This window comes from Oratosquilla oratoria, chromosome 14, assembly GCF_046742065.1.
Source record: "Oratosquilla oratoria isolate Oo_2021 chromosome 14, ASM4674206v1, whole genome shotgun sequence".
In the NCBI taxonomy this organism is placed as follows: Eukaryota; Metazoa; Arthropoda; class Malacostraca; order Stomatopoda; family Squillidae; genus Oratosquilla; species Oratosquilla oratoria.
This window is the reverse complement of record NC_134790.1, coordinates 20,604,516-20,676,604: the sequence shown is the minus strand read 5'-3', so window position 1 is coordinate 20,676,604 and position 72,089 is coordinate 20,604,516. Positions and strand designations below refer to the sequence as shown.

Here is a 72,089-nt window from a genome sequence, read left to right as displayed (position 1 = left end):
GCGCAGAAATATTACGCCCATGCATGCAGGCAAGCAGTGTCTTGTGTGTGCATGAGTTCAAGACTCGAACTCTCCTTGCAATGACACTCTCTAGAAACGTCGTCCCTCCTCTCGGGATCAGACGATTTCAGTCAGCTCAGGACAGGACCTTCAAGTAAAGGTGTTAAAGCGGAATTAAGTTTGTCCGCACTTTTGTCCGATTCCCAGCAGTGACTGTAATTACATGCCCGCAACAGTTCCCTAAAGCCCATCATAGGGCAAAGGTGACGGCTTCGGCCGCAGCTACTCAGCGCCTCCTGGCGTAGTAGGCTCCTCACCATCTTCCTCGCTACAATGAAGGTCTTCAAGGATTATATTCTGGCTAATGCCAGACGACTTTATTCAGCAGTAGGTGATACCCAATACGGAATTTTCTTTCTTTTTCAGTTCTCACTCTTTGCGTCTCTTCCGATTAACACCCTCGCTAGGATCGTATCCGGACAAAACACACCCGGACGAAACACACCAGGACAAAATACCCCCGGGACGAAATATCCTCCGGGCAAAACACCCTCCAGACGAAACACCCCCTAATATGTGTCATTATACCAAATGGATAAACAAGCTCCGCCGCCAGGACTCGAACCCTTGCATTAGCGACTGCTTATTATGAAGTCAAAACAAAAGTACTCAAGCCCGGGTAGCTCAACGCTATCGTCTGCTTCGTAATAAGCAGTCACTAATGCAGGGGTTCGGGTCCTAGTGGCGGAGCTTGTTAATCCTCTTACATATTTCACTCGTGATGGTCGTGGTCATGATCGTGATAATGATAACGGTGGTGGTGGTGATGACGCTCCTCACCGTGAAAGACAATGTGTGTGTGTGTGTGTGTGTGTGTGTGTGTGTGTGTGTGTGTGTGTGTGTGTGTGTGTGTGTGTGTGTGTGTGTGTGTGTGTGTGTGTGTGTGTGTATTTGTGTGTGTGTCTATGTGTGTGTATCCGTATGTGCGTATTTACCTAGTTGTATTATACGGGAGGGGAGCTATGCTCGTGGTGACCCGTCTTTGTATCTCGCGACATCTATTTTGCTCTTAAATTCATGTATGGTGTTTGCACACCCTACTGTTTCGTCTAATTTATTCCAGGCATCCACCACTCTGTGTTTGAAAGCTGTTTTTTTTTTCAGATCTCTTCTATAACTGTCCTTTTTGAGTTTCTTTTCACGTCCCTTGTTTTTCTTCTAGCCCAATTTAATAAGTCTCCTCTGTCAAGGACTTTCATGTGTGTTTGCATGATTAAAACTACGATTCATTAACCAACGAAGAGTACATCAGCATACCCAAAAGACTGATCAGAAAATGAAACTCCCTTTGCTGACTTGACCTGACCCTGACCTGGGTCATCCCCTCCCCCCTTCCCACCACCCTTCAGGTAGTTGACAACCCATTCCCCCCACCACCAAGGTCTTCACCCCACGAGCCATAAAAACATGATGACATTGAGATTATCTGCAGATGATCTCCACTAACACAGAACCCCTTGGGCCCAGTTGGGCCATTAAAACTTCCCCCCATATGCTTTTTATTTACATTTTCGGCCACGAGCCTCACAAAGAACATTGGGAAACGAGTGTACAGCCCCCTCAAAGCCACGCCCTCTTAATACGATTTATGTCGACCCGTGTCATGTGTCATGCGACCAGACCGCTTATCAAGAACAATTTCAGGCATGAAAGTGGCCGCAACGCCGTTAACGCTCCAAAAGAAAAGAAAAAAAAAGAAAAAGAAAGAAAGAAAGAAATAACAATGGCACTAGAAACGATCAGGCATCCAGCGATAGGCCATGACGCAAGGGCTGTCTGTTTGTCTGTATACAGACATACCTACAGACATGCATACAGAAAGACAAAAGCGATACTGTATCGCCTCACGTGTAGACAAGAACTGAGACGGTGTTTCAGAGGAAAAAATGAGTAGATATATGTATTCACTTGCATGTACACATGCAATTACATCTTAGACGTATATGCTTGCGTGTACAAACATGCAAATGCAGAAACGAAGGATAAATTTACCTTTGCCCTCATTTAAAAGAAAGTATTTTTCCCAATTTTGCAAAGTGCTTACATAAAGTCTGAAGCATTGACGCATATACATCAATTATTGAGAAGAAAAATAAGTTATTTGCATTTCCTCGTGTAACACTATGATGACCAAGATTCTATTTTCTATATTATCTCGCTTTTTTCAAGTTGAAAAAATCAAACAAGACATTCGAGCCGGAGCACCCAAGAAAGCCAGACTCTTCGGAAATCCACATCGAAACCAGAATGACCGGATTTAGCATGATTATGCTAAATTTGGCACATTTTTCATAGAAATAATATCATAGAATTAATAACAAATTATAACAGAAATCGAAAGTGTTAAGTCGAACAAAAGATTTAGCATCATTTTTGCCAATTTAGCATAATTTCAGCTGCTGCCTGAAGCAAATTCCCGCTTGAGAAATCTAGTCACCCTGCCGGAACCTGAGCAAGAGGGGAATATCTGTTGAGCAAGGAAGTAAGAGGGCAGGAGATAGGGATGAGTGGAGAATGTGTATGGATGGTACTGTTATGCAAGGGAGGGAGGAAAGGGGGACGGGGGGGTAGGGGGTGCTTATGTGTGAATGATATTTTGACGCAGCCCGAAGGGATTTCTCCCCGTTCTCTCTCTCTCTCTCTCTCTCTCTCTCTCCCTCTTTCTTTTTTTCTTTGCATGAGGGGACGGAGAGTGTAGGGGTTCCGATTAAATGAAGCGGCCTTGCTGTGGATGTACTGTCTCTTGCTACATTGCGTTTGACCCAGGGCAGTTGGCGGATGCAGGGATGACCCGTCATCCATGAGGAGCTGAGATGCGAGGGGTGGAGGGGGGGTCGGTGGAGGGGAGCGAAATGGGTGGGAATAGGTACGTGCCTCTGATTTAGCTACCACTCTTGTAAAGGGGGCTCTCGGTATATGAGTATATAAATATATATATATATATATATATATATATATATATATATTATATATATATATATATATAGTATATGTATATATATATATATAATATGCATATAGATGTATAAATATATATATATATATATGTTTTGCAGTAATTCACAAGGCACACGTGAAATTAATATGCAGAAAAAACCACTGGGAAATAAGAAGCTTAGTCCGAACGTTTTCGTCTATTTAAGACATTATCAAGGAATACACAGTTACATTTTTTTTTTTTTTTTTGAGCAGCGGCCCTTGCCGATTTTGGGACTGGCTTGGAATTTACCATGTAATGTGTGTTTGCCATGTAATATGTGTAATGTGTGTTTATCATGTGTTGTCTTTTATAACTTATTTATATTTTTTATCATTCTTGTCTTTTTTTTTATGTCATTATTATTTTATGCGCACATATATATGTATATACCTGCACATCTATATATACATACCTACACACACACATATATACATACTATGTATGTACATGCACTGTATATATGTTAAGTGGAGGATTGGCGGGTAGGGTGGAGGGGTTTAGGGTTTGGGGATTTATCAATTTTGTGCTGATTTACAGTAGAGCTACCAGTTTGGCCGATAGAGCATTTAAGGTGGGCGTGAAGACCACCCTGTCTTCGTCCGGCGTCTGTGAGGCTGTTTTCCAGCAGGCGTTCAAGGGCTGTGGCAGGGTCACCAAGGAGGTTTCGGATGAGGCTAAAATGTTGTTCTAGGTCGGGGCACAGGAAGACGCAGTGGCTAAACGACACCAGTTCCGTGACACACGAGCAGATGGTCTGTGTGAACTGGGTCCGCCAGTGATTTGTCCGAAGCCGCGAGACCATGGCCGCGATGTGGGGGGGCAGCGAGGAGAGACTGGAGTCGTTGGCCTCAAGGCAGGTCTTCGTTGGCCATCCCGGGAGACAGCAATGGCTTACAAAACTTTCCATAACACCTCACACGTAAGAAAAGTATTTGACAAAAAGAACCTTTTGGTTCTTCCTTACAGTGAGAAATTAATTGGTCTGCCTAATATTCTCAAACAATTCAACATCAACTTGGTTTTCAAAAATAATACTATAAAAAGTAAGCTCATTAAAAATTCACCTGAAGCAAACGAGGGTTGTGTTTACTCTATTCCATGCCTTAAATGTAACAAATTTTATATCGGCCAAACTGGTAAAGACTTAAAAACTAGGATAAATCAGCACAAATATAGTGTAAGGAGTGGGCAAAGTTCCAGTGGCCTTTTTGTCCATGTAAGAGACCACAATCATCCTATTGACTGGGATAATTCGAATGTAATAATTTCTTGTAGATCCTTATTAGAAAGAAACATAATCGAATCCAGTCATATTAAACAAACCTTTGACCATAATATCAATTTAAGTTTAGGATTATTTAAACTTGATGATTTTGTTATTGATAAAATTGTAAGAACTTCTCCAAGTGCTACTAAGCGGGGGTGACGTAACGTCATGGACCAAACGTCCGTATATGTAAACATCGGCTCTACTTGATTGTGAAGCATCTTGTGTGTACTTCCCATGTTCCTAGCTTGTCTTTTACTTTATGTATATATATCCACCTTTGTCTCTGTAACTGTGTATTCCTTGATAATGTCTTAAATAGACGAAAACGTTCGGACTAAGCTTCTTATTTCCCAGTGGGGTTTTTCTGCACATATATATATGTATATATATATATATACATATATAAAATATATATATATATATGCGTAAATAACCACTAGGAAAAAGTAAACTAACGAAGCAGAGCGCTTTCGTGTAATTACATCTTCAGTGCAGATACAAAGAAGGAATTATAAGATGAAGAGTTAAGTTAATAAAGGTTTATTGTATAAATATGTACAGTTTTACATACATTGACATACAATGCGGGCAACAGCCCGCCAGTGGGGGAGTTGTTGTGCCCTAGTGGGTGGAAGGTGAGGGCTTAGGGAGGTCAGCGAGGGGGGGGCGCCGCCCTGAGCACCCCAAGCATTACGTCCATGGGCGTGTGGCGGACAAGGAGGGCAGCTCTCGTTGCCCGACTGCTGAGGAGGCTGCCTTCTGCAGGGTGGGCGGGGGTCTGCGGCGCTGGTCGGAGGGCCTCCGTGGCCGGGCAGGACAGTAGGTAGTACAGCAGCGGGTGGCGGCTGTGCCTACCGCAGTGATCGCACTGTTGCCCTTGGAAGCCGTCATACAGCTCCTCCCTGGTGCAGTAGCCCAGCCTAACCCTTTGCAACAGTACGCCGTCCGCCCTGGGCTGTTGATGGAAGGCGCTCAACGTCTGATAATCGGTGGTGGCGGCGTACCAAGCAGCTAGTCTTTTTGCTCCTTCTAACTGCCGGTGAGTCTGGTGGGCGCGGCGGGCTGCGGCACGCCTGGCTCGTGCCTTCACGTACGACAGACTAGGTGGCACGTGCCTGAATAAACAAGGTACAGAATATATGACATAGTGAAGAGGGCATTCGGAGAGGTAGTGGAAGAAGTACACGTGACGGACGTATGGGCCGTCCTGGTAGCCAACAAGTATGGGACGTTTGGGCCGTCCTGGTAACCAACAGGTATGGGACAACTGCTCATAATTTATATTACAATTCAAACAATTTTGAAGTTGAAGTTTAGTGTATATCGCAAACCAACCAACGTTTCTTCATATATACACTATTATTCCTCACACCCTGATGGCGTGAAGGTATCTGTTTTCTCGTCGATGTATCTCAGGGCCCTACGCATTTGCAGCCCAGAGTACATCGATGATGAAATAGGATGTATTTACGACATTGGTACTAAGCTACAATACCCCACACATGTTCTTGATAAAGCTTACAATCGTGCTAAAAGGACATTTTACAACCTTAGGTCAACTAAAACTTTCAATATGAATAACTTGCTAATTTTACCGTACCAAGAGAACCTGCAAAATATTCCAAATATGTTACGTAAATTTAACATTAATGTAGTTTTCAATAACAAGAACACTGTAAGACAACTGCTCATAAATAATTCTGTCAATAGTAATAAAGGGTGTGTGTACAAAATACCTTGCAAATCATGTAATCAGTTTTATGTTGGTCAGACTGCTAAAACACTCACAACACGAATCAATCAACATAAGAAATACGTTAGAGAGGGAAACCAATCTAGCGGTATATTCAACCACATGAACCATTTTAACCACCCAGTTGACTGGGATAACGCTAAAGTCATCACATACAACAACAACATAACAGAAAGAAATTTAATTGAATGCAGTTTGATCAAATCTAGTAAGGGGATAAATGTTAATCTTCATCAAGGTTTGTACAAATTAGATAGTTTTATTTCTCATGAAATTTCAAAATTGTTTGAATTGTAATATAAATTATGAGCAGTTGTCCCATACCTGTTGGTTACCAGGACGGCCCAAACGTCCCATACTTGTTGGCTACCAGGACGGCCCATACGTCCGTCACGTGTACTTCTTCCACTACCTCTCCGAATGCCCTCTTCACTATGTCATATATTCTGTACCTTGTTTATTCATCTTATAATTCCTTCTTTGTATCTGCACTGAAGATGTAATTACACGAAAGCGCTCTGCTTCGTTAGTTTACTTTTTCCTAGTGGTTATTTACGCATTTGTGAACACACGCTCCTAGTGTTTTTATTGCATATATATATATATATATATATATATATATATATATATACATATATATATATATATATATATATATATATATATATATATATAGATATGAAAAAATCGCTAGTGGACAGCAACATCAGTCAGATAATTTTTATGACCGTCGCGTGCAAAACTCGAACCTACAGGGGCCAGTAAGACACTGTGCAGCGCTTTAACCCTCTCGACTACAGAGGGTTAGTAGTCGGGAGGGTTTTAAAGCGCTGCACAGTAGTCTTACTGGTCCCTGAGCGGTAGGTCCGAGTCCTGCACGCGATGGTCATAAAAAGTGTCATATATATATATATATATATATATATATATATATATATATATGTGTGTGTGTGTGTGTGTAGGTGTGTGTATGTATGTGTGTGTATTTACATATATATATATATGTATATTTATATGTATGTATGTATGTATATATACATATATATATGTATATATTTTCTTGTTGACAGACGAGATTAAATGATATTGCTGTTTCTGCATTATTTATCTTTTTGTTAAGAACTTCAATTTCTCTTGCTAATTTACGGTGTTGGACTGATAGTTTGCTGAGTAGCTGTCCGTATGAGGTTGCAACGTTTCGGTCTTCTCTGTAGACCATCTTCAGGCTAATTGTTTGGGTGTGTGTGTGTGTGATGTTTATATACCATTTTATTTCTGATTGTTTGGGTGGTGTCGTGTGATGCGATCACACGACACCACCCAAAAAAACAGAAAGAAAAGAGTATATAAACATCACACACACACACACACAAACAATTAGCCTGAAGATGGTCTACAGAGAAGACCGAAACGTTGCAACCTCATACGGACAGCTACTCAGCAAACTATCAGTCCAACACCGTAAATTAGCAAGAGAAATTGAAGTTCTTAACAAAAAGATAAATAATGCAGAAACAGCAATATCATTTAATCTCGTCTGTCAACAAGAAAATATTCTTCCTGGATACACTAATATGTATATATATGTATATATATATATATGTATATGTATATATATATATATATATATATATATATATATATATATATATCGAACTGCATTCACGCAATTCTATTCGTGTGCAACCTATCCCTAAGAACGCCTTCAGTACCGTATGACATTTTTCTTCACACCCCAACTGTCATCAGCGATATCATTCCTTCCCATGGCAGCCTCGCCGAGACAACAGTTCCCCGCCGACCCAAAGCTGTCTATACTTCGGCATCAATTATTTAAAAAATGTATTTTTTTTCAGCCGACAGGATCATGGGGAGACGGGGATATCTTTCCCACGTCCTTATTGAGCTATGTTTATTATCTTTATTATACATATATATATATATATATATATATATCTATATATATACATATATATATATATATTATATATATACATATATATATTTATATATATATATACATTTATATGTTTATATCTACATATATATATATGTATATATATACATATATATATAATTATATACATATATACATGTATATACATATATATATATATATATATATATATATATAATTATATACATATATCACGGTAAAACCACTGTTGGAGTAGAAAAGACTGGAAACGGGGAATCTATATATTTCGATTGCAAACTGCAATCCTCTTCAGTAGATACAATTAAGAGAGAGCGTGCTACTTAAGTAGCACCCTTTACATGAGAAAGGGGATTATGGGAAGAGGTCTCTACCCTCGGCTCACTCCGTATGTGAGGTCAGGAGGCAAATGTGTTTTTAGTAAATTGGTGATAAAAAGTCCGGATATTATATCCGGGGACCATTGCCCCTTTGAGATGTTCATATTGGGCTGGTACTCAATAATAGTGGATTCTACCATTTTTCTCCTGAACTCACATCTGGATTTATAAATAAGCTCAGCTTTGTCCCAATCTAAACAATGTTTAAATTGCTTAACATGTTGGAACACAGCTGAGCTCTCTTGTCCATACTTAATGGGACGTTTATGTTCATCCTAGTGTTCAAATCCCTTCCAGTCTGTCCGATGTAAACTAAGTCACAACCATTACATGGAATCGAATAAACCCCTTGGCTATGCTCTTCTTTTAACCTTTGGTGGATATTTACCACCTTTTTATTAATGGTATTGGGGTAATAATCAAATAAATTTAATTTGTCTTTGGGAAGAAACTTGGTCGAAGGAATGGATGATTCAGAAAAGTGAACGATTAAAGAGCTCTTGTCCAAAGAAAAATTAGAGGAAATGGGGGTGGTGTTGAAAAAATTGGATCTCGCTCGGCTGAGGGCTTCTTCCCAAAGACAAATTAAATTTAATTAATTATTACCCCAATATATATATATATATATATATATATATATATATATATATATATACATATATATATATATATATATATATATATATATACATATATATAAACGTGTATATTTGGTGTCTGGGATCCATATTGGTGAAGAGAGTAATCACCAGACTCAAATCGAAGGGTTTATTAACACCTTCAAGTTTAGTCTGGTGATTTAATCTCTTCACCAATATGTATATATATATATATATGTATATATATGTATATATGTATATATATATAATATATATACATATATATATATATATCATATATATAATATATATATATATATTGCAGTATTTCACAAATGACACGTGAATATATGCAGAAAAATGAATGGAAAAATGCTATTAAAATAACCTCTTGTAATTCCTTTACTGAAAGGAACATAATTGAATCAAGCCACATAAAACAAACTTTTGATCAAAATATCAATCTAAGCCTAGGTATGTACAGGCTTGATAATTTTATTTCAAAGAAAATTGTTACATGTTTTCCTGCCCAGACATTTGGTCCATCTGTGACCTGAGGGCTGTTGGTAATTTTCTCAGGCTTGTGTGACACATCTTTCCGTGTTCCCTAACATATTTTTACTTCTGTATATATACTGTCTGTATCTCCTTTACTGTATTCCCTTGATGATGTCTTAAATAGACGAAAACGTTCGGACTACGTTTCTTATTTACCAGTGTGTATTTATTTATGTGTGTATATATATATATACATACATATGTACATATATATATATGTATATATATATATATATATATATGTATATATGTATATATGTATATATATATATACATATATATATATATGTATATATATATCTTTTTGTGTGTGTGTGTGTGTATTCACCTTGGTCTTTGGATCACGTGTTAGACTCGTGATCGACAGCTATTTCCCTCCCGGAAGAGAGCTCAGAGCTCGTATGACCGATCTATGGGTAATGTGTGTGTGTGTGTGTGTGTGTGTGTGTGTGTGTGTGTGTGTGTGCGCCTTTGTATCTCACGATCTTTGGGATGAAAACTGACTTATTCCTTTACATTCCTTGGAATTTGTTTTCGTTTTTATTCACAAATTTTCTTCGCTACAAAGAAGTAAGTGTAGTTTTCGTTTCCAGTGATGAAACACCAAAATGTCGCACGTCGTAGATCTGATAAGTGCTGCATCACTTGCAATTCAGCCAACAGGTGTTCCTGTGTTGGCGGTTGGTGTCAATATTGGCTGTCAGTATCTGCGTCTCTGTCATTGTTATTGTTTTTCCTGTTGTTGTTGTTATTGCGGAAGTTCTTATTATTGTTATTAGTGTGTTCATGTTGTTTTCTTTTTGTTGTTGTCGTTTTATCGTTTATTGTTGTCTCTGTTGTCGTCATTGTCCGTTACGTTCGTTATGACAATCGTCCTTGTCTTCGTCACCACGTTGATGTTTTGTTGCCATTTACAGGAAACTCTTAACCCTTATGCTACAATCAACTTTTACATATTTTCTTCTTCCTCTTTTACCCTTTCAGGACAGGGACTTGCTTTCATCTGATTAAATTTGAATAACGTTGGGTAGACCCAAAACCCTATAACGAGATCTGCGCAACAAGTGACGATTTTCCGCGCAATCTGCGCAGCGAGGTGGAATGACGTCATCTGGCTCGAAAGGGTGAGCGTCATCTTCATAGATTTGTATTTGAATTTTACTCTAGTTTTTAACAAGGAGCCAAGTTAGATTGGCAAAACACGCCTTAGTGTAACAAGATTGATTCTAACGTTGATATAAAAGCTTATGAGAGATAGTGAGAGAGAGAGATCATATCTTGTCGCACCAGAACCGTGTCCATATAAGGGCAGTTTCATTTGCTTCCCTAAGGTCTTGGTCGGAGCAATGGGGACTCAATGGACATTCCCGGAGGACGTGGACCATCGTCTGTACTTCGCCACAGGGACATTGAGGGCTATTGGTGTATCCCCACTTGTGTTTGTTTTCTTTCGTTTTGCCCACCTTGGCTCTTCCTCTGTTTAAGGTAACCCAGTCCTTCCTGGTTAGGTTTGCTAAACGAGGAGAGAGAGAGAGAAAAAGAGTGAGAGAGAGGAGAGAGACATGCCAATGCAGAAAATATTATCACAAACTAATATTCCCACTTCTTACATTAAAACGAACAAGTTCAGATAATAAAAAAGACGAGAGACTCCGCAAAGTCCCTGGACACGCCACGCAAGAGAGGCACACAGTAACTCTTAAAATTAGAAGAATGTTTGTGCTTATATGTTTCGGATCATTCATCCTGGACATTAAGTTCCAATTATGTTTTATTCTAATTATTTTATCCTTCCTGAGCTCTTATATGAAATAACAAAGTTTTAAAGTATAGATATTAACTGTATTGCTTAGTGATCATGTTGACCGTTTATTTTAGTATTCTAATAAACGTATGTTTGTTTCTTTAAGAAGTAGATTTACTTTAATAAAGTCGAGACACCGTCCCTACCAAATCTAATTCACCTACAAATGTGGGTACGTTAGTTTTACTCCACAGTAATCAACCAACAGTAAGTACCAAACCATTCATATTCTAACGAATACATTACGCACTACAAATGTGCTCACAATGCAAACATGATATTTGGCGAACAGCGTAACTAAATGTTAACCTACGACAGAGAAAAAGAAATCATGTATCATCTTTCAACGTAGTCAACTAGAGGAACATTCCATCAAGTGAATAAAATCGTCTGGCGGATGCTAGAATAAACGGGTTTATTTCTGTATTTCTATTCTTAAGAGACGTTTCAAATCCTCCCCCCTAGGCATTTTCTGTGAAATGCCACTCCGGATATTGTTTGGTAACAAAAATTAATTCACTTTTTCCCAGAGATATTCTATTTCAAGAACAAGCAATAATCCTTGTATTATTTTTTCGTATTCTGTCACCTGTACACAAAATAAATATCAGACATATTTGCTTACTGAAGCTAATTCACCCTGGATCGTGTGCCATTTGGAATCACGTAATGTATAGTTACATCTTCGCGGGCGTGGTGTCCACATAAATTGACATTTGGCAATTGTTATTGTTGTTTTTTTTTTTTTAGGATTCAATTTTGTGTCAGAAGGACTCTATGAAGCATATTTTTGTACCACAGCACTTATATGTACAAGTAAAACAAGTTCATATATCTTATTCTATTTTTTCCTATTTTGATTCCATTTGGATACAGGTCGACCTAAATTGTCATAATCCAGGGTAAGAATGCAGAGATGAAAATGTCAAGCAAAACTCAACTGACGCCATTGTATCAAGCGACATGACGTCACGAAGCTTCGTATCAACAGATGTCTCTAGAATTAACATTGAACAGTTCAGAATCCCTAAAATTGCTAAGTAATAACACAGGACAGTCCTAACACCTCCAGCACGGGTCACCCATCAGCCGAATAAAATCGTTTGGCGTTGGAAAAAAATAAAAATATTTTAAATGCGTCACTATAAGACGGATCGCATAGACTACGTACATCAAAGTCTGTCTACATTCTTTGCAAACGTACTCGGCGTCGACATGACGTCATATCGTCTTTAGATGTTTTGTGACGTTCACAAGCCCCGCCTTCCTACACGTGGACCAATGTTGTATATTTACATTTTACTGAACAATAAACTATCTTCATGCTAAATAATCTAATTGAATATAAGAAATCTGTATCATCATCATCAACTGGAAACATTTCCAAATTCTCTCCACGTAACATCCCACGCAGTCACCGCCCATTCCAATCAGCTCTCGGCTTGCCCCAGCCATGGATTCTGTAAGCGTCCCTTTCGTCTCCTCCTATGGTTTTCTCTTGTGGAGATAATACTGTGAATGGAATCAACATCAGGGAAATTAACTACATGCCCGTACATCCAGAGTTGTGCATGTGTATTTTTATTGTGTTTTCGTGTAATTTAAACAAGTTTGTAAGCTCTTGTCAACATTCTTCCCCCCAAAGAAAAGAATATTCCTTGTATGTGTGCTAGATAATGTAAATTGTTAATTAAGATGTCTTGTCTTATCTGGTTTTATCTAATTACAACTACTGCCTCGGGCCCTGTCTAGAATTATTCCAGGTACCTCACCCCCAACTCCATAATTCATAATTACATTTCTCATTTTTCAAAAATTTACCTAAAATAGTTATTCCCTTCAATTTTTGTTTTCTTATTTACGGTATCCTTACCGTTTTCTATGTTGCGATGACGCACCGGGCACTTTATTACGTTTTAATGTTTTTAGTTTGTCAAACAGGGATGATACTTTTGGGGAACATAGAATATATGTTCTCCATAAAAAATAAATGCAGTAAAGACTTTATACTCGATATTTATGACTTTGGAGAAGTTGTGGCAAGGAGGATAACTCACGAGTCCAACACGTGATCCACGACCATGGTGAAAATAATTATTTTTGGACTGGTGGAGCAATTGGAAGCGTGTTGATCTCGCATCCAGTCAGTTGTGGTACTGACCTTTTCTTTTGTCTACCGCAATGTGATTTATTCTCAGCTGTATGACTGATCCCCCCACCCACCCTCGAGACGCTGAAATGGAAACCGTCTGACAAAATAAGTACATAAATAAACAAATAAATAAGCAAACAAGTAAATATCATTATTCTGACCATAACTTCCGAACCCTACTATATAAGTCACAAACTTCCTTGCATACATACATGTAAACAGTAAATGTGTTGACGAGTGGTTACTCCGAGAGCCTAAAGAAGAACAGCGTCACATAAGCATAGGTGACACGGGAAAGAACGAGGACGAAAACGCGATTTCTAAACAAAGACCAATTTCCAGACGATGAATGGGCGATTGAGAGGGATGACGACAGAAGAACTATTTCCTGATAACTACCAGTTAACAACCCCTTTGTTAATAACGAGGGGCTGTCATGGACATAGGTTTGACCCCCAAAAAAAATATTTGCTCCCCTCCCCCGTGTTAAGAAAAATTGTAAAGTAATGATATTGATAATACTGCCTTAATAAGCAATATATATATAATAAAATAAATGAACAATATCATATTTTAAATTGCCATTCTAAGAAAATAATGAAATCAATAACACTGCCATAACACACACTTATCAATAAAGGTCCGAAGCGCTACGCCGTCACTCAGGTCATGATAATGTTTTTTCTATTACTCAAATTACGGCTTTGTGAACATTAATAGTTAAGTTAGGTTATGTAATAGATAAATGTTCCCATGATCTGAACGACGGCGTGTGCCTGAGTGGCGGTGGAGCACCCCGGACCTCCCACCCCTGATCGACGCGTGCGCTAGGGGGGGGGGGGGGGGGGGTAATTCTACATTTGATCCAATAATGGAAATTTTTACAATAGAAATTATCAATAGATATTAAACTTATACATTACCATACTTTGTACTTTAAGTTCATTCATTACAAGTTTATACAAGATGTTCTAGTAGAAATATAACTGCAGGAAAAGCTCTCCCCTAACTTCGATAGAATTACCCCCCAACCCACCGTCCTCCCCCGTTTTAAATCCTGACTCTGGACCTGCCTGGGTGATATTAATCGAGATCAACTGGCATTAGTCAAAACAAAATATTCCAAGTACTGCAAAAGACTCATGTAAAGAAAATAAACAAATAGATAAATAGATAAATAAAATAAATATAATAAATAAGAAATGAATATAAGCAATAAGAAATAAATAAAATAAAGTAAAACAGAAACAAAAATAAAATAAATAAAAATAAAACAAAGTATGGTAAATAACTAGAATGTAAAAAAAAAAGCAAAATACGATAAATTAAGGAAAATTAAAAAAAATCAAATAAAATAGAATTAGACTAAAGAAAAGATAAAAAATGAAATAATATAATTAGAAAAAATAAAACAGCATTGAACTCAACTGAAATATAGAATACAATGGAATAGAATAAATAAAACAAACTAATACACGATAGAATTAGATGAAATACAATGAAATAGAATAGAACAAAATAAAATAAAAGTGATAAGCGTCTTACAGGTTTATTCAGATGTCGTCGACCGTTGTGCAACTAACCTCCTCCACCCGCACCCTTCACACTCGTCCACGCCGGAAACTGAACTCCAGCGTCCTTGAAGAAACCGTCATAATATCCACATATTTTCTTTCTTTTTACATGTTTTCTTTTGTCCACGTCATTGCATCTATTTTCGCTCCCTTCCTGACCGTCCTACACGCCTTTCCATGTCGTAACAATGGATAATACATTAGTTTCTCTGCAAAATACTTCGACAGTCAACACTAGACTCCAAGATCCTTGAAATGTATAATTTTCTGGAACGTGAACGAGTTCCACTTATCCTCATTTTCTTTCAATTTATCCATTTATCTGTCTATATTCTTTGTTTGCTTACTATTTCATTTTATTATTTGCCTATTCATTCATTTATTCATATATCCAATTATATATCTAATCGCTCAAATTTATTTTGAAAAGTAGTCAGATATTTGACAGTTACATCTCGCTTCAAATCTCCTACCAAGGTGGAAATCCATTATGAAATCACTCTATGAGACAGCAAGGATTTTTTTTTCTTTTTTTCAGAACGTCAATTAGGAATCATGTAGTTCTACGAAATAAATAATCGCAGTCGAGGACCTCAAGATGCACCAAGTCAAACGCATTCTTGAGATCAAAGACTACACACACTCGCGCGCGCACACACACACACACGACTCGATGGCGCGGTGGTAAGAGTTCCCGGCTGCCACTACGGCGGTCCGGGTTCGAATCCCACCTAGGGCTGAAATAATTTCAGTACCGCTGCGATGCGGGTTGTTACTCCAACTCTCGTGGGCGGAGGGTTGGGTGGGTGTGTGCGTGAAAATGCCATAGCATTACCCATAAATCGGTCATATATGAGCTCTGAGCTCTTCTGGGAGGGAAATAGATGTCGATCACGAGTCCAACATGTGATCCACGACTATGGTGAATCACACACACACACACACACACGTCTTAGTAAGCTCAAGATATTTGTCTGAGAGAACCATGGAAGCAAATACAGTCCCTATTTACAAAGGAGGAGTATTGAAGGCCTCGAACTAATGTTCCGTATACTCACTGGTGTGTTTATTGAAATATTAACACAAGATTAAAGTGGATAAAGCACTGAAAAAAAAATTACTACTTGATCTTTCTATTAAATTTAGCTTCGAGAGACTATAATATATCAAACGTCTCTATAAATATATATATACATATATATATATACATATATATATATATACATTATATATATATATATATATATATGTGTGTGTGTGTGTTTACATATATATATTATATATATATATATATACATATATATATATTATATATATATACATATATATACATATATATATATATATATATACTAAACCAGACATTAATGCATTGACTACTTACCTGGATTTCAAGATTGAACAATATATTTTAAAGAATGGAGACTAGTCCCCAATCATACTGTAAATGAATATCGATTATTTGTACAATATTACTGTTCAATTCACAAAAGGTTGTGAAAATCATTGAACACAGTTTAGGACAAAAAATCAGTGAAAAATTGTAAAGGAAAAAATAGAACGATGGCAACGACGCCTTAGGAACAAATTAACAAAATGACAAGAATCCGCCATGGTCGCCTCGAGTAGGTGATTACGTGTTCATTTTCTCTTCAGTGAACCGACCTATTCTTATCACGACCTTGATCTCCGTGATTATTACAACATGGCTTCATCGATACATCAACTTCAGGCCGCATTGTCGATAACTTCAGTCCAAAGGTACAGAAATTCACAGCATACATTGACACTGCGCTACCGACATCAATGGTGTTTATCATCAACAATATGTTGGTTGCTCGACTGCTACTATGAGCGTGCATTTTGACCGTCCGAATATTCTCTCGTTGGCTGTGGCTTCGGAGTAAGAAATGCACAATTTTTATTTCGATCGGACCAATCCTCCTCTCGAGTTCTTTGTATACATTATACCGACAGAAATACCAATAATATTTAGAAATCTTAATCAAAACCGTAAAGAAATTATTGTGGAACCATTTGAGTGTAATACATGTTGGACATCAATAAATGCGTAGAATGAATAGGGAATAGACACGAAGCTGTCGTTATGCCACACATGATTTATGAGTGTAGATAACGCGGCACATGTAGTCTGAATTGCCGGAGATGAGGAAAGTTTGAAGTTATTTCCATGAAAAAAAAAAATACAACTTAATGAGAAACGTATCAGCAGCACAAATCACCATGACAACATTGCGACACTGTCTGGTGCAGACGCTTCGAATGTAAGGGAGGTTGAAAGGAAAAATATGTGTATTTGGTATTAAGTGTTTGAGAAGTATGGTGGGTGTTGCGAGAGCCGATAAGAATAAGAAATGGGGCGATGTGAGGGGTAGAAAAAACTAGTGGATCAACAAATACTAATGGTCTGGGCACATGCAAAGAATGAGTAAAGAAATATTAGCAAAAATAGTGTGGAAGGCAGATGTGTGGATTTGGAGTGAACTTGAAGGAAAAACTGAGAATGAGGTGGTGTATGGGGTGAAGGTGGCCTTGGGTAGAAGGGGAATGTCTGTTGAGCAGGGAAGAGAGCGTGCAAGACAAAGGTGTGAAAGGATGATAAATTGATGCGACCCGAAGGGATTTCTCATCATCTCTATTCACATGTGAGGGGACAAGGGGAGAGGGTCGCCACGTAAATGAAGCTACTGGGCCATACTTATGAGGTGCTGTATCTTACTGCATTGCTTCTGACTCAGCCAGTGGGAGGGGGATAGGAATGCCCCTTCATCCATGAGGAACTAGATTTTTAAAAGCAAAACAAACAGATGTTGGATAGAGGGTGGGTGCATGCCTTGCCTGGCTACTTCCCTTATAAGAAGGAAGAAAGCTATTGGTATATACATGGTATACAGACAGACTTTTACAACAAAGTAACCCATCTAGTGTTCAGTGTAAACAACGGGGAGGAGAAGTCAACTCTTCCAGGTATCCAGTATCTATCATGAATCTCATTTTGAGGCCCTGCAACTCTTCACCCAAACCTCCCTACTAAGAAGAAGATATCAAACATCCTTTATGAGGAGACACCATCACAACCCCATGAGGCAATCTACCCTCCCTCGCAACAAATCACTCCAATATGTATCCTTCTGCTGGGCGTCATCTCATGTTCCCGGCAACAAAGCTGACAAAGCCACTCATAAGGCAGCATCCACTCCTTTTGATACCTTCACTTTAGTGCCAGTAAACAAACAGCAAGAATGCTGGGAGTGACAATCAATAAATCGTCTAAAAACAAACATCATGTTATGACTACCTTCACATCAGCATAATTAACATCTTGAAATGGTACTAGTACTAAAAACAAGAAATTCCTGCCTAACACATGGCCACCTCAAGATAAGAAACCATCCTCCCAGTTGACAGTTGTAAGGATTCCCTCACAATATCACACACATTACTAGATTGCCCAATTTAGATAACATCCTGCAACAACTGCCAACTCAGTCATTTACCCCCCTCAATCAGCAACAAGCACACCAAATCCTGGGAGATAAAACACAAATACCTGTTGCCGATTACTAGGGGTTACAGATCTCCTGCAAGTCAATGGACTGATTTTGAGGGAAATGAGTGATTTTTTTTAATATAAAAGTGAAGATGCAAGAGGCTGTCAAATTCTATTCACCACCAGACTCATTAGAAATCAACATAGCAGAGTAATTGCTGGCTAGCAAGAATAGCACTGGCACATCACATCTAGATTACTGAACCACAGTGAAAATGTACCAGCTCAATCTGTCTGGCAAGACACTAAATTCTATACATGCAACCATGAAATGCATATCTTTCAGTGTTCTACACCAGCTTACTCCAGTTCCACAAAATCACCTCGCTGATTTACAGCTAATCTAGTAGCCATTGTTTGTTCTCGGGATCCACAAGTCTCTTATAGAGAACTGGAGTATTGGACTGACTGATCTTTTGTTGGAAATGGCATTTAGGTTGGAAAAAAAAGTACAGTCTAACTCTCGTAGTTTTACTGAACACTTATACATACATATATACCAAGGCTTTTTCCCCCTTCCAAGGGAGGTAGCCAAAAAGGGAAAGGCATAAAAACACTCCCACCCATTTCATCCCTAAATACACTCCACACCCCTCCCACCCTTCCTCTCATCTGAGCACCTCCTGGATGACGGGTCATCCCTGCACCCTGCCCACCGCCCTGGGTCAGAAGCAGTGTCGCAGGACACAGCACATCCACAGCAAGGCCGCTTCATTTAATCGGCGACCCCCCCCTCTCCGTCCCCCCTTGCATATAAGGAGAGGACGGGGAGAAATCCCTTCGGGCTGCGTCAAAACTCACTCACACACACTACCCCACCCCACACACCCCCGCCCATTTCTGAAAACTTATACGGCATGAAAAATGTTTGATAAGATTCGCATAGAATAAAAATTCAACATGTATCTGTTTGTGACAAGTTATTTGCTCAGCTGAAGCTCTTTCATAGTCTCATCCCTCATGATGAACTTCTGTATTTTTCCAGTCACAGTTCGAGGGAACTCATCTTTGAAGAGAATATAGCGGGGAATCTTGTAGTGAGCAATCTGCAATGTCAAAATAAAAAAGTAGATATTATCTATCTACATAAGGCTTCTTCCCCTTTACAATGGATGTAGGCAACCAAGGCATGCACCTACCTCCACCTATCAATCCATTTGTGAATGGATGCAAAGAGGAAATTACATGAAGAGGCAATTGTGCCAACAACAATGTATGAGGCAGAGACATGGAACATAAGAGAGGGAGAGTTTAAATGTGTTTGAGATGAAATGTCTGAGAAGTATGATAGGGGTTACAAGGTTGGATAGAGTGAGAAACAAGGTGAGGAGGAGAGCAGGGGTGGAAAAGGAGATGGGAAATAGGGTTGATGAAAGAGTATTGGGATGGTTTGGACACATGGAAAGAATGAGTGAAGGAACATTAGTAAATGAAGTGTGGAAGGCAGAAGTAGATGTTATGAATATGAGGGGATGACCGAGGAAGAGATGGATGGATGGGGTGAAAGGGGTGTTGAAGAAGGAAAGGAGAAGACAGAAGATAGGGGTGAGTGGAGAATGGCTGTGTATGGATGATACTATGATGTATGGAAGGGAGTGAGTGGGGGAATAAGGGGATGGTTATGTATGATTGATATTTTGACACAGCCCAAAGGGATTTCTCCCCATCTTCAATGTTACTGCAAGAGGGGACGGAGGGGGTCATCGATTACATGAAGCAGCCTTGCTGTGGATGTGCTGTGTCTTGCTGTATTGCTTCTGACCCAGGGCAATGGGTAAGATGCAGGGATGACTTGTCATCCACGAGGAGCCAAGATGAAATGGAGGGAGTGGTGGTGGGTGGGAGTGGAATTATGCCTTTTGACTTTGGCTACCTCCCTGGTAAGGGGGAAAGAGCCCTTGGTATATGTATGATATAAGTATCTTAGTTCCTTGTGGATGAAGAGTTATCCCTGTCTATCTGACCCTCCCCCCCTACACACACATATACATACATACATGCAACAAGACCTTTTGTAAGGGAGGGCGGCAGTCCAATCACATAAACACCAACTGCATATATAGGAGGTGCTAAGATGGGAGGGAGGGTGGAGGGGTGTGGAGTGTTTTCAGGGATGGAATGGGTGGGAATGATTTTATGCCTTTTCCTTTTTGGCTACCTCCCTAGTAAGGGGGAAAAAGCCTTGGTATATGTATGTGTGTATGCATATACATGAACATTCAACTGCCCCCCTCCCCCACTTTAAGTATGAAGGTTCAACCATTTTCCCCTCTCCCACACTGCTCTGCCCTGGCAATGCAGTGAGGCACAGTGCTTACCTCCACCATTTCAGCTCCAAACAATGCAACAAAATCACTGAGTGACTTTTGGGCTGATGGAGGAGAGGGAACATAGGAGGAAGGGAGGGAGGGGGAAAGGGTGAACAGGGAGGAGAAAGGAGAGGGAATGAGTGGGGAGGGAGAGGGAGAGGGAATGGAAGTGGGAGAGGGAATACAGGAGGGGGGGAGAGGAAAAATGCAAGGGAGATAAGAAGGAAGGGAGCATACTATGGAGGTAATGAGGGAGGAAATGTGCTCCAGAGGTAAGGAGGAAACAAGCAAACAATCAATAGCTCTACTAATATCAAAATTCCTGTGTGGCACTTGCACCCAATTCTTGACAGCCTTCAAAAGAATCCCTTTTACCCCTCTTGGCATCAATGGTCCCTTTCTCAAGTACACTAGTTTCTACCACCATGAAAACAGAAGACTACTCAACAATATGTTCATAAAACTCACCTTGTCTTTGCACCACTGTTTAACATCATCTGCAGTCAAGGTGGAATTCTCGTTTGTCCGAAGCCATGCAGCCACTTCCTCTCCCAAACGGCTACTAGGGATACTGAACACCTTGAATGAAAAAAGACATTTATCTATACACGTGTTACTATGGTGCACTAGGTTTCAATCATGCATTAGTATGAAGACCAATTCTGTAGTGACTGCTACTTGGCCTGGCTATCCATACACACAGCAAAGATGACTAAGCTCCTGCTAATGTCAATGATGATCGATTCCCAGGGCACAGGAGATATCCCAGATCTCAACTCCTGCCTCTATTCCTGTTAAAACTGGGAAGACTCTAGGACAGGAATGTCTGAAGTTCCTGTCACATAACCACTGTTCAGAACAATTGCATCAAATCACTCCAGAGCCAAGGAATTGGGGGTTTGGGTTGTTTTCTACTACTGGGAAGAGGTGATGCCTACCCTAGTTATGAATTTGATGATGTGCTTGGATATGTTACACAGACAATCAAAATGCATGACAAAGTGAGGGGAATGAATAAAAAACATATTAATTACTATTGATATATGGTACATCATCAATGAGATAATCAATATGATTTTCCTAAGTAATGAGCAAATCCATACCTGAGCTTCAATTATGTCTGGGTGACCCATGAAGAAGTTCTCCACTTCAGCAGGGTAGATGTTTTCCCCACCTCGAATGATAACATCTTTGATCCTTCCAATGATCTGACCATACCCATCTGTTCGAATTGCAGCTAGGTCACTGTGATGCAAAGAGAATTAAATTACATTTTTAAGCAATTCAAACCATGAAAATACTCTAAATAATTTTAAGGACATTAATGCTGTGGTGTGACATCTACTGCTGGTCAGACTGGGCTGGGCCTCTGATTGGTCACCCTAGTCCAGTGTACCTGATCATTTCCTACCTGACATAGTTGAGGAGTTGTGTACAATGCCAGGCTTAAACAACTCCTGTTGAAATTAATAGAGATCTTGGGCCCAGTCCAGTGACTGAGTGTCAACCCCTCAGGGCAGAGGATATAAACAAGTTTTGAAAATGGGCAACTTTGATGTCCATCTTGCAGGACCACCACATGCAACATAATGAACTTTGCAACAACTAAGTTACAAGCTATCAACAGAAAGAACAACACTTGTCAAACTTTGCAATGTGACTTTATTTGTACATGTAATTGGCATAGGAGACCAAGGACATCATTAATGGATGCCAGTACATGATGGTCCGACAGGATGGTCATCAATGAGAGTAGATCAACCATTCCACTTTTTTTTTTTTTTTTTTTTTTCACACAAGGAAAACTGACCATCAACAACTACTCCCCTGGTGACAAAATATCCTAAACTAATGCACTACTGACAACAGTCCACCATTTCTTCCCAGAGAGACTATGGGAAAGGTATGGAGATCAGTTGGAAAATGTGTGGCTGCAGGTTTCAATTTGCTGAAACATGAAGCAATAAAGCTTATTATTATCTACTGAGGACTGAGGAGTTAAAAACTGCTGCCAACTGCCCCGAGCAAGTAGGCTTCTGAAAAAAAAGCAGCATGAATGAATAGCCATATGGTGTTTATTTTGACAAATTTGCAAACCACATATTGTACTCCTTTTGAAAACTGGATCTCAAATCAAAATTCAAATCACACACACACACACACACATATATATATACATATATATATATATATACATACATACATACACCAAGGCTTTTTCCCCCTTACTAGGGAGGTAGCCAAAAAGGAAAAGGCATAAAATCATTCCCACCCATTCCATCCCTGAAAACACACCACACCCCTCCACCCTCCCTCCCATCTTAGCACCTCCTAGATGACGGGTCATCCCTGCACCCTGTCCACTGCCCTGGGTCAGAAGCAGTGTCGCAAGACACAGCACATCCACAGCAAGGCCGCTTCATTAAATCGGCGACCCACCCTCTCTGTCCCCCCATATAAAGGAGAGGACGGGAAGAAATCCCTTCGGGCTGCATCAAAATTTTGCTCACACACACTACCTCATCCCCCATTCCACCTCATGCATCACAACATCTTCCATATACAACCATTCTCCATTCACCCCTGTCTCCCGTCCTCTCCCGTCCTTCCTCAACAGACATTCCCCTCTTCCCCAAAGCTCCCTTCACCCCATCCATCCATCTCATCCTAGGACGTCCCCTCATGTTCACATCCCCCCCCCCCCACATCTGCCTTCCATACACACACACACACACAAAATATGTTTCTATTCAAGGCTAATAGATATAATACAAGAAAGAGATGGATGGGCTGATTGTGCATTTCTAGACCTAAAAAAAGCCTTTGACAAAGTACCACATAAGAAGTTGCTTAAGAAATTAGAAACTGAAGGAGGAATACAGGGCAAACTGTTTAAATGGATGGCAGACTTTTTGCAAGAAAGAAAAATGAGAGTAGTGATAAGAGACAAACACTCAAGATGGGATGACGTAATAAGCGGTGTTCCACAAGGAACAGTTCTGGCCCCAATAATGTTTGCTATATATATTTATATGGATGAAGAAATTGAAAGTTATATGAGCTTTGCAGATGATGCAAAACTATTAAAAAAAGTGAACACGGAAGAAGATTGTGAGTCCCTACAGAGTGATCTAAATAAAGTATGGGAATGGAGTTCAACACTAAAAAGTGTAGTATAATGGAATTTAGAAAAAGCAAAAACAGAATAACAGCATATAAATTGGGAGAAGAAGGAATAAAAAAAGTAGAAAATGAGAAGGACCTGGGAGTCATTGTTATGAATAATATGTCACCTGAGAAACATACAAATAAGATTTTTGGAGAAACTTATAATTCAATAAGAACAATTAAAGTGGCATTTACATACCTGGATGAAGAAATGGTGAAGAAAATTCTAATCACTCTGATAAGACCAAGATTGGAATATGCTGCAACAATGTGGTCACCAAGTACAAAAAAATGTATAAAAAAAAAATTGAAAGAATACAAAGAGCAATTACAAAATTGGCACCAACACTCTCAAAACTATCATATGAAGAGAGACTAGCAAAACTTGAACTACAGACACTAGAGCAAAGAAGAGAGAGAGGAGATTTGATAGCTATTTACAGAATCATGAAAGGCATAGAAATTATTGATAGAGAGAATCTGATAAAAAGGGATGATAGAAATACAAGAGGGCACGGAAAGAAAATCAAGAAAGACAGCTATAGAAGAGATGTGAAAAAGAACAGCTTTCCTCACAGAGTAATAGACAGTTGGAACAAGTTAGATGAGAAAGTGGTGTGTGCAAAAACAATACATGAATTTAAAAATAGTTTAGATAAAATGAGATATGAAGACGGGACACCACGAGCATAGCTCCCCTTCCCGTAAAATACAACTAGGTAAATACACCACGGGCTTTTTCACCCTTACCAGAGAGGTAGCCAAAGTCAAAAGGCATAATTCCACTCACATCCACCACCTCCTCCCTCCCTCTCATCTTGGCTCCTCATGGATGACAGATCATCCCTGTATCTCACCCATCAACCTGGGTCAGAAGCAATGTAACAAAATATATCACAACCACAGCAAGGCTACCTCATTTAACCGGAGACCCCCTCTCTATCCCCTCATGCAGAAATTCCTTTGGGCTGCATCAAAATAACATTCATACTTAACTACTCCCTAAAATCCTCCTATCCCCCACCCACTCCTTTCTATGCATCACACTATCATCTATACACAGCCATTCTCCCCACCCATATCTTCTACATTATCCCTTCCTTCCTCAACAGATATTGCCCCCTTCCTCAATGCCCCCTTCACCCCATCCATCCATTTCTTCCTCGGTTGCCCCCTCATGTTCACTCCATCCACCTTTGCCTTTTTTGTTCCATGTGTCCAACCCATTCTAATACTCTTTCATCAACCCTATTTCCCATCTTTTCCACCCCCACTCTCCGCCTCACCTCCTCATTTATCACTCTATCCAACTTTGTAACCCCTATCATATTTCTCAAACATTTCATCTCAAACACATTTAAACTTTTCTTTTCTTTTCAAATTCAAATTACACAGAGCAAAAACAAACAAAACCCTGTATTTGACAGCAGCCACCTACCCTGTCTTGAACCACCGGTCAGCTGTGAATACTTCCTTGGTTTTCTCTTCATCTCCCCAGTAGCCAAGAAAGTTGCAGTAGCCACGAATCAACAGTTCCCCAGGCTCATTAGTGCGAACCACCCTGCCATCAGAATCAACAACTTTGACCTGGGTAAAAGTAAGATGAAGGTAAAAATACACTGCATATGAAAGAAAGCATAAAATGAAACTCTACACAAACCAAGAAAGATCACATATTACCTTTTCATTGGCCCTAAACAACATTGTGGGGACATGGATAGTGATTGACGAGATAAACACCATATGAGGACGGAGCCTATATTTGTACGACGCTTCGCTTATTACAGCTTTTTCAAGATCAAGACATGGATAGTAACAGAACCCATCCCCTTCTAGACATAACCTCACAAACAGTGGAATACATACATGCATATACCAAAGGCTTTTCCCCCCCGGAGATAGCCAAAATCAAAAGGCATAACTCCACTCCTACCCATTTCATCATCCCCACCCACTTCACTCCCATTCACCACCCCTCCCTCTTATCTTGGCTCCTCTTGGATGATGGGTCATCCCTGCATCACGCCCACTGCCCTGGGTCAGGAGCAGTGTCGCAAGACACAGCACATCCACGACAAAGCCACTTCATTATATTGGTGAACCCCCCTCTCCATCTCCTCATGCAGAAAAAGAGAAGACAGGGAGAGATCCCTTTGGGCTGTGTCAAATCATTTTTAACACATACTCCCTCACCCCCAACTACTCCCTTTCATGCATCATAGCATCATCCATACACAACCATTCTCCATTCACCCCTATCTTCTGTCTTCTGTCTTTCCTCAACAGATATTCCCATTTCCCAATGCCCTTTTTACCACCATCCATCCATCTCATCCTCGCTCATTCCTTCATGTTCACTCTATCCACCTCTGCCTTCCACACTTCCTCTACTTCTTCATTTATTCTTTCCATGTGTCCAAACTTGGGTGCAAATGACCCGTCATCTAGGAGGTGCTAAGATGGGAGGGAGGGTGGAGGGGTGTGGAGTGTTTTCAGGGATGGAATGGGTGGGAATGATTTTATGCCTTTTCCTTTTTGGCTACCTCCCTAGTAAGGGGGAAAAAGCTTTGGTATATGTATTTGTATGTATGTGTCCAAACCATCCCAATACTCTTTCATCAACCCTATCTTCCATCTTTTTCATGCCAGCTCTCCTCTTTGCCTCATTTCTCACTCTATCTAATCTTGTGATCCTTACCATACCTCTAAGACATTTAATCTCAAACACTTTTAAACTTTTCCTCTCTGTTCCATGTTTCTGCCCAATACAGTGCTGTTGGCACTATCACCCCTACATACAATTTCCTCTTAGCATTCATTCACAATTCTCTATTTCTCATTACACTTTTTAATCTCCCAAGGCAATTTGCTTTCTCTCAATCCAATCAATCTACCTCCACTCCTCCCTTTCCCTCCACATACAACCCCAAGTATATAAAGCTAACCACTTCCAGCACTTTTCCAGGAGGTGCTCAGATGAGAGGGAGGGTGGGAGGGGTGTGGAGTGTATTTGGGGATGAAATGGGTGGGGGTGTTTTTGTGCCTTTCCCTTTTTGGCTACCTCCCTTGAAAGGGGGAAAAAGCCTTGGTATATGTATGTATGTACTTCCAGCAGCCTCTCTCTATTGATACTCGCTTCCAAATGGCTGCCATCTTCTCCCCTTGTACATCTCATCATCTTACTTTTACCCATATTTACCTTCAACTCTTTATTTCTGCATGAGGGGACAGTAACCAATTAAATGAAGCAGCCTTGCTGTGGATGTGCTGTGTCTTGTTGCATTGCTTCTGACCCAGGGCAGAGGGCGAGATGCAGAGATAGGCATCATCCAGGAGGACCCAAGATAAGAGGGAAGGAGGGATGGTGAATGGGAGTGGAGTATGTGGGGATGAAATGGATGGGAGTGGATTTATGCCTTTGACTTTGGCTACCTCCCTTGTATGGGGGAAAATGCCCTTGGTATATGTATGCTCCTTCAACTTTCACCTCTCGCACACCTTCCCAAACTTGGTCACTAACTTCCTTAATCCCTCCTCTGATCCTGCTACAAGTGCAGTATCATCAGCAAACAACTGGCTTACCTCCCATTGTTCTCCATTTTCTTTAACCATCTCCAATCCCCTGCCCATTACCCTTGCAGTTACCTCCCACACGACCCCATCCATGTACACATTAAACAGTTATGGTGACATGAGACATCCCTAGCAAAGTCCCACCTTTACTTCAAACCACTTGCTCTCTCCATTTCTAATTCTAACACAGGCTCTTGACTGCCCTCAACAGCTTTCCTCCTATCCCATACATCTTTCTTCCTATCCCTATATCTTTCCTCCTATCCCATATATAAAGGGGAAAATGTGAGTGTAGTAGTTTCAGAATAATCAGTTTGTTGAGTGTAGTTGGATATATGAGAAAGTTTTAGTAAAGGGTAAGGATGATTTTTGGGCCTTTATGGATTTGGAAAAGACTTATGACAGGGTAGACAGGAGGGTACTGTGGGAGGTTTTACAGATAATAATACATACATATATACATAAACCAAGGGCTTTTTCTCCTTTACAAGGGAGGAAGCCAAGGTCAATGGTATAACTCCACTCCCACCCATTTCATACCCCATGTAATCCACTCCCATTCACCAGATAATAATAATAGGAAAAAAAAATCCCATCTAGCGTCTAAGTGACCCCCAATCCACTTGTAATCTTCACTTATTTATTTTATCTATTATTAATTCATTCCAGATTAAAAATAGCTTACATACACTCGGATTCATCTTGCACAAAAATAACTAAATGGTACCTTACCTCAATATGGTCTCCTGGAAAACCAATAGTAGATGATCTGATTGAAAGAGGATCACTTGGGAAGCACTGGAACGTTACAGGACTATTTTCCGTCATACCATACATCACCTGCACATGAAAAATGAGAAGAAACAAGAATAAAGTTTGGAAAAAGGAAAAAAGGAGACAGGTTGAGAAATTTTCCGAATAAACATATCCAATGAGAAACAAAAAGAGAGAGAATATCAGGAGAGGCTGAAAGAAGTGTGAGAGATGGTGAGGGATGGGAGTATAAGAAGAATACAGTGAGTCTTCCTTATACGGTAATTCTTTATTCGGTAAATTCACAGTTACAGTATTTGGTAATTACTACCCTCGATTCTATTTACGGTAAGAAAAATTCACAGATGCGGTATCCGCTAGATATTTTGAAGAGGAAAGAGCAGGGAGAAGGTACGTCTGCCATATTCTATTATTACATGTTATAATGGGTTCAGTATACAGTAATTTCAATTTGTGGTAAGGTTATCAGGAATGCATATGTACCATATAATGAGGACTTACTGTACTTACAATTCAAGGAGGTAGCAATGAAGTGCACACAGATGGTCTGTGGTATGTTGGATGAGAGAGAACTGGACTAGCAATGAAGTATGGGAAGAAGTAAAAATAGTGGTCAAAAAGAACAAGTGTGCATGTGAGGATGGATCAGTAGATTTATGGAAGGATACGAGAAGTCAGAAAGAAAAGAGAAGTAAAATGCAAGGTGAGGGAGGCAACAAGGAGAATACATGTAAAATGGGGTGGGAATTTGACAGAATTCTGAAAAGAATAAAAAAATTTTAGAGGAAGTGAAGTGAGGAGGGTGAGGAGGGTGGAGAGGGAAGGTAAAGGATGCAGATGGACAGATATCAATGGAAGTAAAGGTGGCATTGGGAAGATGGGTAGAGTACTTAAGGGGTTTGTTGAATGTAGAGGATGTTAGGGATGGTGGGAGATGCTAAGAAAGTGGTTGTGATGAGAGAAGAAATATTATCAAGAGAAGAGATCCATACAGCATCGAAAATGATAAAAAGTTTACAAAAGAAGAGAATACCAAAAGGAGACCTTTTGGTCCATAAGTAGGTCAATGCTAAAAATAGTTAAACAAAAATATGAATAAACAAATGAACCAAATAATTAGCAGGCATTACAGTATACAGTTTTGGTATTTATCTAAATTAATCTTAAATCTCCGAACCATACTAAATTGCACTGCCTCTGCAGGAAGTTAATTTCATCCATTGTTGGATGGATGTCATATGGAGTGTCTTACAAAAGGAAGAATAGTTTTAGTGGATTGGCTAATGAGGTTGTTTAATGTGTATCTATGGGAGGGTAATGTGCCAGAGGACTGTATACTTCCATTTTACAAAAGAAAAGGGGACAAGTATAAATGTATTAGCTTTAAAGGGATCAGTCTGTTATGTGTAGCTGATAATGCATACAGGAGGGTATTAATTGTGAGGATTAGAGTGGGGACAGCTGGAGTAATTGGGGAGAAACAGTGTGGGTTTAGGAATGTAAGAGGATGTGTGGATCAAGTTTTTGTAGTTAGATGTTCTGACCAAAGGTTTGATGTCTTTTGGCATTTCATAAATCTGGAGAGGGCGTATGACATGGTTGACAGGAAGGCATTGTGGGATATGTTGCAGATACATGGGACACAGGGAAGGTTGTTGAGGGTAGTCAAAAGTTTTTACATTAGTAAGGCATATGTTAGGGTAAAAAATGAGAGAGTGAGTGATTTGAGGTTGAGGTGGAAGTACCTATGCTGTATACTTTTATGAAACTAATATCACACTTAGTAATGAGAAATAGACATTTGGGAATGGATGCGAAGAGGAGACTGTATGAAGGAGTGATTGTGCCAACAGCACTGTATGGGGCAGAAACGTGGAACATAAGAGAAGAAGAGAGAAGGAGTTTGAATGTGTTTGAGATGAGGTGTCTGAGAAGTATGGCGGGGGTTACTAGGCTAGATAGAGTGAGAAATGAGGAGGTGAGGAGGAGAACAGGGGTGAAAAAGGATTTGGGAGAGAGGGTTGATGAAAGAATATTAGGATGGTTTGGACACAAGGGGAATGTCTGTTGAGGAAGGAAGGGAGAGGACGGAAGACAGAGGTGAGTGGAGAATGGTTGTATATGGATGATGTTGTGATTGCATGAGGAGGAATGGGCGGGGGGGTGGGGGTGGGGTAGTATGTGTGAGTAAATTTTGACGCAGCCCGAAGGGATTTCTCCCCGTCCTCTCCTTATATGCAAAGGGGGACGGAGAGGGGGGGTCGCCGATTAAATGAAGCGGCCTTGCTGTGGATGTACTGTGTCTTGCGACACTGCTTCTGACCCAGGGCGGTGGGCGGGGTGCAGGGATGACCCGTCATCCAGGAGGTGCTCAGATGAGAGGAAGGGTGGGAGGGGTGTGGAGTGTATTGGGGTGAAATGTGTTTTTGTGCCTTTCCCTTTTTGGCTACCTCCCTATGTATGTAATATCACACTTCTTTTACACCTCTCATCTCTATAAACACATCATCTTTCTTCATCCTTCCTTTATTTTCATCCCAAGTTGAAACCCTTACCGAAATGTCTTTCATATTAAGTTCCTCCATGACAGCCATAACCAGTTCTTGAGGGCATGGTGCTCCAGCCATGATTCCCGTAAAAAGTGAACTGAAATCTTTTGGGTCATCCCTGGCACACTTCAGAATGTCAACAAACATTGTGGGAGTTCCATAACAAGATGTGATTCTGCAAAAACGAAATGGAGGATATAATTTCTCCAAAGGATGATACAAGAATATATGTACTAATGGCTTTTGACACTTATAATCTAGGTGGCAAAATCAATGCCCACACTTACCCCATTCTTTCAGCTTTTGATAATACACATTGCTTTACTGAGGTACTGACTGCATGGTAACATAGGGTGAAGGGGCTTTCAGCAATAATCATTATTATTATCATATAGGTGTGATAAGACTCAACCACCTACTTACAAGCTTTTGGTATATTCTGAATTTCAGTAATAGTGTATGTGAAAAGAGAAAGTTAAGAGTAAATATGGGCAAAAGTAAAGTAACGAAATGTACATGGAGTGATGAGGGAGCAGATTGGAGATGATTATAAAGGATAAAAGGCTTGAGGAAGTAGCGAGTTAAGTATTTGGGATTGCATGTGGCAATATATAGATTGGATGTGGGGGTAAATTATAGAATACACGAGGCAAATACATGTCTAGGTGGAACAAAGTGATAAAATGTTTGGAGAAATAGGGATATGGGGATGAGTGCACACAGAAGGAAGTATGAAGGAGTGATTGTATTCATGGCAATGTATGAACCAAAGACTCGTTATTCATGGGAGGCAGAAAGGAAGAATCCGTACTTATTTGAGATGAAGTTAAGAAACATGGTAGTTGTTACAAGGATGGACCAAATGGAAAATGTGGAGGCGAGGCAGAGCCTAGGAGTGAAAAGAGAGCTGTCGGACAGGGTATATGAAAAACTCTTGATATAGTTTGGGTATATGAAATGAATGAGTGTGGAGACTTGCAACAAGCATGGTCTGCCAAAGTGAACTCAAGAGGAAGACAAAGGTTGGACATTCTGTTTATAAGTTAAATAAAAACTACAGGTAAAAGTGGGTGGGAGAAGAGGATGAGATATTTCATACGGGTGGTAAATGAAGGTGTGGCTGTACTTCTTAATAAAGATATGCAGGAATGGGTCTGTGAGCAAAGAAAGATAAACGAGATTATGATATATGTACATACATACATATACCAAGGCTTTTTCCCCCTTACAAGGGAGGTAGCCAAAAAGGGAAAGGCATAAAAACACTCCCACCCATTTCATCCCTACATACACCCCACACACCTCCCACCCTCCCTCTCATCTGAGCACCTCCTGGATGACGGGTGATCCCTGCACCCTGCCCACCGCCCTGGGTCAGAAGCAGTGTCGCAAGACACAGCACATCCACAGCAAGGCCGCTTCATTTAATCGGCGACCCCCCTTGCATATAAGGAGAGGACGGGGAGAAAATCCCTTCGGGCTGCGTCAAAATTTACTCACACATACTACCCCACCCCCCACCCCCCTGCCCATTCCTCCTCCTAAAGAGAAAAGTGAAGGCATGATATATGTAATGCTGAAAATAGGTGATATGAAACTGGTGACTATGTGTACAAATCACAGGCTCATGAGAAAGAACATTTTGGATGGATTCGGGTGTTTGTATGGATACTAAAACTCAGAGCCATGGTATTAGATAACATGAATGTCATCTATTATCTATATACTAAGGGCTTTTTTCCCCTTTATAAGGAAGATAGCCATGTCAAAGGCAAGCACCCACACACAACCTCACCCATTCCACTCTCATCCACCACCCTTGTTACCCTCTCATCTTAGCTCCTCAAGGATGAAGGGTTATCCCTGTCCACTAAATGAATGCTAAAGTAGGTAATATGTGCACTGAGGGAATGTATAGCTCTTTAGGGAAGCCTAGGGTGGATGAGAACAGAGAATTTCTGACTGGAATATGTGTACCCTGGGGTATGATTACATGTAAAGGCTCTTCCAAACCAGATGGTTCTTATCCTTTTATTCTGCTATTTTATTAATACTCCCCCAATGAGAAATGAGCTAAGACTTCCTTCAAATGATCTCAAGTTTGATTCTAACATTATACTTGGTTTCTTATTTTTATCAGTGATTTCTTTTTTTAAAGGGAAGAGTATTACAATTATCCACAAATGAAAATTGATACCTTTCTTTTTCAAATGTTGTTACACAGGCTTCTGGATCAAAGCCAGCACTTGGCATCACACAGGTGGCACCCCACACAAGTCCTGTCAGTGTACCACAAACACACCCCAGACAATGGTACAAGGGAGCAGGAAGGCAGATACGATGATTCTGGAGATGAATATTATCAAGTAAGATTCTCATAAAACAAATAAAGCAAATAAATCCAGTTTCAGCATATTAAGTCCCTTTCCCATCAAATCTTGATGACCTTTCATTCAGACGTACATTTCTAACTAAAGTATGTAAACTCCTAGGCAATCTTGAGACCAAATTAATGATCATTACACTTGAACCTAAATCTATAACACCAAAAAGTGTTGACTTCCATAACAAAATTACCTCTGTTCCATAACCACATCTCAATCCAATAAACAAGGCATTGTTTACAATGTTATGGTGGGAAAGAGCAGCAGCCTTTGGTGAACCAGTTGTTCCCTTTAGGAGAAACAAGGAGAAAGATAAATGCATAAATGACGAAGTGGTAGTGGAGGAGGTGAGGATAGATCAGCTCCAGCTGTTGGGCCTTGCTGTGGAAGTGTTGCATTGCCTCAGACCAGAGCAGTGTAGTAGGGGGCTGGGTGTGGAATAGGTGTATGCTTTAACTTAAGCACACCCCTTACAAAGGGAAAAGGCTGTTACTGAGAGAGAGACATTACATCAAAATGCTCCAGAAATTACTTGCTACATGTTAACACCTTTCTCAAACAAGAATTCAAAGTGATGCCAGCAGTAAAGATTTATCTATATATAAAAAGATTTATATATAAACAAAAAGAGAAGTTGACCTGAGAAATTACAACATATATCACAAGTGTAAACTTACTGAGGTAAACTGTATGTTGCAAGCATCGTCAAACTGAATCCTGTTGCTCAATTCCTGCAATGTTTTGGTATGTCTAGAGTCTCCAGCCTGTAAAACTTCATTAAACTTAAAACAGCCACTGAAAGGTATATCAAAGAGAAAAAGGAGAAAAATAAGTGACATATTCCACAATGCAATGAAAAATACTGCCATGAAGTACGGTCTTGCTGCATAGCTGCTGACTAGAGCACTGTGGCATGGGACAAGGTTTACCCTACATCCATGAGGTGATGAAATAGGAAGTATATAAAGAGGTTTTTCAGTCTGAAATGCATGTGTGTGACCTAACCACCCCTTTGGCATGTATCACTGTTTTCTATGTAGCTAGACAAAGATCCCAAGCACATGGATACTGGACATTTGTAGCTCAGTATTTTCTAACATTCACTTCAGTACAATGACGCCTACATAGGTGTTGTGAGGCATGAGTGGGTACATGAGGATCCCAGGATTAGCGTCTTGATTATATTTTTTTTTAAGTTGTACATGAGTTATCCCCAGATTTTTTTAACTGGTTTGATCATGTTTTGTGTTTATTATCACTAGAGTAAAAGAGAATGAGCAATATAGCAGTGACTTTATATTTTATAATGTAGGTACATATGCCAGCCGATGCTGCACACAAGAATTTGACTCGTACTAAAGTGGTTAACCCCCTAAACTCCATGAGGTTGAAGTGCAGAATTCCCTTAAACCCAGAAACTTATGTGAATTTATTTTTGCGAGCAGTAGCAGCATAAGATGGAATGAAGTTGAGGAACAACAAGCTTATTTATAAGTGTCTACATGCACATCATTCTGGGGAGCTACAGCCATGGTATCTCTAGAGCACGCAGCATGGGTAATGTTGTACACCTCATGGATGAAGAGTCATCTCTTATATATAAAATAAAGTAGGCCATTCATTACAACCAATCATATATCATCATCATTCAATCATCATTATAACCAATTCATACAAAAGAACATACTCATGCTTTTCTTCTGAAATCATGATCACATGTTGGAAATTTGGCATCTTCTTCACTTTCAGATTTCCTGGTGTTCCTTCAGGTATCTCTGGAGCTATTTCACATAGCAACTTGTAATAACTGAAATTAGAAAAATATACATGTTGTAATCAAATTACAAGTCTTACAATGAAAAGAGTTAACAGTGGAGCTTGAGTTTCACTAGTGGAAAACCTGCAGCTCCAAAGTGGTTGGCAGTGGTCCTTGGAACATCACACAGTACTCTCTGGGAAGAAACTTTGGACTGTTGTCTGTTGTATCTGCATGGGACTATTTCCAGAGCGGGTCGCATTCCTAGGTGCCCCTTGGTGTCCTGATTGACACACAGCCAGGACACCGAAAGACACACCTAGTAACACACCCAGCTCTGACTATTTGTATGTCACTAGCTAAAAGTTGTAAGGAGAACAGTCACCAGTTGTCGGCTCTCCATGAGTGGAAAAGTGTAAGAAATACAGCTGAAGTTGATAGACAGAGATCTTGAGCCAAGTCCAAAGACAGGGTCACACCCTCTGGGCTGTACCTCTTCATGGAGGTGAGAAGGTTGATGGGTTTTGAAAAATTAGTAGCTTTGTCATCCATCTTGAAGGACCACCAAATGCAGGTACCCATCATTGGTGCAATTTCTTATAACACAAATACATGGAATTAAATAATTATCAACATACATACATTTAATACTTACTCAGAAGTTTTGAAGGACTTGGCACACACAAGGGCTCTGACAGAGACTTTGTTGAGGCAGTACAGGAGTTCATTGGGCCTATATGCTGGGTTGATATTCACCTTTAATTAAAGTTATATTTGAAAACAATGGGTCTTTAAAAATTAAATAGAGAAAAAAATAAAATAAAATAAAAATAATAAAATACCATAGAATAAAACAAAATGCCCCCGCAAAAATAAAACAGCACTAAATTGGTTTTTCTATGAGGGAAAAAGACAAATCTTCAATACTGAGAAGTAGATTTCACATAATTAACAAATACACAAGTGTAACACGCCATTACTGCAACAAATGTGCTCCTCAAGATGTCATGTAATCATGGAAATCTGTAGGGGGACATTTGCCCCCGCACTGGAATTTATGGAAAATAAAAACAATGTAAGAAAAATACAGTGTATGATTGATGAAAGTCAAAATGTAACTCATGTAGATCATGTAAATATATGCCTATGTGGCCAATTTGAAGTATCTTGATATAACCTTATACCATTAACCATATATGTATAATATCTTTAATTTTGCCCCTGCCTACAAAAATTCCTGCGGATGCCCCTGCATGTAATGTGCTTTTCATGTCATAGCTTATTCTTTTCCCTACAAGATTTCTATCTCCATATAACAAGGGCTTTTTCCCCCACACATACCCATTCCATTCTCATCCATCACCCTTTCCTTCCTCTTATCTTAGCTCTTCATGGATGATAGGTCATCCCTGTATCCTGCCCACTGGCCTGGATCAGAAACAATGTCAGAAGATATACCACTAAACAATACCATCACAAAATAGGCCTAGCCATAGAGATGCAATCCCACAAAAAATAATGACCACTTCATCCTATAATGTCCCTTCCCAGCCATACCCAGACAGCACATTCCTTCCTTGAGTAATTTATGGGCTAACCCAATGGCTGTTGAGACCATTAGGTATTTTTCCTAACTCCTACAATGTGGCACCCATTATCTATATATTACATTATCTCTCATTCACTTCCTATAGACAATAATGAAAGATCACTTCAAAGAGTGACTTGTGGGCCAAACTGGAGGGCATGGCCAGCTATCTAGGGGCTGCACATCTCTTGCAAAAAAAGACTGGGACAACTGATTGATTCAACGATTTCTTATTCACAAGTTTCTGGCAATGAGGAATGGCTAAACCTTGTTAAAAATGGAATTACAGATACACTCTAAACTCCAATCAAACAATCAATCAACTCAAAAGTTACAAATATGTTTACATCACATACCAATACAAGTCCTGCTTTGGCAGCCGCATATTGGGTCAAGACCCATTCATACATGTTGGGTCCCCATATACCAATTCGGTCTCCTGGATTTAGACCAAGAGCCAGGAAGCCAGCTGCTAGCTTATCCGCCTGTAAGAGCATAAAATCAAATCACTTACATATGACTATACAACACAAAAAAATGGCAAAGGATGCTGATCTGAAACCTTTTGGTCAATAATGAGATTGGATGGAGAAAAAAATAAAATAAAAAGATAGAAAAATAAAATCATCATACATGTATACCAAAGACCTTTATCTCCCTTGTATAGTAATGGCCTTATCAAACCTCACACTCACTAAATACATCTTAAAAACCCATTTAACACCACTATTATCTCTGTGGGGAAGATCATGCAATATGTATGAACAAATGGAGGAAGGTTGTGAACAGATGAAACTTGAAGGGATGGTCTTTTCATCTGCTTTATATAATTTATTTTGAATAAATAAGGAAGGGTTTGAGTTATATCATGAAGTGGGAGTTGGGGGTGAGGGTAATCTAGTTGAAGCAGCTGGGCCCTGATGTGGAAGTGCTGTGCCTCACTACTTTGTTTTTGCCTTGAGTGGTGGGGGAGGGAGGGGAACAGGGTTGAATCTCACCCACTGAGGTGCTGACTTGGCAGTTAAATATGATTTAACTGCGTATCAAGTAGGTGTGTGTTTCGACTTGGCCACCCTCCTTACAAGGATATGAGGGCCGCAGCTACATATATCAAAATTCCGTGATAATCAACAAAAACTATATACTGTATATGATAAGCATAAACTTATTCTTGTTATTCACAACATACACTTCTTCAACACAAGAGAGAAATCAATCCCCACACAAACATGAACGGCATAGCATACCTGTGTTCATGGCACCATCCTGTAAAATAAAGAGTTCCAACACAAAACTGGTCTGGAAACAGACACCACATGCCCCAGATGCAATGACCACATAGAAGACATGGAGCACATCGTCAACACTCCAGCACAGCTTGTTAAAAAACATAAAGGTGACTTTTCATGATGTGGAAAACACAGACTGGGTGATGCAGTACAAAATACACAAGATCGCTTATACACGGCAAAAGAAACATGGACTGGAATGAAGTGGTTATTCCTGATGTTTTGTCTATTCATTTTTTCAAAGTCAGCAGACAAAACATCAGGAATAAGCACTTCATTCCCAGTCCATGTTTCCTTTGCCGTGTTTAAGCAACTTGTTCACATAGATACTAATGTTCATACACAAGATCCTAGACCCCCTTATATGGGGGTGGCAGAGTCCAAGTATACATTCACCCTTCACCCATCCAAAACCCTATTTGCTGTCCTCTCTATCTTAACTCCTTGTATTTACCCAATTGCAGTATACTAACAGCTATGCTTGTTCAGTCATAAACATACATGAATGTAGTAGAGATGAGAGTAAAAGTGAATAAATTAGTAGTATGTTTGTGAGAAGACTGATGTGTCAGAAAAATTAAACTGAAAGGTATGGATGGGGAGTAGGGTGTCAAAAATTATTAGGAAGTGGGGGAGGAAAGGAGTGGTATTGATCATAAGTGATGAGACAGGTTAATGCATAGTGGAGTAGTGTCTTTGAGGTCAATGAAGACAAAAATGTGTGTGTGTGTGTAGTGAGAAAATTAGGAGAAAGAAGCTTTTTGGACTGCTTGGTGCACATCTTACTTCTCAGCATCATGACCTCAAACAATTCAAGTCAGTAGTTTTCAACTGTTTTCATTGTTTACATTCCCTTTCAATTTGTAAGTAGCCCTGTAAGAATCAATAGGTCTGTTGTCATTTGCATTTCCTTTATAGACTAGGTAAATACTGTACTTGCTCAGTGCTATACCATATACACACTTGCTCTACACCCTTAATACCACAAATAATCCCTGACAAAGGATACCATGCTTCATTAAGTTATAAATCACATAGAATGGTACAAACCTTCAATTGATACAAAACACCACATTCCCAACCAATACAACAAAGCATATCATCTAATGTCAATCAACAAACACAAAATGTTAATCACACACTTCATTAGCAAAATACCCTGTATGATGCTCACTGCTTAAAACCCATACAAATCGTACCTCCTCCTTCATTTGTGAAAAAGTTGCTCGAACACCCTGGTGGACACTGACAATGGCTTCTCTATCTCCATACAAGTCCTCTGCTCGATCCACCATTTGCCCAAAGGTTAGTCCTGACAGTGGCATTTGACCTACACATGATACATAACTCCATTCATACTGTGCTGTTGATCTTCTCCTGGAAATCAAAGACATGATGTCAAATTAGCTAGGGGCTGGACATCAACAGGAATACCACTCCTGTTTTCCATGTGCATTGTTGAGTGACTAAACTGGCTAAGAAGGGACTTACTAGCCACACTCAGTCTTCATCACTCCAAGAAGGAGAGACAGCGATATGAGGTGCCAGAGTTCCTGATACACCTGTCTGTCATAAAATGTTCTTCCTTGCAATCCAAGGGCTGCTGATGATAGAACAGTCCCTAATCTCAAACTCATCTCTTCTCAAATCATTATGGAGCTCTTTACATCAGGTTCTGGGCCTCTTTCAGGGTGGTGACTGAAATCATCAGTGATGAAATACAATTTGTCTTCTTCACCAACACCAAGGTGTCTGGACATACAAACAGCAACTTCCGGACAGTGCAACGGCACTTGAGCATGCTGCTGAGGGCAGTGCGAAAAGCTCCACCACCTGTTTGACCACGCAAGGAAATCATCGCCTCTGGGTAGTGTCCCATAGCTGCCCAAACCAGCAGCAGGTTCCACCACAGCTTGCATTAAAAATAATAATAATAATAATAAAATAAATAAATATATAAATAATAAATAAATTAAAAAATCTTCATGTTTCCTCCTATTTTCTTCACAATAATTTCCAACACAAAGCTGGCTGTTACAAATGTGTGAGCAATGATCTTGTTGTTTCTAAACTTATATCTATAAAAATTTGCCTATTTGGCTAAATTTTTTCATTTTCCAATAAATACCCAAGTACTGTATATCTCTCATCTAACTCCACACAATCCACAAATTTTCAATTACTTTTCTTCTTCAGAAGAAGAATACATTTTACGCCACTCTTCTGAAATTTCTACATTAGGTGATTTCAATATTTGCCATAATTCTTGGATTGCCCCCCTTTCACTGGTTCAGATTGTGAATTACCATTCAACTTTACTATCCTAAAAACTTGATGTAAATTTAGTTGTGCACCATATTAGCATCAACCTTCTTTGAGAGAACCAACATTCTAGATCTCTTCCTTATTTCTCATCCTACAAGAAGTTACAATGACAATTAAAGCACACCACCAGGAGACCTGGCCCATAACCAAGTGTGATACAGAAAAAAGTAAAATAAAAACAAATTCCCAAATAAATAAAATAAAACAAAATCACCAATTGACAGATAATACAGCCTTGTGCATTTCTATCCAAGTCCCCATATAGGATACTGGGTTCACAAGCTCCATGTAGTCAGCGTTTTAGTAACACTCCTACTGACTAGTCATGCAGCATTCTCTTATGGCTGCAAACTCATCCCCACTTAAAAGAATGCTGATAATTTCTACCATCCCTACAACTCCACCTCTTTATTTTTCTGAAGCAACCTATGGTGGGGGGACAAGAATACATCAACCATGTTCTTGTGTTATACTTACCAAATAGTGAAGAATGAGGGGATAAAGGAAACCTTTATTATTCATCTTATCCAATGAAGAATTACATACATACACCAAGGGCTTTCCCCCGCTTATAACCGAGGTAGCCAAAGTCATGAAGAATTAGGGCTGAAAATATTATGCTTGCATCCAGTCAAGACTTTTGTAGAAGTGTAATTATGCCAATTTTAAAACCCTTAAGACTGAAATATACCAAATCAGTTCTGCAAAAAGTTTATTTTATTTACCGACTACACAGATGAAAAAATTATTTCATTACCTAAGCTGCCTAGTAACTTTGATATAACTTCATTTGTCATATCCATCATTGCCACTAGCACGGTCTTTAGAAGCCATCCCCTCACCCCTGCATGGATTCATGCAATAATCTTTTAAAAATGAATGCTGATAAATAAATAAATAATAAAATATTATTAATTCTAACTTCTATTACCCCCTTAAACCTTTCAATTAACACATCTGACTCCTCTTTATAGCTATGCTGGTTACCTGCTACAAAATACAACTGCCTTGTGCAGGTCCCTTCACCATTTGACAATGCTAACCGTGAGTCTAAGCAGCACTATTTTACAAAGGATTACAAAGGCGGAGCATGCTGACAGGAGACCTTTTGGTCCATATCTAGGTCGGATGCGAAAAAAATCATAATAATAATAATAAAATAATAAATAAAAACTATAATAATGTAAATAACAAATAAAATACATAAATAAATGCATAGGTATTCATTTTCCACAGAACAACTTCCACAACTGAGGTGGACAACAACCACACCCCTTTATAATTTTTCTTAAAGAATAGTGTATGTTGAAACAAGAAAAAAAAACATAAGTAAATTATATAAACAACAAAACTGGTTTGAAATTCCCACAACACAATTTCCATCTCAAATCATAGACATGACTGAGTAATAACAATACAAAAGGTCTGCTTGTCCCAGTGTGAAGTAATTTATAGGAACCTCATCAATTTTCCTGTTTTTCTTATTGCATCTCAATTAACCATGTACCCACCGGGTAGTTGTTTCATTTTCTAGCAGCCACCAGTCTTCTATTTAGCTGAATATAGCCTCTTCAGTACCATAAATATTAAATAACATTAGTGCTTCTAGTGCTTTACTTTTCCATTTGTTATCTGATTTTTAATAAAAAAGAGGGGTTAACCTCTTGCTTTTCTATGATTAAGTACAGTAACTTTAAATCCACCCATGCAAATACTGCCTTATTCATCACAATCAAGGAAAAGGTAGTGCTAAACACTTATTAATATCATAAATTTGTGGTGGATATTGATAAATTTCATTCTACCAACTCTGGTCACAGCTCCTCTGTAATGACTGTAGGGCAAAAGCCTCTTAGGACATAACCCCCCAAGAAAAATACAATTGGACTAATAACCCTTTACACAAAACCCCCTTGAGGGAGTCTGATCCAGGTATGCATGGGGATTTCTATGTAAGGTACATACATACATATGCCAATGGCTTTTTCCCCCTTACAAGGGAGGTAGCCAAAATACAAAGGTATAAGTTCCACTCCCACCCATTCCATCCCCACACAATCCACTCCCATCCATACCCCTCCCTCCCTCTTATCTTGGCTCCTCCCAGATGACGGGTCATCCCTATGGAAGGTGGTTCAAGATATTATCTAAACAGACCTGGTGTGGACTGTGAGTTTGTGATCTGACTAGAATTTGGCCAAATGTAATCACGGAGTAAGTGTTGGTTTTGCGAAGCCCTGAAAGTGAGTGAAACAGGACTTCCCAAGGATATAAATTGTTTTTGGTGCTTGATCTGATCAGACTGTGGGTATAAAGTAACTGAAGAGTAAGTGTTAATCTTGTACTCCATAAGAATTGATTGAAAGAGGAACTCGGGGGGGGGGGGACTGATGGTTGTTAGTGGTTATTGGGCCTAGGCCTGAATGGAGGGTACTATTGGGTATTAGGTAAAGTTAAAAATCATTAAGTTATTTTTTACAATATGGTTTACAGGAAGGCAACATAAACCCCACACCTGGTATATTGAAATCTACCAATATTAAATGTCCCTTTTTTTAAGGGGGAGGGGACCTAAAGTTTTACTGCTGTAGCCTGTACTACAGTAAAATTGTCTATTCTATTGTTACCCAATGATGCTTACAAATTTGCACTCCTTCGTGAAAAATTATAATAGCTAAATAGATGAAAAAGACTAAAGTTTACTCATCTTATGATTTTCCTAATTATATACTCAGTATCAGTATGTTGTTTTTTAGTCTATTTTGCAATCAAGTACACAGATATAAAAATACAATAATAAAATTCCGAGGATGACATAAAAAGCATCGAATGTTTGCCTCCCCGTGTTATAACAATTTACTTCAACCTACTGATATCACGTGCAGTTATCAATTTTGCAGCATTGAATAGTTGGCAGCATCCTCCCCCTTCGCAAGCGCTACCAATCCCTCCTTATCACTAAATTTAGCAAGTCAATGCTACCTCCACACAATAAATATTCTCACTTCAATTTTCTCTCACTTCAATATTAAAGAAGTCCGGAGATGTAAACTATTTACACAGTATTTTGCGAGCTACATATGATTCGTGGAATGAAATATTAGCATCTTACCTAACGTTGGCGACCGCGCCTGGAGCAGTTTGGTGAATCCAGTTCACATTTCTTTGACTCGTAAATAAACAACGAGCTCCTCTTGTTGACCGTGTCACAATCATCATTCTCCTTTGTCCAACGTACTGACGTAGTTAACTTGTATTCAGAACTTTTTTTAGATAACTCAAGCCGCGTCTACTAGAGGACTTATCGCGTGATCTTCAGAGCACCTGCCGCTCTTGTCCTCTCCGACCTCACTGCTACTCAGACACTGAACCACATGAGTGACATGACCGATTTGCTGCTGTCCCCATTCAGTGCGAGCCGCCACAAAAATGTCCCACAATTCTCAAACAATTTAAATTTGAAAACCAAGGACACTACATTCTTCCTACATCTAAATAATTTATGAAATTTATTTGTTTGTACACAAAATGTCAAATAGTATGGCAAATGATTATCTACACCATAATCCAGAAAATAGGAAAATTTTAATAATAATAAATCCAACTTTACACGCATTGTCACTGTGGTGTCTAATAAGAACACCATTCATTTCAGCTTTAATATATTCCTTGGCTGCTGCAAAGGGGTACTGACGCCTTTGGCACGACTTCAACTTATTTTTGTTGCAATGCTCGTACAAATTCCTCTCCTTTTAGCCACTGTAAAAATAATATTTTTTCTTCTTTTTCTGCCGTGTTCTCACTGTTTTCTATATGCTGTGTATCTTATACTATATAATATTATATCATATTGTGTACTATATAATAATATATATATATATATATATATATATATATATATATATATATATATATATATATGTATATACAAATAGAATCACCAGTGACGGTGATCATATATTAATGACAGTCGCATGTAGGATTTGCACCTACTGCACAGCCACCCGTAAGATAACCTTCACAATTCCTTTTATCCCCTCGGCCACAAAAACTACGTAGTTTTTGTGGCCGAGCGGCTAAAAGGCACAAAAACTACGTTGTTTTTGTGGCCAAGCGGATAAAAGGGATTGTCAAGGTTATCTTACGGGTGGCTGTGCAATGGGTGCGAATCCTACATGCGACTGTCATAGAAATTATCATATATATATGTATATATATATATATATATATATATATATATATATATATATATATATATATATATATGTATATATATATATATATATATAATATATATATATATATATATATGTGTGTGTGTGTGTGTGTGTGTATTTACCTAGTTGTATTTACCTAGTTGTATATTACGGGAAGGGGAGCTATGCTCGTGGGGTCCCGTCTTCATTTCTCATTTTATCTAAACAATTTTTAAATTCATGTATTGTTTTTGCACACACCACTTTCTCATCTAACTTGTTCCAACTGTCTATTACTCTGTGTGGAAAGCTGTTCTATAGCTGTCTTTTTTTATTTTCTTTCCGTGTCCTCTTGTATTTCTGTCATCCCATTTTATCAGATTCTCTCTATCAGTAATTTCTATGCCTTTCATGATTCTGTAAATAGCTATCAAATCTCCTCTCTCTCTTCTTTGCTCTAGTGTCTGTAGTTCAAGTTTTTGTAGTCTCTCTTCATATGATAGTTTTGAGAGTGTTGGTGCCAGTTTTGTAATTGCTCTTTGTATTCTTTCAAGTTTTTTTATACATTTTTTTGTACTTGGTGACCATATTGTTGCTGCATATTCTAATCTTGGTCTTATCAGGGTGATTAGGATTTTCCTCACCATTTCTTCATCCAGGTATGTAAATGCCACTTTGATTGTTCTTATTAAATTATAAGTTTCTCCAAAAATCTTATTTATATGTTTTTCAGGTGACATATTATTCATAACAATGACTCCCAGGTCCTTTTCATTTTCTACTTTTTTTATTCCCTCTTCTCCCAAATTATATGATCCTGTTATTCTGTTTTTGCTTTTTCCAAATTCCATTATACTGCACTTTTTTGTATTGAACTCCATCTCCCACTTCTTACTCCATTCCTGTACTTTATTTAGATCTCTCTGTAGTGATTCACAATCTTCTTCAGTTTTCACTCTTTTCAGTAGTTTTGCATCGTCTGCAAAGAAGCTCATATAGCTTTCAATTCCTTCATCCATATCATTAATATATATAGCAAACATTATTGGGGCCAGGACTGTTCCCTGCGGGACACCGCTTATTACTTCATTCCATTTTGAGTGCTGGTTTCTTATCACTACTCTCATTTTTCTTTCTTGCAAAAAGTCTTCCATCCAATTTAGTAATTTACCTTGTATTCCTCCTTCAGATTCTAGTTTCTTAAGCAACTTCTTATGTGGTACTTTGTCAAAAGCTTTTTTTAGGTCTAGAAATGCACAATCAGCCCATCCATCTCTTTCTTGTATTATATCTATTAGCCTTGAATAGAAGCATATTAAATTGGTGACGCATGATCGTCCTTGTCTGAATCCAAATTGCCTTGGATTTAGTACGTTGTTTTTTTCCAAGTATTTTACCCATCTATTTTTGATAATTCTTTCACAAATTTTTGCTATTGTACTTGTTAGAGAGACTGGTCTATAGTTGGTAGGTTCTTCTTTATTTCCTCCTTTATATATAGGTACTATATTTGCTTTTTTCCAATCTTCTGGAACTTTTCCTTCTTTCAAGGAACTGCTTATTATGCTATGTATTTTGTCTGCCAGTTCATTCCTGCATTCTTTCAGAATCCAGTTTGCTATTTCATCTGGTCCATGTGATTTTCTGACATCAAGATTACTCAACTGTATCAATATTTCATTCTTTGATACTTCTATTTTTTCTATAGGGGGGACTTTCTCTTTCCATTCAATCTCTTCAGGTTGTATGTTCTCCCTTGTAAACACTGATTTAAAATGTTTGTTCATAATTTCCGCCATTTCCATTTCCTCAGTGTATTCAACTCCCCCTTGTCTTAATTTCTCCAAGTCCTGTTTGTTTTTCAGTTTATTGTTTACAAATCTGTAGAATAGTTTTGGTTGATCTTTACATTTTTCTATGACGTCTTTTTCATATTTTCTCTTTTCCTCTCTGCATGTTTGTACATATTCATTTCTATAACTGGTATATATTTTCCATTTTTCAGGTTTTCTGTCTTTTTTCCATCTGGTCCAGGCTTTGTCTCTTTTGTCTTTTAACTCCCTACAACTTTTGTTGTACCAGCATTTTACATATTCTTTTTCTTGTTTTTGTCTTGGGACATACTTTTCCACTCTTTTTTTGTAAATTTTTGTCAAAATATTCCATTTCTTTTCCACTGATGTTTCTTCTTTGTATATTTCTTCCCAGTTTTCTTGTTGAAAGAATTCTCTTATTTTATCAAAGTTTGTTTTTTCATACATCATTCTTCCTTTTCTATATTGTTCATTTCTTTTGATATATTTTTCTTCATTAAGTTCCAGTTCAATCAATATGTGGTCACTTTTACCTATTGGTGTTTTATATTCAATCTTGTCCACTATTCTAGGTTCAGATGTAATTAATAAGTCTAGTCTCGATGGTTCTTCTTCATTTCTATACCTAGTGTTCTCCTGTATCCATTGTGTCATTGTGTGGTCAATAATCATCTCAAGTAGAGCGTTTCCCCATGAGTCATCTCCACCCTTTACTGTCATTTCTTCCCAGCAGATTTCTTTGCAATTAAAGTCGCCCATCATAACTATTCTTCCTCCATCTTCCATTATTTTATTTAATGTTATCTTTGTGTCCTCTAACATACTTTTATGTTCACTCTCCTCCCATGAGGCTGTTTTTACATTTTACTGAACAATAAACTATCTTCATGCTAAATAATCTAATTGAATATAAGAAATCTGTATCATCATCATCAACTGGAAACATTTCCAAATTCTCTCCACGTAACATCCCACGCAGTCACCCGCCCATTCCAATCAGCTCTCGGCTTGCCCCAGCCATGCATTCTGTGAGCGTCCCTTTCGTCTCCTCCTATGGTTTTCTCTTGTGGAGATAATACTGTGAATGGAATCAACATCAGGGAAATTTACTACATGCCCGTACATCCAGAGTTGTGCATGTGTATTTTTATTGTGTTTTCGTGTAATTTAAACAAGTTTGTAAGCTCTTGTCAACATTCTTCCCCCCAAAGAAAAGAATATTCCTTGTATGTGTGCTAGATAATGTAAATTGTTAATTAAGATGTCTTGTCTTATCTGGTTTTATCTAATTACAACTACTGCCTCGGGCCCTGTCTAGAATTATTCCAGGTACCTCACCCCCAACTCCATAATTCATAATTACATTTCTCATTTTTCAAAAATTTACCTAAAATAGTTATTCCCTTCAATTTTTGTTTTCTTATTTACGGTATCCTTACCGTTTTCTATGTTGCGATGACGCACCGGGCACTTTATTACGTTTTAATGTTTTTAGTTTGTCAAACAGGGATGATACTTTTGGGGGACATAGAATATATGTTCTCCATAAAAAATAAATGCAGTAAAGACTTTATACTCGATATTTATGACTTTGGAGAAGTTGTGGCAAGGAGGATAACTCACGAGTCCAACACGTGATCCACGACCATGGTGAAAATAATTATTTTTGGACTGGTGGAGCAATTGGAAGCGTGTTGATCTCGCATCCAGTCAGTTGTGGTACTGACCTTTTCTTTTGTCTACCGCAATGTGATTTATTCTCAGCTGTATGACTGATCCCCCCACCCACCCTCGAGACGCTGAAATGGAAACCGTCTGACAAAATAAGTACATAAATAAACAAATAAATAAGCAAACAAGTAAATATCATCATTCTGACCAGAACTTCCGAACCCTACTATATAAGTCACAAACTTCCTTGCATACATGTAAAACAGTAAATGTGTTGACGAGTGGTCTACTCCGAGAGCCTAAAGAAGAACAGCGTCACATAAGCATAGGTGACACGGGAAAGAACGAGGACGAAAACGCGATTTCTAAACAAAGACCAATTTCCAGACGATGAATGGGCGATTGAGAGGGATGACGACAGAAGAACTATTTCCTGATAACTACCAGTTAACAACCCCTTTGTTAATAACGAGGGGCTGTCATGGACATAGGTTTGACCCCCAAAAAAAATATTTGCTCCCCTCCCCCGTGTTAAGAAAAATTGTAAAGTAATGATATTGATAATACTGCCTTAATAAGCAATATATATATAATAAAATAAATGAACAATATCATATTTTAAATTGCCATTCTAAGAAAATAATGAAATCAATAACACTGCCATAACACACACTTATCAATAAAGGTCCGAAGCGCTACGCCGTCACTCAGGTCATGATAATGTTTTTTCTATTACTCAAATTACGGCTTTGTGAACATTAATAGTTAAGTTAGGTTATGTAATAGATAAATGTTCCCATGATGTGAACGACGGCGTGTGCCTGAGTGGCGGTGGAGCACCCCGGACCTCCCACCCCTGATCGACGCGTGCGCTAATAATTCTACATTTGATCCAATAATGGAAATTTTTACAATAGAAATTATCAATAGATATTAAACTTATACATTACCATACTTTGTACTTTAAGTTAATTCATTACAAGTTTATACAAGATGTTCTAGTAGAAATATAACTGCAGGAAAAGCTCTCCCCTATCTTCGATAGAATTACCCCCCAACCCACCGTCCTCCCCCGTTTTAAATCCTGACTCTGGACCTGCCTGGGTGATATTAATCGAGATCAACTGGCATTAGTCAAAACAAAATATTCCAAGTACTGCAAAAGACTCATGTAAAGAAAATAAACAAATAGATAAATAAATAGATAAAATAAATATAATAAATAAGAAATAAATATAAGCAATAAGAAATAAATAAAATAAAGTAAAACAGAAACAAAAATAAAATAAATAAAAATAAAACAAAGTATGGTAAATAACTAGAATGTAAAAAAAGCAAAATACGATAAATTAAGGAAAATTAAAAAAATCAAATAAAATAGAATTAGACTAAAGAAAAGAAGATAAAAAATGAAATAATATAATTAGAAAAAATAAAACAGCATTGAACTCAACTGAAATATAGAATACAATGGAATAGAATAAATAAAACAAACTAATACACGATAGAATTAGATGAAATACAATGAAATAGAATAGAACAAAATAAAATAAAAGTGATAAGCGTCTTACAGGTTTATTCAGATGTCGTCGACCGTTGTGCAACTAACCTCCTCCACCCGCACCCTTCACACTCGTCCACGCCGGAAACTGAACTCCAGCGTCCTTGAAGAAACCGTCATAATATCCACATATTTTCTTTCTTTTTACATGTTTTCTTTTGTCCACGTCATTGCATCTATTTTCGCTCCCTTCCTGACCGTCCTACACGCCTTTCCATGTCGTAACAATGGATAATACATTAGTTTCTCTGCAAAATACTTCGACAGTCAACACTAGACTCCAAGATCCTTGAAATGTAGAATTTTCTGGAACGTGAACGAGTTCCACTTATCCTCATTTTCTTTCAATTTATCCATTTATCTGTCTATATTCTTTGTTTGCTTACTATTTCATTTTATTATTTGCCTATTCATTCATTTATTCATATATCCAATTATATATCTAATCGCTCAAATTTATTTTGAAAAGTAGTCAGATATTTGACAGTTACATCTCGCTTCAAATCTCCTACCAAGGTGGAAATCCATTATGAAATCACTCTATGAGACAGCAAGGATTTTTTTTTCTTTTTTTTTTTCAGAACGTCAATTAGGCATCAAGTAGTTCTACGAAATAAATAATCGCAGTCGAGGACCTCAAGATGCACCAAGTCAAACGCATTCTTGAGATCAAAGACTACACACACTCGCGCGCACACACACACACACACACACACGACTCGATGGCGCGGTGGTAAGAGTTCCCGGCTGCCACTACGGCGGTCCGGGTTCGAATCCCACCTAGGGCTGAAATAATTTCAGTATCGCTGCGATGCGGGTTGTTACTCCAACTCTCGTGGGCGGAGGGTTGGGTGGGTGTGTGCGTGAAAATGCCATAGCATTACCCATAAATCGGTCATATATGAGCTCTGAGCTCTTCTGGGAGGGAAATAGATGTTGATCACGAGTCCAACATGTGATCCATGACTATGGTGAATCACACACACACACACACACACACGTCTTAGTAAGCTCAAGATATTTGTCTGAGAGAACCATGGAAGCAAATACAGTCCCTATTTACAAAGGAGGAGTATTGAAGGCCTCGAACTAATGTTCCGTATACTCACTGGTGTGTTTATTGAAATATTAACACAAGATTAAAGTGGATAAAGCACTGAAAAAAAAATTACTACTTGATCTTTCTATTAAATTTAGCTTCGAGAGACTATAATATATCAAACGTCTCTATAAATATATATATATATATATATATACATATATATATATATATATATATATGTGTGTGTGTGTGTGTGTGTGTTTACATGTATGTATCTCACCTTTCTCACCATACACCAGGTAGGGCGATGCCCTGTCAGCGATGATGCCTCACGAAGTCCCTCCACAAGTCCCTATCAGCATACAGCTGCACACTCTCCACCTCTTCCATAGTTCTTCCTCTTGACTCTATGGCTTGTCTGATACCGTCTCTCCATCTCTTCCTGGGTCTTCCTGTTGGACGCTTTCCTTGTGGCTGCCACTGGTAGTATTTTAATGGGTACTGATGCACATTCATCCTCATGACGTGGCCAAACCATCTTAATTGGCTTTTCTCTACATATTCTAATATTGGCTCTATTTCCAGCTCTCTTCTTATTTCTTCATTTCTTATTCTGTCACACCTTGTTACACCTTTTATTATTCGCAGTACTCTCATCTCTGCTGCCTGTATCTTACTTTTCAGCCTTTCTGTCAATGTCCATGTTTCTGACCCATATGTTAGAACTGGTCTTAAAATATTTTTGTAAATTGTTAACTTAACCTGCTTGGGTATAAGTTTTTCTCGCATCAATGGATATAGCGTTCTTAAATTATTTGTATGGCACTGTATTCTATTTAATATTTCTTTTTCCATATGACACCTTTCATCTATCTTTACTCCTATGTATATATGTATATATATGTATATATATATAATACATATATATATATTATATATATATACATATATATACATATATATATATATATATATATATATATATACTAAACCAGACATTAATGCATTGACTACTTACCTGGATTTCAAGATTGAACAATATATTTTAAAGAATGGAGACTAGTCCCCAATCATACTGTAAATGAATATCGATTTTTTTTCTTCGAGTCTCCCTCTTTTCTGTTCCCTTTATCACCCTAAACCCCCTCCCCTTTTTGATTTTGTATCACAAGGCGTTAGATACTTTGTACAATATTACTGTTCAATTCACAAAAGGTTGTGAAAATCATTGAACACAGTTTAGGACAAAAAATCAGTGAAAAATTGTAAAGGAAAAAATAGAACGATGGCAACGACGCCTTAGGAACAAATTAACAAAATGACAAGAATCCGCCATGGTCGCCTCGAGTAGGTGATTACGTGTTCATTTTCTCTTCAGTGAACCGACCTATTCTTATCACGACCTTGATCTCCGTGATTATTACAACATGGCTTCATCGATACATCAACTTCAGGCCGCATTGTCGATAACTTCAGTCCAAAGGTACAGAAATTCACAGCATACATTGACACTGCGCTACCGACATCAATGGTGTTTATCATCAACAATATGTTGGTTGCTCGACTGCTACTATGAGCGTGCATTTTGACCGTCCGAATATTCTCTCGTTGGCTGTGGCTTCGGAGTAAGAAATGCACAATTTTTATTTCGATCGGACCAATCCTCCTCTCGAGTTCTTTGTATACATTATACCGACAGAAATACCAATAATATTTAGAAATCTTAATCAAAACCGTAAAGAAATTATTGTGGAACCATTTGAGTGTAATACATGTTGGACATCAATAAATGCGTAGAATGAATAGGGAATAGACACGAAGCTGTCGTTATGCCACACATGATTTATGAGTGTAGATAACGCGGCACATGTAGTCTGAATTGCCGGAGATGAGGAAAGTTTGAAGTTATTTCCATGAAAAAAAAAATACAACTTAATAAGAAACGTATCAGCAGCACAAATCACCATGACAACATTGCGACACTGTCTGGTGCAGACGCTTCGAATGTAAGGGAGGTTGAAAGGAAAAATATGTATATTTGGTATTAAGTGTTTGAGAAGTATGGTGGGTGTTGCGAGGGCCGATAAGAATAAGAAATGGGGCGATGTGAGGGGTAGAAAAAACTAGTGGATCAACAAATACTAATGGTCTGGGCACATGCAAAGAATGAGTAAAGAAATATTAGCAAAAATAGTGTGGAAGGCAGATGTGTGGATTTGGAGTGAACTTGAAGGAAAAACTGAGAATGAGGTGGTGTATGGGGTGAAGGTGGCCTTGGGTAGAAGGGGAATGTCTGTTGAGCAGGGAAGAGAGCGTGCAAGACAAAGGTGTGAAAGGATGATAAATTGATGCGACCCGAAGGGATTTCTCATCATCTCTATTCACATGTGAGGGGACAAGGGGAGAGGGTCGCCACGTAAATGAAGCTACTGGGCCATACTTATGAGGTGCTGTATCTTACTGCATTGCTTCTGACTCAGCCAGTGGGAGGGGGATAGGAATGCCCCTTCATCCATGAGGAACTAGATTTTTAAAAGCAAAACAAACAGATGTTGGATAGAGGGTGGGTGCATGCCTTGCCTGGCTACTTCCCTTATAAGAAGGAAGAAAGCTATTGGTATATACATGGTATACAGACAGACTTTTACAACAAAGTAACCCATCTAGTGTTCAGTGTAAACAACGGGGAGAAGTCAACTCCTCCAGGTATCCAGTATCTATCATGAATCTCATTTTGAGGCCCTGCAACTCTTCACCCAAACCTCCCTACTAAGAAGAAGATATCAAACATCCTTTATGAGGAGACACCATCACAACCCCATGAGGCAATCTAATACCCTCCCTCGCAACAAATCACTCCAATATGTATCCTTCTGCTGGGCGTCATCTCATGTTCCCGGCAACAAAGCTGACAAAGCCACTCATAAGGCAGCATCCACTCCTTTTGATACCTTCACTTTAGTGCCAGTAAACAAACAGCAAGAATGCTGGGAGTGACAATCAATAAATCGTCTAAAAACAAACATCATGTTATGACTACCTTCACATCAGCATAATTAACATCTTGAAATGGTACTAGTACTAAAAATAAGAAATTCCTGCCTAACACATGGCCACCTCAAGATAAGAAACCATCCTCCCAGTTGACAGTTGTAAGGATTCCCTCACATTACTAGATTGCCCAATTTAGATAACATCCTGCAACAACTGCCAACTCAGTCATTTACCCCCCTCAATCAGCAACAAGCACACCAAATCCTGGGCGATAAAACACAAATACCTGTTGCCGATTACTAGGGGTTACAGATCTCCTGCAAGTCAATGGACTGATTTTGAGGGAAATGAGTGATTTTTTTTAATATAAAAGTGAAGATGCAAGAGGCTGTCAAATTCTATTCACCACCAGACTCATTAGAAATCAACATAGCAGAGTAATTGCTGGCTAGCAAGAATAGCACTGGCACATCACATCTAGATTACTGAACCACAGTGAAAATGTACCAGCTCAATCTGTCTGGCAAGACACTAAATTCTATACATGCAACCATGAAATGCATATCTTTCAGTGTTCTACACCAGCTTACTCCAGTTCCACAAAATCACCTCGCTGATTTACAGCTAATCTAGTAGCCATTGTTTGTTCTCGGGATCCACAAGTCTCTTATAGAGAACTGGAGTATTGGACTGACTGATCTTTTGTTGGAAATGGCATTTAGGTTGGAAAAAAAAGTACAGTCTAACTCTCGTAGTTTTACTGAAAACTTATACATACATATATACCAAGGCTTTTTCCCCCTTCCAAGGGAGGTAGCCAAAAAGGGAAAGGCATAAAAACACTCCCACCCATTTCATCCCTAAATACACTCCACACCCCTCCCACCCTTCCTCTCATCTGAGCACCTCCTGGATGACGGGTGATCCCTGCACCCTGCCCACCGCCCTGGGTCAGAAGCAGTGTCGCAGGACACAGCACATCCACAGCAAGGCCGCTTCATTTAATCGGCGACCCCCCCTCTCCGTCCCCCCTTGCATATAAGGAGAGGACGGGGAGAAATCCCTTCGGGCTGCATCAAAACTCACTCACACACACTACCCCACCCCACACCCCCCCGCCCATTTCTGAAAACTTATACGGCATGAAAAATGTTTGATAAGATTCGCATAGAATAAAAATTCAACATGTATCTGTTTGTGACAAGTTATTTGCTCAGCTGAAGCTCTTTCATAGTCTCATCCCTCATGATGAACTTCTGTATTTTTCCAGTCACAGTTCGAGGGAACTCATCTTTGAAGAGAATATAGCGGGGAATCTTGTAGTGAGCAATCTGCAATGTCAAAATAAAAAAGTAGATATTATCTATCTACATAAGGCTTCTTCCCCTTTACAATGGATGTAGGCAACCAAGGCATGCACCTACCTCCACCTATCAATCCATTTGTGAATGGATGCAAAGAGGAAATTACATGAAGAGGCAATTGTGCTGACAGCAATGTATGAGGGAGAGACATGGAACATAAGAGAGGAAGAGTTTAAATGTGTTTGAGATGAAATGTCTGAGAAGTATGGTAGGGGTTACAAGGTTGGATAGAGTGAGAAACAAGGTGAGGAGGAGAGCAGGGGTGGAAAAGGAGATGGGAGATAGGGTTGATGAAAGAGTATTGGGATGGTTTGGACACATGGAAAGAATGAGTGAAGAAAGATTAGTAAAAGAAGTGTGGAAGGCAGAAGTAGATGTTATGAATATGAGGGGATGACCGAGGAAGAGATGGATGGATGGGGTGAAAGGGGTGTTGAAGAAGGAAAGGAGAAGACAGAAGATAGGGGTGAGTGGAGAATGGCTGTGTATGGATGATACTATGATGTATGGAAGGGAGTGAGTGGGGGAATAAGGGGATGGTTATGTATGATTGATATTTTGACACAGCCCAAAGGGATTTCTCCCCATCTTCAATGTTACTGCAAGAGGGGACGGAGGGGGTCATCGATTACATGAAGCAGCCTTGCTGTGGATGTGCCATGTCTTGCTGCATTGCTTCTGACCCAGGGCAATGGGTAAGATGCAGGGATGACTTGTCATTCAGGAGGAGCCAAGATGAGAGGGAGGGAGGGGTGGTGAATGGGGGGTGGGAGTGAAACTATGCCTGCTGACTTTGGGTACCTCCCTTGTAAGGGGTAAAAAGCCTTTGGTATATGTATGATATAAGTATCTTAGTTCCTTGTGGATGAAGAGTTATCCCTGTCTATCTGCCCCTCCCCCCTACACACACATATACATACATACATGCAACAAGACCTTTTGTAAGGGAGGGCGGCAGTCCAATCACATAAACACCAACTGCATATATAGGAGGTGCTAAGATGGGAGGGAGGGTGGAGGGGTGTGGAGTGTTTTCAGGGATGGAATGGGTGGGAATGATTTTATGCCTTTTCCTTTTTGGCTACCTCCCTAGTAAGGGGGAAAAAGCCTTGGTATATGTATGTGTGTATGCATATACATGAACATTCAACTGCCCCCCCTCCCCCACTTTAAGTATGAAGGTTCAACCATTTTCCCCTCTCCCACACTGCTCTGCCCTGGCAATGCAGTGAGGCACAGTGCTTACCTCCACCATTTCAGCTCCAAACAATGCAACAAAATCACTGAGTGACTTTTGGGCTGATGGAGGAGAGGGAACATAGGAATGAAGGGAGGGAGGGGGAAAGGGTGAACAGGGAGGAGAAAGGAGAGGGAATGAGTGGGGAGGGAGAGGGAATGGAAGTGGGAGAGGGAATACAGGAGGGGGGGAGAGGAAAAATGCAAGGGAGATAAGAAGGAAGGGAGCATACTATGGAGGTAATGAGGGAGGAAATGTGCTCCAGAGGTAAGGAGGAAACAAGCAAACAATCAATAGCTCTACTAATATCAAAATTCCTGTGTGGCACTTGCACCCAATTCTTGACAGCCTTCAAAAGAATCCCTTTTACCCCTCTTGGCATCAATGGTCCCTTTCTCAAGTACACTAGTTTCTACCACCATGAAAACAGAAGACTACTCAACAATATGTTCATAAAACTCACCTTGTCTTTGCACCACTGTTTAACATCATCTGCAGTCAAGGTGGAATTCTCGTTTGTCCGAAGCCATGCAGCCACTTCCTCTCCCAAACGGCTACTAGGGATACTGAACACCTTGAATGAAAAAAGACATTTATCTATACACGTGTTACTATGGTGCACTAGGTTTCAATCATGCATTAGTATGAAGACCAATTCTGTAGTGACTGCTACTTGGCCTGGCTATCCATACACACAGCAAAGATGACTAAGCTCCTGCTAATGTCAATGATGATCGATTCCCAGGGCACAGGAGATATCCCAGATCTCAACTCCTGCCTCTATTCCTGTTAAAACTGGGAAGACTCTAGGACAGGAATGTCTGAAGTTCCTGTCACATAACCACTGTTCAGAACAATTGCATCAAATCACTCCAGAGCCAAGGAATTGGGGGTTTGGGTTGTTTTCTACTACTGGGAAGAGGTGATGCCTACCCTAGTTATGAATTTGATGATGTGCTTGGATATGTTACACAGACAATCAAAATGCATGACAAAGTGAGGGGAATGAATAAAAAACATATTAATTACTATTGATATATGGTACATCATCAATGAGATAATCAATATGATTTTCCTAAGTAATGAGCAAATCCATACCTGAGCTTCAATTATGTCTGGGTGACCCATGAAGAAGTTCTCCACTTCAGCAGGGTAGATGTTTTCCCCACCTCGAATGATAACATCTTTGATCCTTCCAATGATCTGACCATACCCATCTGTTCGAATTGCAGCTAGGTCACTGTGATGCAAAGAGAATTAAATTACATTTTTAAGCAATTCAAACCATGAAAATACTCTAAATAATTTTAAGGACATTAATGCTGTGGTGTGACATCTACTGCTGGTCAGACTGGGCTGGGCCTCTGATTGGTCACCCTAGTCCAGTGTACCTGATCATTTCCTACCTGACATAGTTGAGGAGTTGTGTACAATGCCAGGCTTAAACAACTCCTGTTGAAATTAATAGAGATCTTGGGCCCAGTCCAGTGACTGAGTGTCAACCCCTCAGGGCAGAGGATATAAACAAGTTTTGAAAATGGGCAACTTTGATGTCCATCTTGCAGGACCACCACATGCAACATAATGAACTTTGCAACAACTAAGTTACAAGCTATCAACAGAAAGAACAACACTTGTCAAACTTTGCAATGTGACTTTATTTGTACATGTAATTGGCATAGGAGACCAAGGACATCATTAATGGATGCCAGTACATGATGGTCCGACAGGATGGTCATCAATGAGAGTAGATCAACCATTCCACTTTTTTTTTTTTTTTTTTTTTTTTCACACAAGGAAAACTGACCATCAACAACTACTCCCCTGGTGACAAAATATCCTAAACTAATGCACTACTGACAACAGTCCACCATTTCTTCCCAGAGAGACTATGGGAAAGGTATGGAGATCAGTTGGAAAATGTGTGGCTGCAGGTTTCAATTTGCTGAAACATGAAGCAATAAAGCTTATTATTATCTACTGAGGACTGAGGAGTTAAAAACTGCTGCCAACTGCCCCGAGCAAGTAGGCTTCTGAAAAAAAAGCAGCATGAATGAATAGCCATATGGTGTTTATTTTGACAAATTTGCAAACCACATATTGTACTCCTTTTGAAAACTGGATCTCAAATCAAAATTCAAATCACACACACACACACACATATATATATACATATATATATATATATACATACATACATACACCAAGGCTTTTTCCCCCTTACTAGGGAGGTAGCCAAAAAGGAAAAGGCATAAAATCATTCCCACCCATTCCATCCCTGAAAACACACCACACCCCTCCACCCTCCCTCCCATCTTAGCACCTCCTAGATGACGGGTCATCCCTGCACCCTGTCCACTGCCCTGGGTCAGAAGCAGTGTCGCAAGACACAGCACATCCACAGCAAGGCCGCTTCATTAAATCGGCGACCCCCCCTCTCTGTCCCCCCATATAAAGGAGAGGACGGGGAGAAATCCCTTCGGGCTGCATCAAAATTTTGCTCACACACACTACCTCACCCCCCATTCCACCTCATGCATCACAACATCTTCCATATACAACCATTCTCCATTCACCCCTGTCTCCCGTCCTCTCCCGTCCTTCCTCAACAGACATTCCCCTCTTCCCCAAAGCTCCCTTCACCCCATCCATCCATCTCATCCTAGGACGTCCCCTCATGTTCACATCCCCCCCCCCCCACATCTGCCTTCCATACACACACACACACACACAAAATATGTTTCTATTCAAGGCTAATAGATATAATACAAGAAAGAGATGGATGGGCTGATTGTGCATTTCTAGACCTAAAAAAAGCCTTTGACAAAGTACCACATAAGAAGTTGCTTAAGAAATTAGAAACTGAAGGAGGAATACAGGGCAAACTGTTTAAATGGATGGCAGACTTTTTGCAAGAAAGAAAAATGAGAGTAGTGATAAGAGACAAACACTCAAGATGGGATGACGTAATAAGCGGTGTTCCACAAGGAACAGTTCTGGCCCCAATAATGTTTGCTATATATATTTATATGGATGAAGAAATTGAAAGTTATATGAGCTTTGCAGATGATGCAAAACTATTAAAAAAAGTGAACACGGAAGAAGATTGTGAGTCCCTACAGAGTGATCTAAATAAAGTATGGGAATGGAGTTCAACACTAAAAAGTGTAGTATAATGGAATTTAGAAAAAGCAAAAACAGAATAACAGCATATAAATTGGGAGAAGAAGGAATAAAAAAAGTAGAAAATGAGAAGGACCTGGGAGTCATTGTTATGAATAATATGTCACCTGAGAAACATACAAATAAGATTTTTGGAGAAACTTATAATTCAATAAGAACAATTAAAGTGGCATTTACATACCTGGATGAAGAAATGGTGAAGAAAATTCTAATCACTCTGATAAGACCAAGATTGGAATATGCTGCAACAATGTGGTCACCAAGTACAAAAAAATGTATAAAAAAAAAATTGAAAGAATACAAAGAGCAATTACAAAATTGGCACCAACACTCTCAAAACTATCATATGAAGAGAGACTAGCAAAACTTGAACTACAGACACTAGAGCAAAGAAGAGAGAGAGGAGATTTGATAGCTATTTACAGAATCATGAAAGGCATAGAAATTATTGATAGAGAGAATCTGATAAAAAGGGATGATAGAAATACAAGAGGGCACGGAAAGAAAATCAAGAAAGACAGCTATAGAAGAGATGTGAAAAAGAACAGCTTTCCTCACAGAGTAATAGACAGTTGGAACAAGTTAGATGAGAAAGTGGTGTGTGCAAAAACAATACATGAATTTAAAAATAGTTTAGATAAAATGAGATATGAAGACGGGACACCACGAGCATAGCTCCCCTTCCCGTAAAATACAACTAGGTAAATACACCACGGGCTTTTTCACCCTTACCAGAGAGGTAGCCAAAGTCAAAAGGCATAATTCCACTCACATCCACCACCTCCTCCCTCCCTCTCATCTTGGCTCCTCATGGATGACAGATCATCCCTGTATCTCACCCATCAACCTGGGTCAGAAGCAATGTAACAAAATATATCACAACCACAGCAAGGCTACCTCATTTAACCGGAGACCCCCTCTCTATCCCCTCATGCAGAAATTCCTTTGGGCTGCATCAAAATAACATTCATACTTAACTACTCCCTAAAATCCTCCTATCCCCCACCCACTCCTTTCTATGCATCACACTATCATCTATACACAGCCATTCTCCCCACCCATATCTTCTACATTATCCCTTCCTTCCTCAACAGATATTGCCCCCTTCCTCAATGCCCCCTTCACCCCATCCATCCATTTCTTCCTCGGTTGCCCCCTCATGTTCACTCCATCCACCTTTGCCTTTTTTGTTCCATGTGTCCAACCCATTCTAATACTCTTTCATCAACCCTATTTCCCATCTTTTCCACCCCCACTCTCCGCCTCACCTCCTCATTTATCACTCTATCCAACTTTGTAACCCCTATCATATTTCTCAAACATTTCATCTCAAACACATTTAAACTTTTCTTTTCTTTTCAAATTCAAATTACACAGAGCAAAAACAAACAAAACCCTGTATTTGACAGCAGCCACCTACCCTGTCTTGAACCACCGGTCAGCTGTGAATACTTCCTTGGTTTTCTCTTCATCTCCCCAGTAGCCAAGAAAGTTGCAGTAGCCACGAATCAACAGTTCCCCAGGCTCATTAGTGCGAACCACCCTGCCATCAGAATCAACAACTTTGACCTGGGTAAAAGTAAGATGAAGGTAAAAATACACTGCATATGAAAGAAAGCATAAAATGAAACTCTACACAAACCAAGAAAGATCACATATTACCTTTTCATTGGCCCTAAACAACATTGTGGGGACATGGATAGTGATTGACGAGATAAACACCATATGAGGACGGAGCCTATATTTGTACGACGCTTCGCTTATTACAGCTTTTTCAAGATCAAGACATGGATAGTAACAGAACCCATCCCCTTCTAGACATAACCTCACAAACAGTGGAATACATACATGCATATACCAAAGGCTTTTCCCCCCCGGAGATAGCCAAAATCAAAAGGCATAATTCCACTCCCACCCATTTCATCCCCACCCACTTCACTCCCATTCACCACCCCTCCCTCTTATCTTGGCTCCTCTTGGATGATGGGTCATCCCTGCATCACGCCCACTGCCCTGGGTCAGGAGCAGTGTCGCAAGACACAGCACATCCACGACAAAGCCACTTCATTATATTGGTGAACCCCCCTCTCCATCTCCTCATGCAGAAAAAGAGAAGACAGGGAGAGATCCCTTTGGGCTGTGTCAAATCATTTTTAACACATACTCCCTCACCCCCAACTACTCCCTTTCATGCATCATAGCATCATCCATACACAACCATTCTCCATTCACCCCTATCTTCTGTCTTCTGTCTTTCCTCAACAGATATTCCCATTTCCCAATGCCCTTTTTACCACCATCCATCCATCTCATCCTCGCTCATTCCTTCATGTTCACTCTATCCACCTCTGCCTTCCACACTTCCTCTACTTCTTCATTTATTCTTTCCATGTGTCCAAACTTGGGTGCAAATGACCCGTCATCTAGGAGGTGCTAAGATGGGAGGGAGGGTGGAGGGGTGTGGAGTGTTTTCAGGGATGGAATGGGTGGGAATGATTTTATGCCTTTTCCTTTTTGGCTACCTCCCTAGTAAGGGGGAAAAAGCTTTGGTATATGTATTTGTATGTATGTGTCCAAACCATCCCAATACTCTTTCATCAACCCTATCTTCCATCTTTTTCATGCCAGCTCTCCTCTTTGCCTCATTTCTCACTCTATCTAATCTTGTGATCCTTACCATACCTCTAAGACATTTAATCTCAAACACTTTTAAACTTTTCCTCTCTGTTCCATGTTTCTGCCCAATACAGTGCTGTTGGCACTATCACCCCTACATACAATTTCCTCTTAGCATTCATTCACAATTCTCTATTTCTCATTACACTTTTTAATCTCCCAAGGCAATTTGCTTTCTCTCAATCTAATCAATCTACCTCCACTCCTCCCTTTCCCTCCACATACAACCCCAAGTATATAAAGCTAACCACTTCCAGCACTTTTCCAGGAGGTGCTCAGATGAGAGGGAGGGTGGGAGGGGTGTGGAGTGTATTTGGGGATGAAATGGGTGGGGGTGTTTTTGTGCCTTTCCCTTTTTGGCTACCTCCCTTGAAAGGGGGAAAAAGCCTTGGTATATGTATGTATGTATGTATGTACTTCCAGCAGCCTCTCTCTATTGATACTCGCTTCCAAATGGCTGCCATCTTCTCCCCTTGTACATCTCATCATCTTACTTTTACCCATATTTACCTTCAACTCTTTATTTCTGCATGAGGGGACAGTAACCAATTAAATGAAGCAGCCTTGCTGTGGATGTGCTGTGTCTTGTTGCATTGCTTCTGACCCAGGGCAGAGGGCGAGATGCAGAGATAGGCATCATCCAGGAGGACCCAAGATAAGAGGGAAGGAGGGATGGTGAATGGGAGTGGAGTATGTGGGGATGAAATGGATGGGAGTGGATTTATGCCTTTGACTTTGGCTACCTCCCTTGTATGGGGGAAAATGCCCTTGGTATATGTATGCTCCTTCAACTTTCACCTCTCGCACACCTTCCCAAACTTGGTCACTAACTTCCTTAATCCCTCCTCTGATCCTGCTACAAGTGCAGTATCATCAGCAAACAACTGGCTTACCTCCCATTGTTCTCCATTTTCTTTAACCATCTCCAATCCCCTGCCCATTACCCTTGCAGTTACCTCCCACACGACCCCATCCATGTACACATTAAACAGTTATGGTGACATGAGACATCCCTAGCAAAGTCCCACCTTTACTTCAAACCACTTGCTCTCTCCATTTCTAATTCTAACACAGGCTCTTGACTGCCCTCAACAGCTTTCCTCCTATCCCATACATCTTTCTTCCTATCCCTATATCTTTCCTCCTATCCCATATATAAAGGGGAAAATGTGAGTGTAGTAGTTTCAGAATAATCAGTTTGTTGAGTGTAGTTGGATATATGAGAAAGTTTTAGTAAAGGGTAAGGATGATTTTTGGGCCTTTATGGATTTGGAAAAGACTTATGACAGGGTAGACAGGAGGGTACTGTGGGAGGTTTTACAGATAATAATACATACATATATACATAAACCAAGGGCTTTTTCTCCTTTACAAGGGAGGAAGCCAAGGTCAATGGTATAACTCCACTCCCACCCATTTCATACCCCATGTAATCCACTCCCATTCACCAGATAATAATAATAGGAAAAAAAAATCCCATCTAGCGTCTAAGTGACCCCCAATCCACTTGTAATCTTCACTTATTTATTTTATCTATTATTAATTCATTCCAGATTAAAAATAGCTTACATACACTCGGATTCATCTTGCACAAAAATAACTAAATGGTACCTTACCTCAATATGGTCTCCTGGAAAACCAATAGTAGATGATCTGATTGAAAGAGGATCACTTGGGAAGCACTGGAACGTTACAGGACTATTTTCCGTCATACCATACATCACCTGCACATGAAAAATGAGAAGAAACAAGAATAAAGTTTGGAAAAAGGAAAAAGGAGACAGGTTGAGAAATTTTCCGAATAAACATATCCAATGAGAAACAAAAAGAGAGAGAATATCAGGAGAGGCTGAAAGAAGTGTGAGAGATGGTGAGGGATGGGAGTATAAGAAGAATACAGTGAGTCTTCCTTATACGGTAATTCTTTATTCGGTAAATTCACAGTTACAGTATTTGGTAATTACTACCCTCGATTCTATTTACGGTAAGAAAAATTCACAGATGCGGTATCCGCTAGATATTTTGAAGAGGAAAGAGCAGGGAGAAGGTACGTCTGCCATATTCTATTATTACATGTTATAATGGGTTCAGTATACAGTAATTTCAATTTGTGGTAAGGTTATCAGGAATGCATATGTACCATATAATGAGGACTTACTGTACTTACAATTCAAGGAGGTAGCAATGAAGTGCACACAGATGGTCTGTGGTATGTTGGATGAGAGAGAACTGGACTAGCAATGAAGTATGGGAAGAAGTAAAAATAGTGGTCAAAAAGAACAAGTGTGCATGTGAGGATGGATCAGTAGATTTATGGAAGGATACGAGAAGTCAGAAAGAAAAGAGAAGTAAAATGCAAGGTGAGGGAGGCAACAAGGAGAATACATGTAAAATGGGGTGGGAATTTGACAGAATTCTGAAAAGAATAAAAAAAATTTAGAGGAAGTGAAGTGAGGAGGGTGAGGAGGGTGGAGAGGGAAGGTAAAGGATGCAGATGGACAGATATCAATGGAAGTAAAGGTGGCATTGGGAAGATGGGTAGAGTACTTAAGGGGTTTGTTGAATGTAGAGGATGTTAGGGATGGTGGGAGATGCTAAGAAAGTGGTTGTGATGAGAGAAGAAATATTATCAAGAGAAGAGATCCATACAGCATCGAAAATGATAAAAAGTTTACAAAAGAAGAGAATACCAAAAGGAGACCTTTTGGTCCATAATTAGGTCAATGCTAAAAATAGTTAAACAAAAATATGAATAAACAAATGAACCAAATAATTAGCAGGCATTACAGTATACAGTTTTGGTATTTATCTAAATTAATCTTAAATCTCCGAACCATACTAAATTGCACTGCCTCTGCAGGAAGTTAATTTCATCCATTGTTGGATGGATGTCATATGGAGTGTCTTACAAAAGGAAGAATAGTTTTAGTGGATTGGCTAATGAGGTTGTTTAATGTGTATCTATGGGAGGGTAATGTGCCAAAGGACTGTATACTTCCATTTTACAAAAGAAAAGGGGACAAGTATAAATGTATTAGCTTTAAAGGGATCAGTCTGTTATGTGTAGCTGATAATGCATACAGGAGGGTATTAATTGTGAGGATTAGAGTGGGGACAGCTGGAGTAATTGGGGAGAAACAGTGTGGGTTTAGGAATGTAAGAGGATGTGTGGATCAAGTTTTTGTAGTTAGATGTTCTGACCAAAGGTTTGATGTCTTTTGGCATTTCATAAATCTGGAGAGGGCGTATGACATGGTTGACAGGAAGGCATTGTGGGATATGTTGCAGATACATGGGACACAGGGAAGGTTGTTGAGGGTAGTCAAAAGTTTTTACATTAGTAAGGCATATGTTAGGGTAAAAAATGAGAGAGTGAGTGATTTGAGGTTGAGGTGGAAGTACCTATGCTGTATACTTTTATGAAACTAATATCACACTTAGTAATGAGAAATAGACATTTGGGAATGGATGCGAAGAGGAGACTGTATGAAGGAGTGATTGTGCCAACAGCACTGTATGGGGCAGAAACGTGGAACATAAGAGAAGAAGAGAGAAGGAGTTTGAATGTGTTTGAGATGAGGTGTCTGAGAAGTATGGCGGGGGTTACTAGGCTAGATAGAGTGAGAAATGAGGAGGTGAGGAGGAGAACAGGGGTGAAAAAGGATTTGGGAGAGAGGGTTGATGAAAGAATATTAGGATGGTTTGGACACATGGAAAGAATGAGTGAAGAAAGACTAGTAAAAGAGGTATGGAAGGCAGATGTGGAGGGAGTGAACATGAGGGGACGTCCTAGGATGAGGTGGATGGATGGGGTGAAGGGGGCTTTGGGGAAGAGGGGAATGTCTGTTGAGGAAGGAAGGGAGAGGACGGAAGACAGAGGTGAGTGGAGAATGGTTGTATATGGATGATGTTGTGATTGCATGAGGAGGAATGGGCGGGGGGGTGGGGGGTGGGGTAGTATGTGTGAGTAAATTTTGACGCAGCCCGAAGGATTTCTCCCCGTCCTCTCCTTATATGCAAAGGGGGACGGAGAGGGGGGGTCGCCGATTAAATGAAGCGGCCTTGCTGTGGATGTACTGTGTCTTGCGACACTGCTTCTGACCCAGGGCGGTGGGCGGGGTGCAGGGATGACCCGTCATCCAGGAGGTGCTCAGATGAGAGGAAGGGTGGGAGGGGTGTGGAGTGTATTTGGGGGTGAAATGGGTGGGAGTGTTTTTGTGCCTTTCCCTTTTTGGCTACCTCCCTTGGAAGGGGAAAAAGCCTTGGTATATGTATGTATGTAATATCACACTTCTTTTACACCTCTCATCTCTATAAACACATCATCTTTCTTCATCCTTCCTTTATTTTCATCCCAAGTTGAAACCCTTACCGAAATGTCTTTCATATTAAGTTTCTCCATGACAGCCATAACCAGTTCTTGAGGGCATGGTGCTCCAGCCATGATTCCCGTAAAAAGTGAACTGAAATCTTTTGGGTCATCCCTGGCACACTTCAGAATGTCAACAAACATTGTGGGAGTTCCATAACAAGATGTGATTCTGCAAAAACGAAATGGAGGATATAATTTCTCCAAAGGATGATACAAGAATATATGTACTAATGGCTTTTGACACTTATAATCTAGGTGGCAAAATCAATGCCCACACTTACCCCATTCTTTCAGCTTTTGATAATACACATTGCTTTACTGAGGTACTGACTGCATGGTAACATAGGGTGAAGGGGCTTTCAGCAATAATCATTATTATTATCATATAGGTGTGATAAGACTCAACCACCTACTTACAAGCTTTTGGTATATTCTGAATTTCAGTAATAGTGTATGTGAAAAGAGAAAGTTAAGAGTAAATATGGGCAAAAGTAAAGTAACGAAATGTACATGGAGTGATGAGGGAGCAGATTGGAGATGATTATAAAGGATAAAAGGCTTGAGGAAGTAGCGAGTTAAGTATTTGGGATTGCATGTGGCAATATATAGATTGGATGTGGGGGTAAATTATAGAATACACGAGGCAAATACATGTCTAGGTGGAACAAAGTGATAAAATGTTTGGAGAAATAGGGATATGGGGATGAGTGCACACAGAAGGAAGTATGAAGGAGTGATTGTATTCATGGCAATGTATGAACCAAAGACTCGTTATTCATGGGAGGCAGAAAGGAAGAATCCGTACTTATTTGAGATGAAGTTAAGAAACATGGTAGTTGTTACAAGGATGGACCAAATGGAAAATGTGGAGGCGAGGCAGAGCCTAGGAGTGAAAAGAGAGCTGTCGGACAGGGTATATGAAAAACTCTTGATATAGTTTGGGTATATGGAATGAATGAGTGTGGAGACTTGCAACAAGCATGGTCTGCCAAAGTGAACTCAAGAGGAAGACAAAGGTTGGACATTCTGTTTGTAAGTTAAATAAAAACTACAGGTAAAAGTGGGTGGGAGAAGAGGATGAGATATTTCATACGGGTGGTAAATGAAGGTGTGGCTGTACTTCTTAATAAAGATATGCAGGAATGGGTCTGTGAGCAAAGAAAGATAAACGAGATTATGATATATGTACATACATACATATACCAAGGCTTTTTCCCCCTTACAAGGGAGGTAGCCAAAAAGGGAAAGGCATAAAAACACTCCCACCCATTTCATCCCTACATACACTCCACACACCTCCCACCCTCCCTCTCATCTGAGCACCTCCTGGATGACGGGTCATCCCTGCACCCTGCCCACCGCCCTGGGTCAGAAGCAGTGTCGCAAGACACAGCACATCCACAGCAAGGCCGCTTCATTTAATCGGCGACCCCCCTTGCATATAAGGAGAGGACGGGGAGAAAATCCCTTCGGGCTGCGTCAAAATTTACTCACACATACTACCCCACCCCCCACCCCCTGCCCATTCCTCCTCCTAAAGAGAAAAGTGAAGGCATGATATATGTAATGCTGAAAATAGGTGATATGAAACTGGTGACTATGTGTACAAATCACAGGCTCATGAGAAAGAACATTTTGGATGGATTCGGGTGTTTGTATGGATACTAAAACTCAGAGCCATGGTATTAGATAACATGAATGTCATCTATTATCTATATACTAAGGGCTTTTTTCCCCTTTATAAGGAAGATAGCCATGTCAAAGGCAAGCACCCACACACAACCTCACCCATTCCACTCTCATCCACCACCCTTGTTACCCTCTCATCTTAGCTCCTCAAGGATGAAGGGTTATCCCTGTCCACTAAATGAATGCTAAAGTAGGTAATATGTGCACTGAGGGAATGTATAGCTCTTTAGGGAAGCCTAGGGTGGATGAGAACAGAGAATTTCTGACTGGAATATGTGTACCCTGGGGTATGATTACATGTAAAGGCTCTTCCAAACCAGATGGTTCTTATCCTTTTATTCTGCTATTTTATTAATACTCCCCCAATGAGAAATGAGCTAAGACTTCCTTCAAATGATCTCAAGTTTGATTCTAACATTATACTTGGTTTCTTATTTTTATCAGTGATTTCTTTTTTTAAAGGGAAGAGTATTACAATTATCCACAAATGAAAATTGATACCTTTCTTTTTCAAATGTTGTTACACAGGCTTCTGGATCAAAGCCAGCACTTGGCATCACACAGGTGGCACCCCACACAAGTCCTGTCAGTGTACCACAAACACACCCCAGACAATGGTACAAGGGAGCAGGAAGGCAGATACGATGATTCTGGAGATGAATATTATTATCAAGTAAGATTCTCATAAAACAAATAAAGCAAATAAATCCAGTTTCAGCATATTAAGTCCCTTTCCCATCAAATCTTGATGACCTTTCATTCAGACGTACATTTCTAACTAAAGTATGTAAACTCCTAGGCAATCTTGAGACCAAATTAATGATCATTACACTTGAACCTAAATCTATAACACCAAAAAGTGTTGACTTCCATAACAAAATTACCTCTGTTCCATAACCACATCTCAATCCAATAAACAAGGCATTGTTTACAATGTTATGGTGGGAAAGAGCAGCAGCCTTTGGTGAACCAGTTGTTCCCTTTAGGAGAAACAAGGAGAAAGATAAATGCATAAATGACGAAGTGGTAGTGGAGGAGGTGAGGATAGATCAGCTCCAGCTGTTGGGCCTTGCTGTGGAAGTGCTGCATTGCCTCAGACCAGAGCAGTGTAGTAGGGGGCTGGGTGTGGAATAGGTGTATGCTTTAACTTAAGCACACCCCTTACAAAGGGAAAAGGCTGTTACTGAGAGAGAGACATTACATCAAAATGCTCCAGAAATTACTTGCTACATGTTAACACCTTTCTCAAACAAGAATTCAAAGTGATGCCAGCAGTAAAGATTTATCTATATATAAAAAGATTTATATATAAACAAAAAGAGAAGTTGACCTGAGAAATTACAACATATATCACAAGTGTAAACTTACTGAGGTAAACTGTATGTTGCAAGCATCGTCAAACTGAATCCTGTTGCTCAATTCCTGCAATGTTTTGGTATGTCTAGAGTCTCCAGCCTGTAAAACTTCATTAAACTTAAAACAGCCACTGAAAGGTATATCAAAGAGAAAAAGGAGAAAAATAAGTGACATATTACACAATGCAATGAAAAATACTGCCATGAAGTACGGTCTTGCTGCATAGCTGCTGACTAGAGCACTGTGGCATGGGACAAGGTTTACCCTACATCCATGAGGTGATGAAATAGGAAGTATATAAAGAGGTTTTTCAGTCTGAAATGCATGTGTGTGACCTAACCACCCCTTTGGCATGTATCACTGTTTTCTATGTAGCTAGACAAAGATCCCAAGCACATGGATACTGGACATTTGTAGCTCAGTATTTTCTAACATTCACTTCAGTACAATGACGCCTACATAGGTGTTGTGAGGCATGAGTGGGTACATGAGGATGCCAGCATCAGCGTCTTGATTATATTTTTTTTTAAGTTGTACATGAGTTATCCCCAGATTTTTTGAACTGGTTTGATCATGTTTTGTGTTTATTATCACTAGAGTAAAAGAGAATGAGCAATATAGCAGTGACTTTATATTTTATAATGTAGGTACATATGCCAGCCGATGCTGCACACAAGAATTTGACTCGTACTAAAGTGGTTAACCCCCTAAACTCCATGAGGTTGAAGTGCAGAATTCCCTTAAACCCAGAAACTTATGTGAATTTATTTTTGCGAGCAGTAGCAGCATAAGATGGAATGAAGTTGAGGAACAACAAGCTTATTTATAAGTGTCTACATGCACATCATTCTGGGGAGCTACAGCCATGGTATCTCTAGAGCACGCAGCATGGGTAATGTTGTACACCTCATGGATGAAGAGTCATCTCTTATATATAAAATAAAGTAGGCCATTCATTACAACCAATCATATATCATCATCATTCAATCATCATTATAACCAATTCATACAAAAGAACATACTCATGCTTTTCTTCTGAAATCATGATCACATGTTGGAAATTTGGCATCTTCTTCACTTTCAGATTTCCTGGTGTTCCTTCAGGTATCTCTGGAGCTATTTCACATAGCAACTTGTAATAACTGAAATTAGAAAAATATACATGTTGTAATCAAATTACAAGTCTTACAATGAAAAGAGTTAACAGTGGAGCTTGAGTTTCACTAGTGGAAAACCTGCAGCTCCAAAGTGGTTGGCAGTGGTCCTTGGAACATCACACAGTACTCTCTGGGAAGAAACTTTGGACTGTTGTCTGTTGTATCTGCATGGGACTATTTCCAGAGCGGGTCGCATTCCTAGGTGCCCCTTGGTGTCCTGATTGACACACAGCCAGGACACCGAAAGACACACCTAGTAACACACCCAGCTCTGACTATTTGTATGTCACTAGCTAAAAGTTGTAAGGAGAACAGTCACCAGTTGTCGGCTCTCCATGAGTGGAAAAGTGTAAGAAATACAGCTGAAGTTGATAGACAGAGATCTTGAGCCAAGTCCAAAGACAGGGTCACACCCTCTGGGCTGTACCTCTTCATGGAGGTGAGAAGGTTGATGGGTTTTGAAAAATTAGTAGCTTTGTCATCCATCTTGAAGGACCACCAAATGCAGGTACCCATCATTGGTACAATTTCTTATAACACAAATACATGGAATTAAATAATTATCAACATACATACATTTAATACTTACTCAGAAGTTTTGAAGGACTTGGCACACACAAGGGCTCTGACAGAGACTTTGTTGAGGCAGTACAGGAGTTCATTGGGCCTATATGCTGGGTTGATATTCACCTTTAATTAAAGTTATATTTGAAAACAATGGGTCTTTAAAAATTAAATAGAGAAATAAATAAAATAAAATAAAAATAATAAAATACCATAGAATAAAACAAAATGCCCCCGCAAAAATAAAACAGCACTAAATTGGTTTTTCTATGAGGGAAAAAGACAAATCTTCAATACTGAGAAGTAGATTTCACATAATTAACAAATACACAAGTGTAACACGCCATTACTGCAACAAATGTGCTCCTCAAGATGTCATGTAATCATGGAAATCTGTAGGGGGGCATTTGCCTCCCTGGAATTTATGGAAAGTAAAAATATGCAAGGAAAATACAGTGTATGATTGATGAAAATCAAAATGTAACTCATGTAGATCATGTAAATATATGCCTAGGTGGCCAATTTGAAATATCTTGATATAACCTTATACCATTAACCATATATGTATAATATTTTTAATTTTGCCCCATGCCTACAAAAATTCCTGTGGATGCCCCTGCATGTAATGTGCTTTTCATGTCATAGCTTATTCTTTTCCCTACAAGATTTCTATCTCCATATAACAAGGGCTTTTTCCCCCACACATACCCATTCCATTCTCATCCATCACCCTTTCCTTCCTCTTATCTTAGCTCTTCATGGATGATGGGTCATCCCTGTATCCTGCCCACTGGCCTGGATCAGAAACAATGTCAGAAGATATACCACTAAACAATACCATCACAAAATAGGCCTAGCCAT

At 39.4% G+C, this 72,089-nt stretch overlaps 2 protein-coding genes across 8 annotated transcripts in view; both read right to left on the bottom strand.

The window, feature by feature from the left end:
* Positions 1 to 19,453: 19,453 nt before the first annotated feature.
* On the bottom strand, positions 19,454 to 43,739 carry LOC143032787 (medium-chain acyl-CoA ligase ACSF2, mitochondrial-like). 4 transcript variants are annotated; one of them, XM_076197829.1, is made up of 15 exons: positions 43,465 to 43,736; positions 39,519 to 39,725; positions 39,227 to 39,404; positions 37,095 to 37,223; positions 35,806 to 35,906; positions 35,082 to 35,201; positions 34,072 to 34,189; positions 33,588 to 33,683; positions 33,208 to 33,356; positions 31,017 to 31,185; positions 28,420 to 28,527; positions 25,553 to 25,701; positions 22,050 to 22,191; positions 21,415 to 21,525; positions 19,454 to 19,683 (listed from the first exon to the last, which is right to left on the bottom strand). In XM_076197829.1, the coding sequence occupies exons 3-15, from the start codon at positions 39,350 to 39,352 to the stop codon at positions 19,558 to 19,560; spliced, it is 1,644 nt and encodes a 547-aa protein (XP_076053944.1). In that variant the 5' UTR covers positions 39,353 to 39,404; positions 39,519 to 39,725; positions 43,465 to 43,736; the 3' UTR covers positions 19,454 to 19,557. The 4 variants fall into 4 exon arrangements, with proteins under 4 accessions (XP_076053944.1, XP_076053943.1, XP_076053945.1 ...); XM_076197828.1 differs by lacking the exon at positions 39,519 to 39,725 and having other exon boundaries at positions 43,465 to 43,739; XM_076197830.1 differs by lacking the exons at positions 39,519 to 39,725; positions 43,465 to 43,736 and adding an exon at positions 43,223 to 43,260.
* A 10,984-nt stretch (positions 43,740 to 54,723) lies between these two features.
* The window catches only part of LOC143032786 (medium-chain acyl-CoA ligase ACSF2, mitochondrial-like), a 24,460-nt gene continuing 7,094 nt past the window's right edge, over positions 54,724 to 72,089 (bottom strand). For 2 of the 4 annotated variants that reach the window (XM_076197824.1, XM_076197825.1), the window contains 11 exons: positions 71,254 to 71,354; positions 70,530 to 70,649; positions 69,520 to 69,637; positions 69,036 to 69,131; positions 68,653 to 68,801; positions 66,463 to 66,631; positions 63,707 to 63,814; positions 60,835 to 60,983; positions 57,330 to 57,471; positions 56,695 to 56,805; positions 54,724 to 54,961 (listed from right to left, as the gene is read on the bottom strand). In XM_076197824.1, the coding sequence (XP_076053939.1) occupies positions 54,836 to 54,961; positions 56,695 to 56,805; positions 57,330 to 57,471; positions 60,835 to 60,983; positions 63,707 to 63,814; positions 66,463 to 66,631; positions 68,653 to 68,801; positions 69,036 to 69,131; positions 69,520 to 69,637; positions 70,530 to 70,649; positions 71,254 to 71,354 (1,389 nt within the window). In that variant the 3' untranslated portion in view covers positions 54,724 to 54,835. The remainder of the gene's footprint in view (positions 54,962 to 56,694; positions 56,806 to 57,329; positions 57,472 to 60,834; positions 60,984 to 63,706; positions 63,815 to 66,462; positions 66,632 to 68,652; positions 68,802 to 69,035; positions 69,132 to 69,519; positions 69,638 to 70,529; positions 70,650 to 71,253; positions 71,355 to 72,089) is intronic. The other 2 variants (XM_076197823.1, XM_076197827.1) reach the window with 1 other exon arrangement.

Coding starts and splice junctions, on each gene's coding strand:
- LOC143032787 (XM_076197828.1), bottom strand. CDS start 43,571: ATGATGATTGTGACACGGTCAACAAGAGGAGCTCGTTGTTTATTTACG. Junction 35,907..37,094: donor CCAAAGCAGGACTTGTATTG/GTATGTGATGTA, acceptor CTTTAATTAAAG/GTGAATATCAACCCAGCATA. Junction 21,526..22,049: donor CAGACATAATTGAAGCTCAG/GTATGGATTTGC, acceptor TTTTCATTCAAG/GTGTTCAGTATCCCTAGTAG.